This window comes from Myripristis murdjan, chromosome 1 (genome assembly GCF_902150065.1).
Source record: "Myripristis murdjan chromosome 1, fMyrMur1.1, whole genome shotgun sequence".
Taxonomy (NCBI): domain Eukaryota; kingdom Metazoa; phylum Chordata; class Actinopteri; order Holocentriformes; family Holocentridae; genus Myripristis; species Myripristis murdjan.
The window spans coordinates 9,030,806-9,102,894 of NC_043980.1; the positions used below are offsets into that span (position 1 = coordinate 9,030,806).

At 41.5% G+C, this 72,089-nt stretch overlaps 3 protein-coding genes across 4 annotated transcripts; 1 reads left to right on the forward strand and 2 right to left on the reverse strand.

The window, feature by feature from the left end:
- Nucleotides 1-217: 217 nt before the first annotated feature.
- Nucleotides 218-44,499, forward strand: LOC115374225 (ras-related C3 botulinum toxin substrate 2-like). Of its 2 annotated transcripts, none has more exons than XM_030073087.1 (7): nt 218-285; nt 7,093-7,164; nt 8,261-8,378; nt 9,669-9,731; nt 25,418-25,577; nt 43,413-43,549; nt 44,358-44,499. In XM_030073087.1, exons 1-6 carry the CDS (start codon nt 251-253, stop codon nt 43,544-43,546), a joined length of 582 nt encoding a protein of 193 aa, XP_029928947.1. In that variant the 5' UTR covers nt 218-250; the 3' UTR covers nt 43,547-43,549; nt 44,358-44,499. The 2 variants fall into 2 exon arrangements, with proteins under 2 accessions (XP_029928947.1, XP_029929023.1); XM_030073163.1 differs by lacking the exon at nt 218-285 and adding an exon at nt 1,237-1,301 and having other exon boundaries at nt 44,358-44,497.
- Nucleotides 44,500-48,965: 4,466 nt separating this feature from the next.
- LOC115361694 (anionic trypsin-2-like) lies at nt 48,966-51,229 on the reverse strand. Its single transcript, XM_030055262.1, has 5 exons — nt 51,143-51,229; nt 50,348-50,537; nt 49,983-50,164; nt 49,746-49,840; nt 48,966-49,139 (listed from the first exon to the last, which is right to left on the reverse strand). The coding sequence occupies exons 1-5, from the start codon at nt 51,180-51,182 to the stop codon at nt 48,996-48,998; spliced, it is 651 nt and encodes a 216-aa protein (XP_029911122.1). The 5' UTR covers nt 51,183-51,229; the 3' UTR covers nt 48,966-48,995.
- Nucleotides 51,230-54,967: 3,738 nt separating this feature from the next.
- Nucleotides 54,968-58,470, reverse strand: LOC115361703 (trypsin-like). Its single transcript, XM_030055273.1, has 4 exons — nt 58,406-58,470; nt 57,745-57,932; nt 55,355-55,426; nt 54,968-55,132 (listed from the first exon to the last, which is right to left on the reverse strand). The coding sequence occupies exons 1-4, from the start codon at nt 58,443-58,445 to the stop codon at nt 54,968-54,970; spliced, it is 465 nt and encodes a 154-aa protein (XP_029911133.1). The 5' UTR covers nt 58,446-58,470.
- Between the last annotated feature and the right edge of the window lie 13,619 nt (nt 58,471-72,089).

The window sequence follows — 72,089 nt, forward strand, 5'->3', positions numbered from 1 at the left end:
TTGAACTTGTGCTTATTTGTCTTGCATACTGTTTGCACATGCCCTGTCATTCTGCAAAAAAGGGAAGAAGGTGTGAGAGGTGTGAGGGAGGGGAAGAAAAAGGAGACACAAAAACAAGAGAGGGAGGGGAGTGAGGGAGGTGTGTAACAACTTGTGCACACTGACTGGTGTGTGTCTGTGTGTGTGTGCTTTCCTCTGTGCCTCTCAAAGTGTCAGAGTGAGGAGCAGAGACGGCGCTGAGCGGAGCAGGATGGAGCCTATCAAATGTGTGGTCGTGGGAGACGGGTACGCTTTTACTTCACCTTGCTTACCTTTACCTCACTCGCCTTTTATCACCTAAGCTGCCGTTCCAGTGCGACCTGTTGAGCGGTGGAGAGTCATCCTGCTGATGAATGAAGGGTGATGCTTGATTGTAGCCCGTGTGCCAGCCAACAGAGCTATCTGACGAACTTGTTGGCCAGGTTCATGCAGTTTGGGTTAGACAGCTTCAACAGCAGTGTGCTCGTGTGATACAGCATCAACTCACTGACTTAACTCTACATTTCCACCTGAATGTGTGTTAGTTGGGACAGGCAGATCCTGGGTGTCTGACTGTACTGATCCAGCAGTGGAGTTTAGTGGAGTGGAGTGAGGGAGCCAAATGAGCAGCGCAGGCCATAACATGCAGGGAAATGCTGCCATGCAACAGAGATGAACACCCAGGAAACATTTACTCATGTTACTGTAACCAAGTAGCTTTTTGTGTACTTATGGTGAGTGTTTTGTTAAGGTTAATAATTGTATGCTGATGTTTTGCACTTTTTAAATCACATCCATCACAGAGTACAGATTTCTCTCAAGGCTCAATTGGACAGTCAGTCAACAGAGATGCTTCTTTGTTGCTGGACTTTAATTGTGTAATTTCCAAACATATAGATATAAGATTTAACTTTGCACACTTGTCCTTGAATGAGTGAACGTTTCATATTTAACAAAGTTACTATTTCTAAAAACTTGCTCAGTAACTTCCACTCTGAATATATTATGAATAAGCTACTTTGTACCTTTACTTAAAGGTGCTGTCATGGCACACATTTTGTCGCCTCAAATTCATTCTCTTTTGCACCACCTGGTGGCGGTTTATGGTATAAAACAATATTGACTTTTAAGTGATTTCTGACTGGTCAGTTCAGATCACGTGTCATAGGCGAGAAGTCAGCCGGGAAAAGTGAAACTTAAAAAGTGAAAATCTTTCCATGCGGTCAGACAGAGAGCTCCTCTCCTCTTTTTCTTCTCGTTTGTGCCTTGGAGACTCTTTGCTTGTAAGTTCATACTTTTTCAGTGTTTTGTGCAAATGTGCATACATATAATTTGAAATTCGTGTTTGAGTTAAAAACGAACTACACTGTGATTATTTAATTTGCTAAGCTTGCTAAGGGTAAAAATGCTAAAGTTAAAAATGTAAGCCAAGCTAAATGTAGCTTCTTGTTGTAGCAGGTGCACATAAGCAAAGTAAATTCATTTGTGCTGTTTATGTTTGTAACTAAAGCTATGTAACTTTGTGTTTATTTCAGTTTTACTTAAAGGATGGAAAGAAGAGAAACTGTGTTAGACTTTCTCTGAATCCTGTCTGTTAGCTATCTGTCATTGGTGTGTAGATGACATGCGTATCAGGGACAGAATAGGTGCATGATGCCGAATTTTAGAGGGCCAGTTGAGGAGAAAAAAAACATGGAAAAAGCACGCCATCTATCACTTTGTGTTCAAACTAAATGTGAAGTGAGTTTTTCACGGATCCTAATTGACTTTCAGAGGACACTGTTTGCGAGGAGCACGCAGCTGACCGAGCTCAGCTGAGCTCTGCTCCTCTCTCTTTAGCCTGGTGTTTGGCTGATCAGCTGATACAGGGCACAGCGGATGTGTCTGCAAGGCTGTAGCAGAGTGTGTGTGTGTGTGTGTGTGTTTTATAACGGCAAAAAAACGTCTTCGATCATCCTCTCAATCACTAATAGCGAATCGGGTTGCCGATTGGCACAAGCCTATCAGTTAATTGGTTAATTGGTTAACGAACGCTCGTTAACTGATTACCGTTAAGTGATCGGTTAAAAAACATTCAGAATAATAATAATAATTTTTGCATCCCTAATCCAGAGGTAATTCATAGCTACATCGTACTAGTTCCGGGTTTACTGGCAGACTCTATTGCTGCGTTCCAGCGTGGAATTGTACCTGTGAATCACAACTTCAAAGTCACGACTTCAAACCATTCCAGGCATAACCGCTAAGAACAACCAGTCTCCAGTTGTGCCGCCATTCTTGTGTACAAAACATAAACTGCGTGACGTCGAACGAGGAAGTTGGAGTACGCTGAGCACAATCGAGTTCACAGGCGTGAATTCACAGGTTTGGCTATAGCCCCGCCCACTTTTCACCGGTAAATCACCAGTTATGGGTGGCCTGGAACGCAGCATATTACCACGTTATATGATGCAGAAAACGTCACGTTACCATGACAACAAAGAGTCAGTTGACGCCCCAAATGCTTCCCGTGGCGCCTATTTCAGACGTTGTGGGAGTTTGGTGTAAGTCTGTTGGGTTACCCAACTCGTCGAAAACTGACGAGACACGGGTGCCTAATTCGTCAGGCTGTTGACGCATTGGGAGTGAGAACATGTTGTACCCTTCCTCCTCTGCCACCTGTACACTCTGAACTGACTTTTATCCTGCCCAACTGGTCTGATCACGTCATTAGAAACATATGTGTTCAGTTTTGAGTTGATGTATGTAAAAGGTGACGGCTGTGTTGGAGTTCACATTTAGCTGTCTGTGTTTACAGTTTTGCAGCACAAGTGTATGACAATGTGAAATGTGTTTAGCGACGGAGAATGTGTTTAAGGTTTAGCAAAAAAGAGCGGATGAGTTTTGCAAATTGTGTCCAAGTACCTGAACAGTGTTTAAGGTTTGGCCCAAAGAGTGTTTCAGATTTGGTTCAGAGAATGGAGTTTAGTGTTTTAGCAATTGAGAAAAACTGTAATAACACCTGTGCCTGAGTAGCAATTTCTAGTATTCCTTCTACTGTTGGGATAGAATAGAATAGAATAGAATAGAATAGAATAGAAAAGGTGAGCCTAGAATGGAAGCATAAAAACACAAGAGGAGTGATTTTTCGCACTGATTTATATAGAAAGTTGGTCTAAAAATACATCAGTTTGGGGCTTTCCCTTCCCAGCTGGCTTCTTAATAATGTGGCTCACCACAAACACATTGCATGAACAGCACAGTTTCATTTGAAGAGATAATTGTTTCCTTGAGGTATGCTGTCAAAACTGGTTTGTCACGTTGTCTGGTTGAGTAAGCAGGTGACAGGAAAACTCCCCTCTCTGCAAATGACACACCAGCCTCCAGGTCCGGGTACCATGTGTCCCGTTACCATTGCAACACCTTTGGCATGTTGGCCAGCGTCGCGTCCAGGCATGGCTGAAGAATGACCGTGTGTTGTGGGCACTTTTTTGTCATTGTTATGTCATTGTTTCCTTCTTTCTTTCTTTCTTTCTTTAACAAGACACATGTGCTTTAATATTTCTTACAGTCTCCAAACTTGACAATTTATTGGCTCTTTCTACTCAGATTCCACTTAATTGTTCAAAAGTACCTTGTTTATGAATTATGCAATTAAACTTTTCAAAATGAAAAAAGGCCTTACAATGTGCAGGGTCGTCCACATGACAGACACCTGGGCGTCACAGGAAACTGAAAAAAAGGAGAACTGGTGTTCTCAGCTCAAATCGTTCAAACTGGAGCCAGCTCAGAAAAAGTCAAACTGAAAAATCATCCACAATCACATAAAATAATATATACACTATAATGCCAAAAGTTTTCACTCAGCTATCCAAATCACTGAATTCAAGTGTTCCGATCACTACCATGGCCACAGGTGCATAAAATCAAGCACCCAGGCATGCAAACATACTTCTACAAACATTTGTGAAAGAATGGGTCGCTCTCAGGAGCTCAGGGAATTCCAGCGTGGTGCTGTAATAGTAATGTGATAGGATGCCTGTGCCAGGCATCCTATCCAGTCATGAAATTTCCTCGCTACTAAATATTCCACAATCAACTGTTAGTGGTACTATAACAAAGTGGAAGCGATTGGGAACGACAGCAACTCAGCCACCAAGTGGGAGGCCACGTAAAATCACAGAGCGGGGTCAGCGGATGCTGAGATGCATAGTGAGCAGAGGTCGCCAACTTTCTGCAGAGTCAATAGCTACAGATCTCCAAACTTCATGTGATCTTCAGATTAGCTCAAGGACAGTGCGTAGTGAGCTTCATGGAATGAGTTTCCATGGCCGAGCAACTACATCCAAGCCCTACATCACCAAACGCAATGAAAAGCGTCGGATGCAGCAGTGTAAAGCACGCCGCCACAGGACTCTAGAGCAGTGGAGACGTGTTCTCTGGAGTGACCAATTACGCTTCTCCGTCTGGCAATCTGATGGACGAGTCTGGGTTTGGCGGTTGCCAGGAGAACGGTACTTGTCTGACTGCACTGTGCCAAGTGTAAAGTTTGGTGGAGGCAGGATTATGGTGTAGGGTTGTTGTTCGGGAGTTGGCCTCGGCCCCTTAGTTCCAGTGAAAGGAACTCTTAATGCTTCAGCATACCAAGACATTTTGGACAATTTCATGCTCCCAACTTTGTGGGAACAGTTTGGAGATGGCCCTTTCCCGTTCCAACGTGACTGCGCACCAGTGCACAAAGCAAGGACCATAAAGACCTGGATGTGAGGTGCGGATATCAGGAGGAGTCGGTCTTGGCAAGTAAAAAAATATCGATTTTATTTCCTATTAGTTAACAACTCTAAAATCAAGGGAAAGGGGAGGTGGAACAAAGTTAGCGTCTGGCGAGAGTAGCTTTCTCTCAGGTGCTGCGTATCAGTCCCTAATGAGCCCTGACCCACTGATTCACAGCTGCAGCTTACTCGCGGATCATTTGCGGCGCTGTCCATGGTGCTGAAAGTGACAGCAGTTTAATTTGATAATCAAACTGCAACAATGGATGAGCGAGTTTGGTGTGGAAGAACCTGACCGGCCTGCACAGAGTCCTGACCTCAACCCGTTTGAACACCTTTGGGATGAATTAGAGTGGAGACTGCGAGCCAGGCCTTCCCGTCCAACATCAGTGTCTGACCTCACAAATGCACTTCTGGAAGAATGGTCCAAAATTCCCAGAAACACACTCCTAAACTTCGTGGAAAGCCTTCCTAGAAGAGTTGAAGCTGTTATAGCTGCAAAGGCCGAGCCAAAATCATATTAAATCCTATGGTTTAAGAATGGGATGTCACTCACATTCATATGCGTGTGAAGGCAGACGAGCAAATACTTTTGGCAATATAGTGTATATTTTTTTTGGTCCTGCACAGCGGCAGAAAAAAGATATTTCTACCCTAGACCTCGCTCAGTATTTCCAAAACTTCATGTGTTTCACTCATATTTGAAAACAACCAGGGACCCACCAGTGGCCATCAATCAGCTGCTTACAATATGAAAATCATAGGGACACAAAAAAAAAAAAAAAAATGCAAAACCCTTCCTGGAAGTGCTCTTTGTTCATATTGTCTTACCTCTAACGCTATGATCAAAATATATGGAGGACAAGCAGGAAACTGACAACCAAAGCCGATATTACCATACTTCTTCTGAAAACAGATGTTTAAAATTGATTTATATGTAATGTCATGTGAATGAATGTTTTGTGCTATGATCAGCCAACATTTGTATTAACATGTTTGAGGCATCCTGTTGCCTAAATAATAGAATTTTGAAATATTTAATGTTGCGTGAAGCTTGTCTTTTTTATGATTTCACACTGTGATATGTAATTTTTTTGTCTCCCAATGATTTTTCCATCATTAGTCGTTGGCTCATAATCTCTGGTAGGTCTGTGGGTAGGCAGAAAAAGAGCTGAAGCTTGCGTGTTCTCTCTGCTGATGTGTGAATAAAAAAAAAGATTAGATGAGCACAGATAATTTTTTTCTGTAATTTTTATGGGAAACTGATCCACACATTTCCTGGTTTTGTCCACCTGACTACAAAGCAAAGGCAGCTCCTTGTGCAAAAGCAAAACATCCCAAAACGTGAGCTGCCCCGTGTGTCAGTGCCTCTGTGAGGATTTGGTCATGCATTTTCATAACTCGAGACACACACAGGCTGCACATAGTGGCTCTCTTGGCATGTAAAAGCTTTGGTCCTTTCATCAAAGTCCAAGGGGCTTAAAGACACAAGCGGAGACAAATATGTTGAAACATGCAAAAAAAAAAAAAGTGCATTACACATTTATGATATACGTGGTGATTACGCCAACACACTAAAATCAGTCTTTTGCCATATTCTCAATCTGTTCTGCTCTTTCTCGGTCTCTCTCAATCCAATTCAGATTCAATTCATAGGACTTTTTACTGGCATGGGAAACAGATGTAAAATGTGAAATAAAAACAACAAAGTGGACATTAAACAGAGGAATTACTATTAGAATTCTATACCAATTATGTACCAATAAGTAACAAATATAACTAAAAGGAAAAAAACAAAAAAGTTGATTCAAATAAGTGGTAACCATACAAACACACAGGTGACTGCTGGTCGTCATGGTGGTTGTCTTTTGCGCTCACAGCAGCTCAGTGTGTTGGCTCGCTGTGGGACTTTCTTGTTGTTCGCCATGTGTTTAGAGTCTCTGTGTCAGGGGTTTCCTCAGTTTTGGATCGGTCACAGAGGTCACGGTAATCTGCCAACAAGTATTCTCTGTTTAGGGCCTATTAGTCTTCCAGTTTGCTCTGATTCTTTCCAGTGTGTCAAATCGTTTTCTTGTGGTTTTCTTATCATTTGGTTGAGTTAAAATAGGGTTCCTGTTTTGAGACTCTGTTTGTGTTTGTGAGCAGAGACCTTGAACCAGTTGGCTAAGGGGTTTCTCTCTCTCTCTCTCTCTCTCTCTCTCTCTCTCTCTCTCTCTCTCTCTCTCTCTCTCTCCTCCACTCTTCCTGCCTGGAACAACATTTTCATCTTGTCATATTCTGTGTGTGTGTGTGTGTGTGTGTTTTTCTCCTTTGTCTGTTTTAGCGGTGTGGGAAAAACTTGTCTTCTCATCAGCTTCACAACCAATGCCTTCCCAGAGGGGTACATTCCTACTGTGTGAGTATCACACACACGCACGCACGCACGCACGCACGCACGCACGCACGCACGCACACACACACACACACACACACATACTGCACATACTGTATTACTGCACAGAGAGACCAAACCAAATATCAGAGAGAGAGAGAGAGAAAGAGAGAGAGAGGGGTGGGGGGTGGGGTTCAGATCCTGGCAGGCAAAACTGCTCCGGCCACATTTCTCAGCGGCTGATGTGGCACATTAATATGTGAAACTAATTTAATTAAAAGCTGCAGAACAAAAAAAAAAAAAAAAAAAAAAAAAAAAGAATATGTTTCACATGTCGTGTTATGTTACAGTGAGAGAATGATGATGCAGAGCTGACAAGCTGTAGTGCTTCAGTTTAACCACAAGGGCGCAACACTGCTTAAAATATATAGAACTTACAGCATTACGCCTTAAATAGAGGAGTGTCCATCAGTGGTCATCACAACTGGAGAGTAACAAAGTACTTTTACTACAGCACTGTACTTCAGTACAATGCTGAGGTACTGACACTTTACTGCAGTATTTCTGCTGTGTAAGACTTTATGCTGTCACTGCGCCACATTTCAAAGGGAAAGCTTTTTTTTTTTACCGCATCACATCTATCTGACTGTTGTGCTCACTCGTTACTAGTTATTTTTCCATCATGATATTGCTAATTATTCTTAAGTAAAGCATTTAGTGCTTTCTTTGCCACCACCGGTTGTCATTCTTTTAACTCCATAGTGAGTAATCTTGTACAGTTTAGGCCCAAGACTCTGCAGGATATTATTCCAACCAAATAAAAGGAAATAAATGAAAGTGTATGTAATCCTCAGAGACTAAGAGTGCTCATCAGTTGGACCAGAAACAGGTGAACAGTTTAGTTTTAGTGACATTTGCACTAAACAATAAACAACAATAAACCCACCTCATCTAAAATTATCCTCTAAAATTCTCTTTAACATCCCTCCTTTTCTTCAGTTTCTTTGTGCCACTGTATGACTGGATGATATCACACGTCATAATATCAGAGTTAGAGACATTATCCGATTCCGCAGTTTTAAAACCAAATGAACTAAACTGAATGAAATGATCCCAACAGATTTGACAACTACATAGCGACTGTGATGGTGGACGACCGCCCTATCAACCTGGACCTCTGGGATACGGCTGGACAGGAAGACTATGACAGGCTCCGCCCACTGTCCTATCCCCAGACGGTAAACACACACACACACACACACACTTGTCATCAGCTGATTAACAACTGTAACTGACTAACCACTGATTGGATGATGCTGAGGTCAGACACTTACTCCAGGCTTAGACTCACAAAATGAGGCGACCAAGGAGGAAAATGAAAATAAGAGAAGGCAGGTGACAGAAAAAGCTGCGTGATGGGTGACTGACACCCGAGAAAGGGCAAATCAAAACAAGCCTGATTTTTGGATTATATTCTATTTTATTTTTGTTTAATTTAGATGCAGTTGCAGTTACAGTGACAAATTAGACCAAGGGCCCTATCTTGTGCCACCCGCTACCCGCTGCCACTACCCGCTACCCGTGAATTGCGGATTTAGGAGCTTCCGCTATCCCTAAACGGTATCTTGCGCCCACGCTACCCGCTATCCGTTATGCCGACTCCGTCATTTGCGCCTGGAGGTGTGTCCGTGGGCGTGTTTCATGCGCTATCCCTAAAATTGCTATCTTGCGCACACACTTTAGGGAAAGCGCATAGCGACAGCAACAGCAAAGTTTGGACTTTTACAAGAGCGCGCCCAGGCGGCTTCAATGCGCGCCCCGACGGAGCCTCGCCACGCACACGGTCGGACTGATACCGGGACGCCGCCGGAATGGACTGAGTATATTACTCATATAGACTAACTTGTCAATAAATTAGTTTACACATAGTTCCACCTCTGCCTCTTGTGTGTGTGTGGTGTGACCCGGGGATTTTACTCAATCAGCACAATCTTGTGACACGTCCACTTGGACACATGTGGCTCCACCTCCCGAATTAACTCGCCTATAATAAATAATATGTATATATATATAAAGCCACCTTGCTTTAGCCTCAGTAGAACCCCTGAGAAAATCTACCTCCCTCTCTCCATCACGGGTTTAGGGTTTATGATTTAGGATAGCGCAGCCTGCCCTTAAAGGCAATGGCACCTGGCACACTGATTGGTGTAATTGGTGTAACGCCCAAACCACGCCTATGCATAATATAGCGGGTAGCGCAAGTGTTTTACGGATAACGGGAGGTGCGCAAGATAGCAACTATTGCGGGGGAACGCCCCTTGCGCAATGCTAAATCCCCAAATAACGGGTTTAGGGAGTCTGGCGTAAGATAGGGCCCCAAATGCTCAGGTGAAATAAAATGCAAGGTGCTTATAAAACGAAATCTAATGATATATCAAACTATACTGACATTGTGCCTAAAATAATCTGGAATAATCTGCCAGCTAATCTCCCCATCCTCTCTCTGTACATTTTCTCCATTCATCCAGGATGTATTTCTCATCTGTTTCTCCCTGGTGAGCCCTGCGTCCTATGAGAACGTCCGAGCTAAGGTGAGCCTGCCCGGTCTGTCACATTACTGACTGGACCTCTTAATCAGTCACCTGTTTGTTTGTTTGTTTGTTTGTTTGTTTGTTTGTTTGTTTATCTGATTAGATCTGATGAGTCTGTGTTTTGCAGTCATGTGACATATAGCTCTTTACTAAGCTTGACAAGCCTTTTGAGTAGTAAATGTATAAGAAGCCTAACAAACTGATTTTGTTGAGATTAGTCTCAATTTGGAAGAGAAACATTTTCATATGGTTATTCTGATGATATGAAGACAGCTTAAAATGCATTTTTTTATCTTAAGTCCAGGCTTCTGTGACATATACACTCCTGATCAAAATCTTAAGACCAGTTGAGAAATTGCAAGAATTTACATTTTGCACTGTTGGATCTTAAAAAGGTTCTAAGTAGAGCTTCAAAATGCAAAAAGAAGAAATGGGAGTGAGACAAAAAAAAAACAAAAACAAAATTGAGTAAGCAATTTTAAGTTTAAGACCGCTGCCTTTAAAAGCCCAAATCTTGGCAAAAATGTGGATTCAGTGTCATTTTCTGTCAGGTATCCACACTGTCATGACCTCCTGATGGCAAAGGCAAAAAAGCTTTCTCTCTTTGAACGCGGTCGGATTGTTGAGCTGCATAAGCAAGGCCTCTCGCAGCGTGCCATTGCTGCTGAGGTGGGACGCAGTATTTTTAACTTCCTAAAATATCCTGAGGGTTATGGAACAAAAAAGACAAGTCGAGGATCCAGCTGGCTGTCCGTCAAGACACGGGACGATCTTCGGCCCAAATTAAGCTTGTCACTGGTGCCAACTGCAGTCCCATAACCATCAGACGGCATACGCGAGAGAAGAGTTTTAAGAACAAAAAACGTCCTCAAAGGCCTCGTCTCCTTCAATGGCACAAAATTGCCCGTTTGGAGTTTGCACGAGAGCACCAAACATGGGACATTGAAAGGTGGAAGAAAGTTTTATTCTCTGATGAGAAAAAATTTAACCTTGACGGTCCTGATGGCTTCCAGCGTTACTGGCATGACAAGGAGATCCCACCTGAGATGTTTTCTACACGGCACAGGGGAGTGGGCGCCATCATGATCTGGGGGGCTTTTTCCTTTAATGGAACAATGGAGCTTCAGGTTGTGCAGAGGCGTCAAACGGCAGCTGGCTATGTGGAGATGTTGCAGGGGGCATCCCTCATGACTGAAGGCCATCGTCTGTGTGGTAATGACTGGGTTTTTCCAACAGGACAACGCTGCAGTTCACAATGCCTGCCTGACAAAGGACTTCTTCCAGAGAAATAACATCACTCTTTTGAACCATCCTGAGTGTTCCCCTGATTTAAATCCAATTGAGAACATTTGGGGTTGGATGGCAAGGGGAGTTTACAGAAATGGACACCAGTTCCAGACAGTGGATGCCTATCTGCAGTGGCAGAATAGTAAATTTGCATTTTTCAAATCTCATGTTGTGCTTAAATGTATAATACTTACCAGCCCTTTAGTGTCCAGCAGCCTTGGAAACGCTGAGAGTATGTTATCTGACTCATCAGGATTGTGGATGAGGGTGCTGTCTATACTCAAAGGTCTCCTTCATCTTCTGCAGGATTAATTCTCTGTCAGTGATGTGGCTCATCAAGGATATGATCTCTTTACAACGCTCCTCATCCAACTGACCACCAATCTGAGGCAGCTCCCTCTTTTGTCCTGGACCGCCACCTCCTGCTGTCTGCATTTTTGGTTCCTTGAATGGAAGTTTTGTGTTCCTCTGAACGGTCTTGAGCCGCCATGCCAGAAATCCAGTGCCCCTTTGGCTATCATAGAAATGTTCCTGACCAAAGACAGACAAAAGTTAGTGAAAAACAAAAAACATAAATTTGACAGGATTTTACCATCAAGATATGAGAAAAACAAGGGACAAAATAAAACTGTTAATGCTGCGTGTAAAAAAAAAAAAAAAAGTTTTAGAAAAGGATTTTTTTTTTAATGCATAAGATTGGCAGTAGTGCAGAGTTTAATTGCATCTTTAAGTGATCAATACATTTAAAATTTTATAAAGGAATTTCTTGATACAATTCAAAGTTAGGTATGTAATCACAATAAGACTTACATATCCCTTCCTGGAGAGGGGATCTTTCAGTGCAGGGAACAAGGTAACAATTCCCAGTGCGTATTTCTCTTTAGTGGTTCGCTGAGGGATTCTCCTGAAAAGGAAAATAAAGTTGATTCTTGATTGTTTACCAAGCTATACCAACTAAGCATCGGTGCTTTGTAAGGGTGGAATAATACTATTACTTAAGTAATGTTTCTTATTACTATAATTGCTGCCTTTTCTCCAATCTCACTCAAGCAAAAAGAAAAGAAGAAAAAAATAATGTCCCTTCCAGAGTTCACATTAGCCGACATGTGTAATTGACCGGCAGATGAAAATATCGACCAAAATGAGCGTTGGAAATAAGCCAAATACATAAATAAATGAATAGCATATTAAATAGCCTATTTTGTGTAACCTGTAAGATGTCAGCGTTCCTACAACTTAAGGTAAGTTAAATTCAAGACTTTTTAAGACTTTTTAATGCCACCTGAAATGAAATTTAAGACAAACATGGCAATAAACACAATTAGGAAAAAAAACCCACCACATCAATTACACAGGGTTAGGAACGATTTTACCCAAATGTTTATTTTAACATAAAACAGTACTGTTTGGTCCAGTGAACAAGTTTCATTTTTAAAAACACTACACTTTGCTTGCAAAAAACACAGTATAACATAAACGCTTGTCACAGCTATGGCATGGATTGGCAGGCATTTCTTCAGTTCCTCCTCCACCTGTTGCAATTCTGCCATTTTTTTCTTTGTAACGCTTCCTTAGCGTGTTTCATTTGGTGATGAGCTGTGCCAACAGGGTGCCAGCCTTTCCCTCAGCTTGTGTGGCCAGCTGATCAGCATCATCCAGCAGAACTTTTGCCACCTCAGACAGACATTTTTTCGTCTTCTTAAGTTCCTCGATGCGCACTGCAGCTGCCTTTTGGTTCTGTGATGCAATTTCATTTGTTTTCTTTTTCTTTTCCTCATCCAGGTACATCCTGTACCTTGACCTGGTTGATGCAGCTGAGGACAGCAGCTCCTTAGTGATGGGAACCTTGAGGACACCCCCACAAACAGTGACATAGTCACAGATCAGTCGCTGGGTGACCATTGTTTCTTCTTGCATGTTGCAATTTTCAGCTTCTTTGTTTACTGAGAAGCCTCTCTCCACTGTTGCCTGGCTGTGCGAAGTCACAAAACTGCTGTGTAATCACGTCATCTGCAAGAAACAATACAAAGGCACAGGCAAAATTCAATAAAAAATGCAAACATTTTATTTAACAGTCACACAAAGTACTAGATAAGAACCAGGCAAATTTATAGTAATAATATGCGCGTCCTGGATACCTAACACTTCTTTAGATGCTATTTACATCACTCTTAGTTTCTTTTACATTCAGAGACAGATATCATAATGAATGCAGAAAGAAACTTAAACTGCTTTACTCTCTCATACCGGCTGAGACACCTCCTGACAACTGCTTATCGTGCAAAAACCTCTGGACGAGATTCCTCATCTTGCCCTGGCACCATTCTGGATCAGAGAAAGTCTTTCTAGGGTCCAAGCAGGCCAGCTGCCTCACAGTGGGATATTTTAAGGGGCTCTTCTCTTGCACTTTCTGCAGGATAGCTGACATCACCTTGATGCAGTCCCTCTTAAACTCTGGGACTGTGAGTTCTCCTATCTTTTCCTGTCTTTGGAGTTCCTGACAGGGATAATGACAGTAACCTTTGTAAAAACTAGGAAATCCATTTTCTGGGTCCTGGTAATATTTTAAACAATAACTTGATACACTACCTTCAGGGTTGATTCTGCACTAAAGCCACTATTCACTTCCTTAGGATAGACCCAATTCTTTTTGTGACCTACGTCTAGTCTGGCTAACTGGAGTGGACTGATGTCCTGAAGGACCTCCCTCTTGATGAAACGCCGCAAAATACACTGAACAGAAAAGATAAAAATGTAACCCAAATAATTACAACCATATTGACTTGACAATGTGTCAATATGTAAACACTGCTTTGCTTCTTGGTATAATATCAATGTCATGTCAGGTATATATGTATTAAATCAGAAATACAAACAAAGCTCAGTAGTAGAATATAATTACCTTCATCAAGTCTGCCAAATCGTTCACAAGGAATGGCATCATTGGCTGATCTGTCTGGTAAGTGGTCAGGAAGGGTTTGAAGGTCCTGATGACAGACATGTAGAAGTGAAGTTTTGCTATGATGAGAGGATCTTTCTGTGCCGCTTTCTGTGCCGCTTCAAGGGTGATTTGGTAGCCTCTTGGTCCTGACTGCATCCATGTCCATGGTCACTGAAGGCCATACCTCTAAAGCCCTCTCCACAGCTGGTAGGTTCACAAGCCACTGGTGGCCACAGAATGGCAGTGGAAATTGTGTGGTTTTGGTAAGAACTGTGAAGTCCTCCCTCCTTGCAGGTGTATTATGGAAGAGTGTGTGCATGGCCCTCAGAACCTTGTCCAGTTGCCACATGACAATGCCGCCTTTGCAAGCATTATGTAAGGTGTGGAGGCCACGGCTTCCTACTACAATTAGTTGAGCGCCCCCATACTGCTGTGCCTGTTCTTGCTGCAGTAGCTCCAGGAACTTCCAATTAACGTTTGGGCTGTCCATGGAGACAGACAACAACTTACACCTATCCAGGTCCCTGGCACCTTCCTGAGAATAAACAATGATGAAGCACATGAAGCATATATAAAAATCATACTGGATAAAGATTTAATAAACTGTAATACAGCATCTTATCTTTGTAACGGATGGAAGGTATCAATAACAACATCATTTGACACAAGTTAAAGCTGAAGAACCAACAATATAAACAGCACTTGTACAATACAATGTGATCCAATACAACAGCCATAACTTTAACCTTTATAATTATACTCCTGAGACCCAGCTAGTCATTTTTGTGTACTGTAGTACACATTTTATTTTTGCTAACCTCTCCCATACTGTACATGCCACTTTAATGAGTCCTGATGTTCCTGAGAGGGGACAGCTGTGGCTTTTTTCATTCATTCATTCATTCAACCTTTATTTGGATTCGGAGAATCATTGAGAGCAAGCCCTCATTTACAATGATGCCGAATGTACAACAACCATAAAAACAACACAGAATTACAATACAATAACAAAAACAGAATAAAACAGGGATTAAAACAAAATAAAACAGGGAATAAAAACAGAATAAAACAGGAACAAAATTAAAAGCAGTTACAATTATGAGTAAAATAATCAGCAATCAGAGATTTGAACTGGTTGAGGTGTACAACTGATTCAAGTTTCAAGTCACATTGCAAAGTGTTCCAGCTGTGAGCTGCAGAGAAGCTAAAAGCAGTTTTTCCAAGTTCAGTACGTGGGCGCAGTACTTGGAGCAACAAAAAATTGGAAGAGCGTGTGGAGTAATTCCTACTGGACCACCTCAGTAGAGAGCTCAGATAATGAGGAAGCCTTCCAATAAGGGCTTTATAAATGAAAACAAGCCAATGCCTATTCCATCTAACAGACAGGGAAGTCCAGCCAAGTTTATCGTACAAGACACAATGATGGACAAAATAACTGTCACCAGTAATAAATCTTAAGGCTGAGTGGTAAACAGCATCTAAGGATTTTAGGGTGGAAGCAGATGCATGGCGATAAATGACGTCACCGTAATCCAGGACAGACAGGAATACTGCCTCAACTACCCGCTTCCTGCAGGACATAGGGAAGCTGTCTCTATTTTTATAAAAATATCCTATTTTCTGTCGCAGCTTGGTAACAAGCATGGCAATATGAAACTTAAAATTAAGTTTTTGGTCCAGCGAAATGCCGAGATATTTATAGAGAGACTCTCTCTATGTTATGGCCGTCCAGGGTCGTGATACACAGTGGTATGTTGATATCAACATCACTACGAGAAAACAGCATAAATTTAGTCTTGCTTGGATTTAGTAATGATTTCAATTTGAAAAGAACATCTTGAAGTGTGTTAAAAGCCTTTTGAAGGGTTTCAACAGCAGATTGAGCAGTATCGGCAGAACAGTATAGGACTGTATCGTCTGCATAGAGATGAGCATTACAGCCTGTTATAGAATTTGTAATATTGTTAATGAAAATTGAAAACAAAATTAAAATTGCCCGTTTTAAAAAGTGATATCACATTTGGTGGTTGTGGCCTTTCTATTTTCCCATTCCCACTCTTTTCAAACTGGAAGGCATCAAAATCAGCACGTTTTATGGGAAAAGGAGAGTTAAGCATGATTTTCATAATTCAAATGTTTTTTATTGTAGGATTTTGATTAATTTAGTGGCTAAACATCTCAATTGTGAGCTGTATGAATTTGCAGAACAAAACTTTATTTTCATAGAGAAAAACAGCTACTTTATCAATGTATACCGTAGTACACGTCAGGATTTGGTACTGTTTTTTTCACACCAGTAGCTGACATGCAGATCCAGTTGTTTTGTTTTCGTGGTCTGGTTGAGGCTCTCGTCGAACATTAAAACAAATGCGCCCTTGTTAGCATCCGCAACAAGCTCCTCAGAAATGTACGGGGCTAATCCAAACTTGCTAATGTAAGCCATCTTGTCGGCACTGCATGCAAAAGTGCGGGCAATGTCAGAGTCGGGGAACATGGCGCGAAATAAGTCTCCAACTCCCTCATTTGATTTGTAGGACTGGTGTTTTGTTACGGTGTTCAGCGACCACAGTACCTCTGCTTTCAGTGTAGGCGTACAACCAAAAATTGTCCGGAGTTGTGGTGCTGCGGTCCCGGTTGTTGATGACGTGGGTGGGGGTGGAGGCGTGGTAGAGACGACGGTAGAATAGAACTGCGAAATACCTGGCATTTGTTGGCAGCTTGATGTTGAAGCTTTGTGTTTCGCACTCTGCATGTGCAACTACACTGCCTTAATTCCCATCGTGCCGAGTTTAAACACTTCTTTCACAAAATGCATCGTGCCTCGTACACATTTCCCGGTACCGATTTCAGCCATGCCGAAAAATGTTGATTTGACAGCCAATTTTCATTGAACTTACACTTTCCCATGTTGTCCAAGGTAAAGTGACAGCTACACGAATAAAGTGAGTCTGCTCTGAGAGTGCTGGCCGCAACCACATCACTGATTTTTTTGGTTCTGTTATAGTGATTGCGGGAGGTTACTGCGAGAGGCGTTTGGTAAATTATTTAAAAAAAAATAAAAAAAAATGTAGCAATTATTTTGAGATTTGAAGCTAATTACAATTATAAAATCCTACTTACCATGTGTAAACATTTTTAAGACTTTTGAAATATTGATTTAAGACATTTTAATGCCAATTGAGGCCTTGATTTTGGATCAATGAATTCAATGCCTTTTAAGATTTTTCAAGGATCCGTGGGAACCATGGATGTGCAGCAAAGACAGCGATGTTGAGAGAAAATGAAAATTCAGTCATTATCTACTGACCCTCATGCCTACGGAACGACAGGGAAAGTATTTTGATCATCTGTGCACTCCTTGAGTTTCCTGGAACTTTGTTTGACCAATAACTGCAGCAAATAGTAACTGAGATTCAAAAGTTCCAAAAATACATAAACCATAAATTTCCTCCATACCAATAACCCAAACAAATTCAAGTGTCCTGAAGCAGAAACATGCAGCACATCAAACAAAACTTAACTCAAGGCATTTGTAAGCTACAGGACACTTGGATTACTTTGAACGAGCAGTATGGAGGCATTTTATGGATTTATTATGTATTTTTTGGACGTATGAATCTGTTACCGTACATTGCATTTGCTTGAAAAATGAAGTTCCTGTTAAACTCCAGGAGTGCACAGTTGATCATAAAACTTCACCCATCAATCCATCAGAATAAGGGCGAGTAGCTAATGACTATTTGCATTTTTGGGTTAACTATCCCTGTTATGTGTTTTTTTTTATATATATTTTTTTATTACTGCTGTTTAAAAGCTACTATATAAGGTTATTTAAAATATAGTGGTTGTTCTACAGTATATGGCCAGAATCCTGGAATATTAAGGGCGGTCCAAAAAAACTAGCATAAACTCTAACCCTTTCACAATTCAACATTACTAGGAAAAAAACATCAGTAATCAGGCCCTACGGTATCTAAATTGTAGTTATTCCCAATCGTTTAAAAACAAAATAAGTTTAATAGCTGTTAACTACCTAACCCTTGTATTTTAAACTTACCCTTCTGTCTCAACCATATGTCCTGCAAGAATGTTAAGCATCTGCCTTCTTCTACTGTCACTGAGAGTCTCAGTCTCTTCATATTCCTCAAGCACTGTTGTCCCTCCTGGTTTTGTCTGTAGAATCTGCTTGATCAGCTAAACGGATCATAACAGCAGTGTTAATGCAAGACAAGAGCAGCAAAGTAATTTCAGACGTTGGGATGATGGTAGGATAGGATAGAAAAATCCATTTTTGAGGGAGCACAACATCAAGCTTTTGACACTTTGCACAATAGCCATTTAAAAAACAAATGCATGAAATTAATCAAAGTGACAACTATGATCTAAATTAGCAATCAGATTCTACAATTTCATTTAGCAGACGCTTTCATCCAAAGCGACGTGCAATGAGCACTAATACATCAAAAGCAAGGAACTAGTTAGATAATGAACTTACATCTCTGGCTGAAGAACTTTGGGATGCCTCTTCATCACTTATTTCGCTTGAGTGGTCTTGCTTCACAGTCACTGCTACCGCTGGACATAGACAGGAAACTTCCACCAAATGTGGATTTGGATGGTGGTGTGGATAGAGGTGACACAGATGCACCTGATTCTAAAACAAAAAGGTGTATAAATACTTAACATTGCCGCATTATTGTAGATAGGATTGTGCAATCAACCATGCTAGAACAATCTACAAACAGCAGCCAAAAAAAACCTATGCTCAACAGCCCTGTCCATCCATGGAATATAAAGATTTATTTGTTGTTAATTTACCATTGTTGTCACTGTCCTGGATGATGAAGCAAATCCCATTCTGTGTGGCCAAGTCTGCAAACACAGATTCATGCCCCTCGGTTCCCGAATCATCTTCCACACAAATCTTGTCCACGAGGATGGAGAACTTCTCTCTCACTAAATGATGAGTTAAAATACCACATGGTTTTTTGTTTAAATCAGAAAAAAAGTCCAGTCAGTTAAAATTACTGGTTAGTCATATACAAATCGGGACAATTACCTTCAGAAATGAATTCTTCATAATAAGCAGTTTGTAATTTAATATATTTCTTGCGGTCTTTGTATTGCACCTTAATTAGCATCTTGCAATCTTCAGCGTGATCCTGAAGAAAAATTAAAAAATTTTTTAGATAGTCCTTCAGCTGTCATTTTTCTTTCTTTCTTTTTTTTTTTAAAATCACCTATTCAAAAATGTGCAACTTTCACTACACTCAAATGGTCTCTGATGGACAAAAACATACATTTTGTAACTGAAGCTGTTGGATATGAAGATGTCTTTCTGCCTGACAGGTCTGGAAGTTAACATATTGCTCTTCACACTTCTTATGATGACTGCGGTATCTTTGTATCCTATCAAACAAATGCACTGAAAAATACAATATTCTGGTTATCTAACAAATTATAAGTCAATTAAATGGCAGTCAAGTACAATTTGCACACTATGGAATGAAAGTCATTTTGTGACTATTTTTTTTTTTTTTTATCATTGCGATATGCAAGACTGATCATTCGCAAATTACCGTTTTACTGTGGCCACAAAAGAAAAAATAAATAAATGATAATGTGAAATCTGATATATAAGAAGAATTCAGGTGTTAATGGAATACAGGACTCCTTCACAAGTAAAACAATCTTGAGCAGAGGTGGGTAGTAACGAGTTACATTTACTCGAGTAACTTTTTGGGTAAACTGTACTTTTAAGAATAGTTTTAATGTAAAATACGTTACTTTTACGTGAGTAATATTGTTCGAAAGTAACAATACTCTTGAATACAATGTTTGGCTACTCTACCCACCTCTGGGTAGAAAATATATATGTGTGTGTGTGTGTTTCTTGTGCCTTGATTTATGTCATTTATGTCATATCAATCAAACAGTGAACTATATCGACGTGATACTCACCTGTCGGTTGCGTGGTATCTTCTCATTGCGAGTACGCGGGGGAAGAAAATGGCTGCCGTTTCATTTTCTACGAGGTGTGCCTCGCCAAATGCCCGGATGTGAAAACCTCAACCGCAGGTGTTGGATACCGTTAACTCTGTACTGTTACGTCCACATTAATATGTTTTCTCACTGGCACGGAGTTCACTGTATCAGAATCAACACCACAAACTCAACACTTAACTCTAAAATGGTCTAACACTAGGATTTTAACTACAGTGATTTCTACAAATCTTCATTCCACCATGCAAAGGATCTTAATTATCCTGCAGTTATTTGAGGGAACTGAACTGGTTGCAAACCAAACTGCACGGCCTTCCTCGCAAAAAAAAAAAAAAAAAAAAAAAAAAAAACATTAACAAAGTGTGTGTGGAGTTTTACAAGTAATTTCAATTCATGTGAGCAGGTAGAACTTTTTGCAGAACAGTCTGTTGTCTCCTGTCATTGTCTTCCCATTGTCACGTTTAGCTGGCTGTTCCTGTGCACAGATAAATACGTATTGACAGGGTGGCACAAGAGCAGCAAATTATCAGGCGAGTCAACAGGAAGTCAATGCATGATGACACAATGGACTCCAGATTGCTGCACAATCTATTCAGCTGCTGTCCAAGCCAATCAGATGGTATTATACTGAATTACACCAGAAGACTCACAATGTAGTTCCATAGAAGAAAAAAAAATGCACGATGTGTGTAATTACAGTACATCCACCACTTTGGTTACTAAGGCACTGCAGCACAATTAATCACAAAAAAGAAAAGAAAAAGAAACAGAAACAGAAAAAAACAAAGTGCAGTAAATTAGTGTCACAGTGAATGCAAGAGAACAGACCGGGGATGTTCTTGCATTTTAACAAGGCTTTATTGAGCAATTCAAAATGCAATTTCATTTGGTCATCATGACACAGTCTTCATGTCACACAAACTCATCTCTAAATCCAGCCTCTCTCCTCCACGTGCCCGTGCTGCAGCCGCCTAAAACTGAGGTGCAAGACAAAACTGGTGACTGTCATGACACGGTGTTCAAGAAATCATCTTCCCCTGGGAAACAAAACCGAGCAGGAAACTGAAATGCTGGCTGTGCATGGCTAATTCAGGAGCTGCGCCCCGAATAGTGACAGAACGGATGTAACACCGACAAAACCGGCCGAGCAAGACATTTTTGGACGTAAAATGACGTATCTGCAGGTAACTGCATGTTTCCAGTTGGACTTAATCAAGTGGATGTGGGGAAATTCACCTTTACGTCTTGTGGATGTGCAAAAATACATTAGGGACTAGTAAGAGCCACACATCTGTCTTCATGGGACACACTAAGACTGAATAATTTCATTTATCTGAAACTAAATATGAAGTTTCAAAGCTACCACATGAATAGAGTTGAGACGGCTGTGAGTATGACATGATGTCAGCATCCAGGTTACATTTAAATTTCTCTTTTTTCCTACAGTCCTGCAGAGACAGAGATAAAGCAGCAGAGGGAGAGAGAGGCTCAGGGAAGACTGGGAGTCTATGACTTTAAATTAAATGGTGCTTCTAGATGAGGAGATAGGTATATGTGGCAAGAAATTTAAAAAAATGGAAGAATAAACCTTGTGTCTGGCAGCAAATCTCAAAGTTAATACCCGGGTAATACCCCAGCATCCACCGTCCAACACTGGTGCGCTGAAGCAGGTTGGATTAGCCGATCAAAGAGCTGACAGTCATATCATCAGCCTCTGAATGTTATCTGAATCTGAAGCTGTGTTAAGATTATTGAGCAGATAGCATTTCTCATTTCCTCACTGAGCCAGGAAAACTGATTAACAACAAAAAAAAAACATGTATACATACATACAGTAAATAATATAGATTACACCACCGTCACTGTGATAACAATCAGAGGGAAGGGCTCGAGCAAGAGAGGAAAAAATGGAGATCGGAGGTGTGAAAAGAAAGCAAATGAGAAAGTAGAGGGAGGGGAGGCGTACACGTGGGTGGGTGAGCAACAGAGCGAACATTTAGAGAAACTGAGCAAACATAAGAAATGAGTATGGAGTAAAAGAGAGGAGGAGTGAGACAGTGAAAAAGAGAGGACGTGACCCCAGTGGTGGTATGGACCGGAGCACCTGTCAATCTTGAATTCAACAGAATGACTCTCGCTCTGATGGTCGTGATCATTTGTGCAGCGTAGTGCAGCATAAAATGTAAAGTGCAGTGTAAAATGTCAAGTGCAGTGTCAAATGTAAAGTGCAGTGATTACAGTTAGCTGCTATGGTAACAACAACAAGTCCATATGGCAGCAAAGTGACACTCAGATGTGCTGTGCTGGGGCTGCAGGCTAAAAGCACAAATTAATAAACTGATGTGTGCTGGTGTGTTGCACGAACACACACTGACAAAACCAAACAAAACTAAAATCTGACTTAATATCATCAGACCCTGTGCTTGTCTTGCCGGCTGAATGTTCTTGACTTTCATTCATCTGCAGACCCAGGTCAACTGATTTGGTCCTAGATACAACTGTATAAACCTTTGAAACCTGAGCAAATTCACTTGGTTTCTGGGAAGATGGGAAAAAGATATTAGCGAATTAGAAAAAAAATCAATAACTACCTGAATGTTGTAAAAAGGGCAAAAGCAAAAGTTCTCACTTTAAAAGAATGGCAAGAAACTTTGTAATTAAATAACATAATATAATAGAATTAGTGTTATCGTGATTAATGTCAAACTTGAACACTGAAAAATAGATTAAAAGCGGTGAGATTAAAACACTATACGTTAAAAAATATTGCTCATACATTTTACATTTTACACAACTCGCACTGGCTCCCTGCATCTTTAATGATTGATTGTAAGGTTTATTATTAGTTTTTAATGCTCTAAATGGCCTCGCCCCCTTTAACAAAATAGATTCCCAGTTGTATTATAATCCTGGTGTTACGCCCAGTCTAGGGGTACTGAGACACAACATGAGCAAGGCCCCATCCTCCCCAAGTCCCAAGTAGCCAGGAGGACAGTTTCTCAAAGCGAACAATTTTTATTAACAAAATGAGAGAAAATACTGCTCAAAATAGGATAATTATTCCTTCAGGGTGAACTAAGGCCAACATAACAAACAAAACACTTCTAACTAAAAAGCAACAAATTCTAACCCTAACAAAGAAAACCAAACAACAATCACTTACCTCCCTGTCTTAACAAAAACAGGAGAAAAAGGTTAACTAAAAAGGCAGTTCACCCGTACTGCTCTAAACACAAACTTTCTCATGTGTTTCTCATGTAATATGTTCAGTTCCTTTCTTATGACAAAAATGAAAGTTAAAATCTTGCAGTAACAAAGACCAGCACATCAGCCTCTGGTTCGAGTTGCACATTTGCAACAAAAACACAAGTGGATTGTGGCCCGTGAAAACTTGGACTGGATACGAAGTGGACCCAAGATACACCTCAAAATGCTGTAAAGCCAGCAGCAAAGCAAGCGCTTCCTTTTCTATAGTGCTATAGTTTAGCTGGTGTTTACTGAACTTTTTTAGAAAAGTAGCATACAGGATGGTCAAAGGACTGCTCGTCTTCCTGGAACAGAACAGCACCTGCACCACACGCCAGCTTGAAGGGCCGTGTGAAACAGGGCGCAGCAAGGACAGGTGTACTACATAGCAAAGCCTTCGCAGACTCGAAAGCAGCCTGGCAAGCGGGAGTCCAGACAAAGGGCTTTAAAGGACTAACTAGACTAGTTCGAGGAGCCACAACATCAGTAAAATTTTTGCAAAAACCACAGTAATACCCGCACATACCAAGAAAACAACGCAATGCTTTTTTTGACTGTGGAACTGGGTAATCAAGTATTGACTGGATTTTTCCTGTAACCCACCTGCTTACCCAGATATGTTACAGTTGCCTTACCAAATTCACATTTTGCCAGGTTTAAAGTAAGAGAGGCCTCACGGAGATGGCTGAAAATGAGAGAGAATGTTTCCAAATGGTCGGACCAGGTGGAGGAGTATGCAACCACATCATCTAAGTATGCTTCACAATTTTCAACTCCAGACAAAACTAAATGCATAAGACCTTGGAATGTAGCGGGAGCGTTGCGCAATCCGAATGGCATAACAGTGTACTGGAGGAAGTTGTCAAGTGTCACAATTGAAGCTATCAGCGTAGTATATCCAGAGGTTAGCTTCAAAAAATAGACGAATGAGTGCTGCCAGCCTTGCTGCAGAGGTGGAAGAGGTGGGGGGGGTCAGCCTGTCAGTGCTCAGACCATACGTGACACACTGCATCAAATTGGTCTGCATGGCCGTCGTCCCAGAAGGAAGCCTCTTCTGAAGCTGATGCACAAGAAAGTCCGCAAACAGTTTGCTGAAGACAAGCAGTCCAGGAACAGTACTGGAACCATGTCCTGTGGTAGCGTGTGTGGTGGCCCCCTGGTGAGGAGTACAACGACAACTGTGTCTTGCCTCCAGTCAAGCATGGCGGTGGTAGCGTCATGGTCTGGGGCTGCATGAGTGCGGCTGGCACTGGGGAGCTGCAGGTCCAGACCTAAACCCAAATGAGCACCTGTGGGGCATCTTCAAGCAGAAGGTGGAGGGGGGCGAGGTGTCTAACATCCACCAGCTCCGTGATGTCATCATGGAGGAGTGGAAGAGGATTCCAGTAGCAACCTGTGCTGCTCTGGTGAATCCCATGTCCAAGAGGGTTCAGGCAGTGCTGGATAATAATGATGATCACACAAAATCTTGACACTTTGAGCACAATTTGGACATGGTCACTGTGAGGTGTACTCACTTGTGTTGCCAGCTGTTTAGACATTAATGGCTGTGTGTTGAGTTATTTTCAGGGGACAGTAAATCTGTACACTGTACACTGACTACTTTACGTAATATCAAAGTTTCATTTCTATAGTGTTGTCCCATGAAAAGATATAATAAAATATTTGCAAAAATGTGGGGGGTGTGCTCACTTTTATGAGATACTGCAGTTTATTATTAGTGAGTCTTTAATGAAATGTGATTTTTTTGTGTGTGTTTCTGTCTGGTTTTCAATTTGTGTTTCGTTTTTATCAGACTGTTAAGCGCATTGAGCTGGACTGTGTGCACGACAGGTGCTATATAAAAAAAGTTCATTCATGCATTCATTCATTCATTCATTTGATGGGGAAAGATCATTTCACTCCATTCAAGTTGTGTGGCACTGTCAAAGCTCTATCTGTGTACTGATACTGAGCTGCAGCACTTAAATTTATGGAGCTCACGCCGTCAATCGGCGTGACGATGTCACATTCATCTGCCAAAGTTTCTTGACACCAGGCTGATTTGTTCGCCCTGCTCTCCCGTCCTCCTGCCTTCTCCTCTCGTCTCCCTTCACCCTCTCTCTCTCCGTCTGCATCCATCACTCCCTGTCCCCTTCATGGCCTCCCTTCACTCCTCCACCCTCGCACCCCTTCCCCCTTTTGTTCCCTTCACCCTCTCCTCCACCAGTGGTACACTGAAGTGAGCCACTACCGCAAAGCCGCGCCCATCATCCTGGTCGGTACCAAGCTGGACCTGCGGGATGACAAGGAGACTATTGAGATGCTGAAGGAAAAGAAGTTGGCACCCATCACCTACCCTCAGGGCCTGGCTCTCGCTAAGGAGATAGGTCAGTCCCTCAGGGCTCGCAGTACTCATTTTCCACCGCTGGAACCCACAGAGCCCTTTTCTGAGGAACCGCTGCTTGCATCAGGGCAACCAGCCCGTTTTTGTTTTGATTTTGTTGAGTTCTTGTGCCCCAGAATGGCTCCTGTGACCGAGGTAGGGACTGTCCAAGTTCCAGGGAGGCGTTGGGGTGGAGTTTAGGGTAACCCTCCTATTATCTTTGCAGTCACTTTTACCCCATTCAGTGTTGAACATCTCTAAATACATAATCAACATCATTTTGTAGTTTCATATTTTATTGAATTTTCTTAATTTAATGGGGACGACTGGGTTGACATAACATTAACGTGATGCTATATTTTCAATGTCCTGTACACATTGTTTCTTTAGGGTCTGTTTGACCCCAGGCTGTTTTAACAGTATAAAAAAATAAAAGAAATATTGAAAATAATCGTCAAAAAACCTCCCTCTGAACATGATCATACCTGTATGAGAACCACTGATAGTTCATGTGACATTTGGGAAGGAAAAACATGATTCCATCAAGAACTTTTATGTATAAGAGGGGATGAGTGGGTGAAGTGATGTTTGATTTAAAGGGTTATTTAGATAGTCAGCAAGACATAAAGTACCTGACACATAAACAATTTGTATTCTAATCATTTTCTGGAATTTAAATTGCTGGGAACAAATTGGCCCCAGTTGGAAAAAAAATGTTACTAAATTTGAGGTATCAGGACGGTTAAATGCACAAAAGAATCACCCCAACTACTTTTGAAAATCAAAGTACTCAGTTGTCTCCAGTTGATCTCAGTTACTCTGTTATGTAAAAGCAGTTTCCTCAAGCTTCCTTCCACCCTTACAAGGGTGCAAATTTCCCTTAGACATTGGGGGGTACACATTTAGCAGGGGGTCAGGGGGTCCTCCTCCTGGAAATTTAGAGCATCTTACATTTAATTTCCTGCATTCTGGTGGATTTTTATGCACCCATTTACCATTTTTATGCATCAGTTTACTAGGAAAATAGGCCTATATTTTATTAAATGTAAAGGACCAACAACATTCAGCTAGGCTAGTCATGTAAATACCGTAAAATACTATAACAGTGGCATGTATTTCATTAGCGGCCGGGTCTCTTATAGTGGCCGTTGTTGGCCGAAGCAAATAAAAGCCGGTCCAATATAGGCCCAGGACTCTGATTGAATTTACTATTGTAAAATGTCTATTGCTGAAACAAGGCTAAGTTACCATATGGGGAGAAACAAGAGCAACTCTTACCTACAGTGATGAAAAAGTGCAACGGTCACTATCCTCCTCATCCAAAATAATTATCCACAATGTTAGTCTTTATCACCATCAACTTTCTTGTAGGCTATCTCCTTGCAATGATGTTCTTCAATCTGACCGTCTAGCCCAGATTTATCTTTTTGCGGTCATTAGGGAATGGATGCACGTTCAAAGTGATGTACAATTAAATGTCCTTTCTCCAAATCAAAACTCAATAACAAGTAAGAGCCATCCATTATTGTCTCTAAATGAGCAATGAAGGTTCACATAACAATGAACAACTTATATTAGTACAAGCTGATATCTTTGTAAAATTATCAACTTGTTCCGACAATATAGCTAGAAAACTTTAGCACAAGTTTGTAAACAACAGGAAGGAACGAAGGATGTGAAACATCTAATAGTGTTTTCACACCTATCTCGTTTGGTCCAGACTTTCGGACTTTTCAGTTTGATCCAAACCTAAATTACAGGTGTGAAAGGTGCCGCGGACCACAGTCTGCACCAAAGGACCAAAATTTGGTCCGACCAAAAGAGGTGGTCTTGGTCCGGACCAAACGAACCATGGTTCGGACGTTTTGCAGTGTGAAAACAACTGTTTGTATGGTTCGGACCTTCGTATCAATGACAGGAAGTTTTTTTCTTCTTCCACGCCACGCTAACCAGCTGGTTACCATGGTTATGCGTCTCCGACGGCAAGCTAACTTTAGCTGCTAACCTTAAACGCTGCTGTGACACGCAAGGCGCAACGTTAGTCGTGTCTGTTATTATGCTGAATGAAAAGTGTCGCAGGGTAAAATGTATAGCACTATAAAGACAAGTTAATACATCACTACTGACAGCTCATCTTTTAAAAAAATCTTCCCACACTCACCTTCTCTCCGGAATAGACATTACATTGCCATAACTCACAGGACTGTATGCCGTTTTCTCCTCCTCTCAATAAAGTTTTCACATGATGAGGAGGCTCATCTTGCGAATAGCATTTACTCTGATGTATTGCTCATTAAGTTGATGCTGCTGGTAGCAATATACCAACAAAAGTATTAGAACAGGAAAAAGATGGCTTGCTCCAGTGCCGGCTTTACCTATGTCGCCGACGACTCTACCTATGACGCCGATAAAATCCTGCCGGTATCCCGCCGGTAAACAACCGCTGCCGGCGCCCCTCCGGCCGCTAGCGGCGCCCCTCCAACAGATGGCGCCCTAGGCCTATGCCAAAAGCTGGCCCTGGCTCGCTCGATTCATTTTGTGTGAACAGGAAGTAATACTGATGTCAGATGCCGGCCGGCCAGCCCAACAACTCAGCGTAACCAAAACAAAATGAGCCGCGGAAGTGCATGGGGAGTTGATGCGTTCTCTAATGAGAAGAATAAATTTCCCATGTATGTTTGTCTTGTAAAGTCCGTTACTCTATTTGCAGTGTGAAACCAAACCAACCGGACCAAATGTATTACAATTAGATTTACAGCTCTGAATGGCATCTTCCAAAAGACAGACAATCTGAAATACCCTATAGGATGGAAGGTCCTTTTCTCCTCTTTGGTGTATAAAAAATTACTTTTAAAGCACTGGAAGGATACACAGGCCCCATCACTACAAGAATGGAAGGGATTAATGAAGTATTATTTAAACATAGAAAAATCAATGTATGAAGACCGGAACAAAAGGCAACAATTTAGTAAGGTATGGCAGGACATCTATGAAGCCTTGTAAACATATCGGCTAAGACTGGATTTGATGGCTAAAGAATGGGAACCAAGTGTGTAAGGAAGTATGTGTGTAATTGTTTGTATGTGTGTAACTGTTTATGTGTGTCTGGGGAAGGGTGAATGGTATACGTGTAGGTGTGGAATTGAATGCTATGTGGATGAGTGGAAGTGTGGAGAGTATAGGAAGGTACTTACTTCATGTGGGTAAATGTGTGGGTGTATGTGTAAAGGCATGAGTATGAGGGTGAGTGTGAGTCTGATCTAAGATCCTGTGAAGTAGAGGAATACTGTTACTGGTAGGAATTGTATTGTGTTCTGAGTACAAACGTATATAGTATGCTGGTAATTGTATTATCTCTCGATGAAAGCAATAAAAATAATTATAAAAAAAAACCCAAAAAAAACAAATGTATTACAATGTAACAGAATCACGGAGTTTGGTTCGGACCTTGGTTCGGACTTTCAGGTGTGAAAACGCCCTAAAAGTGTCCCCTTGCAACAAATACACAATACACAACAGGGCCTTATGGCCTAGATAATATGAAATCACTCTTTAGAAAATAAATTATACATATATTTACAATGAGTACGTTTACATGCACACCATATTCCGGTTCGGCTCAATATTCCGGTTAAGGTAACTGCGCCGCGGCAACTGGAATATTCCGTTTACATGTTACTTGGCATGTTCCCGTGTTTCGGCGTATTCCACTCTCTTATGTAATGCGACACTCAGCCGCGGGGGGCAGCAGTACGCGTATAGGCGTCTGGTCTGCCGGAAAAACAGACGAAGAAGTCTTCTTCCTCGTCGTCTTCTTCTTTTTCTTCTTCTTCTGTCGCTATTTCTATGTTTTCTCCCATCGATATACTCCATGATATTTAAGTCTTTCATTAACTGAAGGTGGACTGCAGTCTCCTGGCTCTTGCTGCCGTTTTCCCCGCTTGCAGGTAACCATACCAACAAAGACGCCACAGAATTCCTTGTGAGTCGAGCATGCGCAGTCGTGACTGAATATTCCGGTTTGGGGAGTTTTCCGACTAAGGTGGTTACATGCCCCAATATTCCGGTTGGAACAGGCATATGCCAGGGGGCTTATTCGGAATTCTCTCCAACCGGAATATGACCTTAATCGGGTTCGGTGCGTGTTTACATGACACGTGCGCAACCGGAATATTGCGAATATTCCGGTTAATACAGGAATAAGGTGTGCATGTAAACGTGCTCATTAACATGAACTACAATAAATTAGAATAGACAAATCTCGATTTTATTCATTCTCCTGCCTAGCCTAACGTTAGTTCATATAGTTAGCTAGCTAGCGAAAATGCTAACCATTAGCTAACGTTAGCTGGCTAGCTAACGTTAGCCAGCAAGCTAGCCAGCAAGCTAGCTAGCTGCTGAAGTAAACTAGTAAGTCAACCCAACCAACAAGATAAGGCTATAAAGGGAGGAATACTGGAGTGGACAGTCAAAGTTATGTCATAGTTAATATTAGCTACTTACTCAGTCATTCATGCTCCCACGCTCTGAAGCAACCATCGACACTGCACATGAGGCATGCAGCACAGGAGGGGTGCCAAAGTACAAATGGTATGGTCCAAGCATAGGGGTGTAAAGCTTTTTTTGGAAAACAATTATGAACGATTTTACAAGTGTTTTGCCACTCTGTATTGTTATATTACCTGTATTAGTGAGGGGTGTGTATCTCATGATATTTTTTGGAGACAACGAGGTGGAGGCAACAACGAGATCTTCGCATTTCTGGAGTGACGAGGAGACGTAATGAAAGAACTTAATATAACTAGGTGTTTGGACGGCAGAAAGCAACGAAATGCCGATCTATTTAAGTCCGTTGCGGACAGGCTACACGACGCTGGTTTTCCACCTCGCACCGTGGAACAGGTTAGGTCGCGGTGGAAGATACTGAAGAAGCACTACTTCTCAACCAGGCGTCAGAACCAGAGAAGTGGCTCTGGTACAATAACATTTAAAGCATTTTCAAAGCACTGGACGAGATGTTGGGTCACCGTCCTCTGGCAACAGCAGCCAGCAGTGGAGTCGATATTGGCTTCACAGATGGAGCAGAGCCTCCACAGGGAGATGCCCAGGTGTACCCAGGTGAGTTATTTAGCTAATGTTAGCACTTGAGATAATGCTAATTTATACTTCCGCTGCTCATCTCAGAGAGAAATGTTGTGCTTTTTTACTGAACAGCTATAAGGCAGCACTGATAATTTAGGGATGCTAACCGGTGGGCATTTGACCGGTTGTTGAACTTTAACCGAATACTCTTGTCGGTTAAAAACCTTTTAAGTCCGAACGTGTTGTCGCCGACACAAATGCGCATGTCAGATTGTAAATACCGTAACTACCATAAGGTTTGACCGATCGAAAAATTCCAACTGTTCCTGAATGCGGAGAAGTTGCTCTTGCGCCCACATACAGTTTAATACGGTAAATGTTGGCGACAGGACGCTCTGCCGGGTCAGAGCCCGTCTACGACGAGCCTTGCCACTCTCCATTAACCCCCATTGTATCAAACTTGGTTGCAGTTCCACTGTAATTCCACTGGGGGTGATCGCAGACGAGTGCAGAATGAATGGGGCTCTATGGAGCTAAACGGCTAAATTTGTCTCTTACTCCTGTTTATGGTTGAAAAATCGCAAATGCTGTTGTAGTTTCTGAAAGTTCAATATGGATTATAGGTTAAAAGTGAAATTAGTGAGAACTTATATCCTTTCAGTTTCCTACAGTTTGGGCTGTTGTTGGCCATAACACGCTAGCATTTGCTAATGAATTCTGATTGGTCAGTGACGGACTTGCGGCTGTTTACGACGAGGGATCCCACTTGATGGCACCTGAAGACCAAGAGAAACGGGAAACACCACTCTTAAGGAGGACTTTTCCATCAAAGTTGATATTTGTGTGTACAGAGAATGTCTAATATAGCACAGACGGGCTCTCTCGAGTGTCTCCGTCTGCTCTCCGGAGACGGGCTCTGGAAATCGCCGTAAAGCAGCACCTCTCAATGTGTGACGTCATCACACTTTTTGAACGGCTTTTTAGAACAGATAGGTGAAGTTAAAAGATCCAATATTCAGCTGAGTGTATTTTTTAGCCCCAACTTTTGAAAACAGTATTCAAATTACTTGACAAAAAATTATTTCCAGAGAAAAGTGGATTTTTAGGGGTGTAGCCCCATAGACTCCCATTCATTCTGCACTCGCCCGCGAGCGCCCTCACATGGACAGAGGCGTGTTTCCGAGACCCGCAAGTTAGACGAGAGTGGCACTTCTCCCCATATAAGAGATTCTCTGGCCGGGTTTTGATTACGTCATTACGCAGAGCTCAGCTCGGTAGAGACAGACTGGAGAAACCATAGATATGATATGATATAATATAATTATATTATATAATATTATATTATAGATATTATAGATATCTATGGGAGAAACGAGCCAAGCCTATGTTGGTCTCGGACATAGTGGTATGCGTCCGGGGCAAGACAATGGCGCCGGTGCTAGCGCTGCTAGCTTCTATTTGTTGAGGTTATTCTTTTATGGTTTACAGACAGCAAAATAATATTCTCGGTTAACCGAAATAAACTGATTAATGAGGCCCGGTGGTCGACCAGAATTTTCCATTTTCACCATCCCTAGATAAGATTACACTTATCCATTCACTTAAGGTCTAGTGACAATAATCGTCGTCTTGAATGAATCGGCCTACCTTTTGTTGTAATTTGCCTTATAGTTCAATATTTGTATTATCCAATGTATCATATAGTTCAGAACAGCTTGACCTTTTGGAGCTGGCTCCGCATAACAGAGAACAGATAAAACAGGAGCCAGATGTAACTTTTCTATCTTGCTAGTTAGGTCTGCTGCATTAGATATTTTACATGGACATTTAGTCTGCAATAAAGATTTTTAAAAGATACACGCCGAGTCAACATTCACACACATACCATCACACATTCTAGGAACAAGGCATGGACAGTGGTTGGCCTGTCCATGTCCGGGTAACTGGCCAATTATTTTCGGTTGCGTCTAGGTCCAACCTCTTTACGGGGCAGGCCCAACCCAAGAACACAAAGTGTATCATTTCCTAATATCGGGGCTCATTCTGACAGAAATCCTGCAACAGCTCTGTCACTCTGAGACCAGCTCCGCCTTACTTTATATGTGACCATAATAAATACAGTGGTCCCTCGTTTATCGCGGGGGTTACATTCTAAAAATAACCCGCAATAAGTGAAATCCGCAAAGTAGTACTAGTCAGCTTTATTTTTTTACAATTATTATAGATGTTTTAAGGCTGTAAAACCCCTCACTACACACTTTATACACTTTTCTCAAACAGGCATTAACATTTTCTCACTTTTCTCTCTTGTTTAAACACTCTCAAAGTTCAACCCTTCGTAGAAAAATAAGTCCAGTACTATAGAATGAACGCATTCTGTACTGTACAGGAAACACGGCACGGAGGAGATTGATTGACAATGGTCTAAAGTCCCTAAGCCAATCAGGACATAGAACACAATGTGCTGTAAAAAAACAAACCAAAAAAAAAAGCATGCAAAATCACACAAAAAAAAAAAAATCCGTGAAACTGCGAGGCTGCGAAAGGTGAACCGCGTTATAGCGAGGGACAACTGTATTTCATCTGAGAGCTGAAGATTGATTCCGGTTTGTTCTTGGGCTTTCAACAAAAGAATCGGGTGCTAACACGCAGTGTAGTGTTGTACTTTTACGCATACTTTGGTCACCATTCGTTATATATTCACAGTATTTTTCACACGTGAACAAGTAAAAGCAGATGCAAAACATTTAACTTTCCAAATATTTCTTTCCACAGACATGAATGATGACGCAGAGGAGGACGTAAGCAGAGCCAGTACCCCTGCACCAGCTGAGGCCACTGAGAATTCTGCATCCGCAAATATTGAGAGCCTGCCTGCATCTGCTGAAGGGACCTCTAGTCGCCCATCATGTGAGGGGCCCTCCCAAGAGTCCACAACACAAGGTAACTGGTGACATACAGTATCACAAGTTATACCACACAAAATAATCTTTACTGTAGTCTTTTTAGTCTTTGAACACTTTATTTAGGTTTTCTCTGAAGCGGTGAATCATGAATTTTATTTACCTAACTCAGTATGTTCCAACACATAAATTAAACAGACACATACAACGATCAGAACTAACATCAGATCTTTATCTTTTTAGCTATTTGTCTATTTATGCTTCAGTATATCTTGTGTTTGATCAGACTAGCCTTTGCTCCCCACAAGTATCAGTTAGCACTGGGTGTCCATAACCCTGTCACATGTTCACCTGTTGTTCTTCTCGGACCACCTTGGTAAGACCTGAGCGTTGCCAGAGACACCCCATAACACATCGACTTCAAGAACAGACTCTTCACTCACTTGTAAAAATGGTCAGTGTAAGGTTCTGAGTAATTGACAAAAGCCATACTGGTTATGATAGAGAGCTGTCAGAACATATACAGAGCATCACAGCTTGCTCTAACTACATTTAACAACAACTACACAAAATCACCATGTTGCGACTTATCAGTGTGTTGCGAACGAGGCACACACCTAAGTAAATGCAAGTTATCTCAACAAGTAACGAATTGTGAATCCAAATTACATGTGGCAGATTACATTTCACAAACTAGTACATTAAATATAAATGAGTAAGGCTGACGCCACATGAAAAAATACACCCAACTTGCTCAATTCAAACCATATTTAAAGCATGTTACTGAAATTGTTACATGTGGTGGTGTTTTCAGACAGGAGAAGGCGCAGAAGGCTCAACAACACCCTCAGCCGCCAGCAGGATTTCCTGGAAAGGTTCCAGGAGACCCAAAATGCCTGGATGGAGCGTCAGCTGCGGGAGAGCTTTGAGCAAGAGCGTCAACTTCTCACTGAAGTGATCCAGCAAAGCCACCGCTCCATGGAGTCCCTGCTTGGATCATTAATTGGCAGCATGAGAGGCCCGTACATGCCACCATCTTTTCAGCCAGCATTTCCCTACACGAATACTAATATGCATCCATCTTATTGTCCTGCACCTGATACCTCTCAACAGGGGAGAGGAGGAGCAATGGAGGACAACTCTGAAAACTCTTTTTTTGAACTTTGAAGTGCTTCAGAAAATGCTCGCTTTAAAGAGCAGGTTCAGTTGTTTACAGTTTGCACCTTAAGGACTAAGCTGCTGTCATTTGCACTTTTATGAAATATTTTTAATTTATGGATAATTAATTAATTTTATGGATTTGTTAGGTTTTTAAAATTTGTTTTGTTTTTTTATATTGTTGTTGTTGTTTATATTGTTAACCAGGTGGCCAGTATTTTTTGATATTTTATGAATGGCCACTGTTAATAAAAATGATGAACTATTTACAGAGCATTTTGATTATTATGTTCTTCACAAAATGTGATGTGTGTTCCCTGTCCTCTTAGGATTTTGTTTGTTACCACAAATGATCTGCAGGGAAAGGTGCAGCCTGCTTGGGTCAAAAAAAAAAAAAAAAAAAAAAAAAGGGAGAACCTCAAACAGAAATACGAGGTCAGTTACAGTTGTTTCAGTTGCCTTCGATTATCGTTTACTATGCTTCAGTAACATGAATTCTCCTGTTTTTTCCAGGATCTGAAGTGTCCTAGAACAGGAATCAGTACAGAGGGAGGAGAGACAACAGCAGCCACCTGGAAGGAGTATGGGCTGATGGATGCTGCTTTGGGGAGCAAGCCATCCATCAGCCCACCACTGCTCATAAGCTCAGCAGGCCAGCACTCTGCTGTTGCCTCTCCTCCCTCTGTTTCTAATCCAGCAGAGGACGACTGTCCGAGGCCACGGGCAAGAAAGAGAGGGAGGGAGGAGGATTTGTTTAAGTATTTGCAGGAGATGGAGGAAAGAGAGGAGAGAAGGGAGCGTGAGCTGCAGGAAAGGGAGGCGCAGAGGTGGGAGGAAGCAAGGAGAAGAGAGGACGAGGCGAGGGCAAGGGAGGAGAGGAGAGACGAGGAGGCCAGGAGGAGAGAGGAGAGGAGGCCAGGAGAGGAGAGGATGAAGCTAGGGTGAGGGAGGAGAAGACAGAGGAGGAGGCCAGGAGGAGAGAGGAAAAGAGAGAGAGGAGGAGGACAGGAGAAGAGAGGATGAAGCTAGGGTGAGGGAGGAGAAGACAGAGGAGGAGGCCAGGAGGAGAGAGGAAAAGAGAGAGAGGAGGAGGACAGGAGAAGAGAGGATGAAGCTAGGGTGAGGGAGGAGAAGAGAGAGGAGGAGGCCAGGAGGAGAGAGGAAAAGAGAGAGGAGGAGGCCAGGAGGAGAGAGGATGAAGCTAGGGTGAAGCTAGGGTGAGGGAGGAGAAGAGAGAGGAGGAGGCCAGGAAGAGGGAGAAGAGAGAGGAGGAGGCCAGGAGGAGAGAGGATGAAGCTAGGGTGAGAGAGGAGAAGAGAGAGGAGGAGGCCAGGAGGAAAGAGGAAAAGAGAGAGGAGGAGGCCAGGAGGAGAGAGGATGAAGCTAGGGTGAGGGAGAAGAGGCGGAGAAGAGAGGAGCGCTTCATGGCGTTAATGGAAGCGCTCCCAAAAAAAACTGATTTTTTTTTTTTTGTAATCATTTTATTTATTTATTTATTTTTTTAAGTCCCTGAAAAAATCAATCAGCTACTTTATGATTATCAGTTATTTGCTGAATAAATGTGCCATTTAATCAAGCCATCTATCTATTCTTATGTGTTTTATTGTAACTGAGTCAAGTACTGAGTGTTGAATGATTGATGACAGGGGCACTGAAACAGTTTAACTGTTGACATGATTCCAAGGTTAGATGTGAAACTGGGACAAAGTACATGGATTACATAGAACACAATACACAAGTCATGACTGATTATTAGCATATTTAATATGACGCATATTAAAATCATGCGTAATGGTATCTGGGAAAATAAATGTCTTATCTGGGAAAATAAACATCATACAAAAAATTAAATGAATACCATCTTGCCATTCATTAAACTAATAAGATCATACCATTTAAAAAACATAAAAAACATCTTAACATAGGCTTGGCTGTGGTACAGAAATACTTGCGTGCAAACTAATAACGAATATACCCCTTCATGGCCTACGTCACTGTGACGTCACGATGCTAGCTGGAGGCAAAACAAACTGAAGCTGGAGGCAAGCACTGTACAAACTGTATGAAGAATGCCGTCCTGCTGTGTTTTTGGGTGCCAAAACTGAAAAACTAAAAACGCAAAGTTAAAATTTGATCGAATACCAGCAGCTGCAATTCAAAAAAATCATAGACGGCAGTGGTTGAACGCGATTAAACGAAAGGATTGGACCGAAAATATCATCCAAAAAACGCCCGTGTTTGCAGCGCACACTTCATAAGGTGGTTAATATGCAATATATCATCCGTTTCAGCCTGAATAACCTCATGGACTAGACTAAATTGTGACTGAAATAACGTTAAGTTAATCATTATTTACGTGTTAACGCTAATGCTAACTGCTAGCTAACACAGCGTTGTCCAGGGGTCTGTTTCCCAAAGCAGGTTTAGTGAAAACTCTGAGTCTGTTCACCCTGAAATGAGGGAAACTGAGTTTTCTGTTTCACAAAGGGAGGTAACTCAAAGCAGAGAAAGAGGGGTAACTCTAGCCTGTTTCACAGAGGGAGGCACAGATTAAATATCCGTCGGGAGATGGTTATAAGACCGCGCATGAGTTTATGTCGAGAGTTTGTTGAACCTGCTTCGTGCAACAGACCCCAGGCAGGAGTAGCATGCTACGTCAAGCCCCACAGTGGTTCCGCTAACTTCTTGTAATATCTTTCTTTTGTAATATCTTTTTGGGCAGTACTGTCAAATCGTCCATCGTCCATCGCCCATGTAGGGCTCAGGGAATTTCGTCCCATCAGCGAGAGTAAATTTTTTTTAGATAACATTCACAGTCGTGAAGAGTGAGTGTACTCACATATCCACTAAAATTGTCGGTTTCCTCGTCCATTTTAGCACAAACACTCCGTTAAAACATGCTAATCCGCATTGACAAGCTAGCGCGTTTGAGATCTTTTGCCTCCAGCTAAGCCCTGCCCCCCATATTACATCACATTGTTTACAAACTTTGAAGGGGTCTATATAATCGTGTTCCTGGAGAGCTGGAACACAGTGGAGAGGGGCAGACACTGCTGCAGCCAGGAGATCCCTGACCCCCTCACCAGGCACTGGAGCCCTGGATCCTGGCTCTGGGCCATCATCTCCTGCTTTATCCTCCTCAGGCTCCATCATGTCTCCGTTGTCCATGCAGAGGTTGTGAAGGATGGTGCAGCAGGTGATGACAACCGGGGCAAAGGTGGGACTCACTTCCAGGGATTTAAAAAAAATTGAGCGCCATCGGCCCTTCATCATGCCAAATGTGCGCTCGATGATGTTCCTGGCCCTGGACAGCATGCTGTTATACCTGGCCTGCACAGGATTCAGGTTAGGTGTACGGTAGGGTGTCATCAAACGGATGGGGGCAGCCAGACAGGGGTAGCCGCCATCACCCAAGATGCACCGTCCCTCTGGTGGATACAGCTGCTCAACATAAACAGGACTGTTCTTCAGCACGCGGGCATCGTGGACAGACCCTGGAAAGCCACTGCAGACATCAACGAATCTGCCACGATGGTCGCAGATGGCCTGAAGCTGAATAGAGTAGAACAGCTTTCTATTCAGATAGCAGGCCTCATCCTCTCCACGGGGATTTATCCTTATGTGGCAGCCATCAATGGCACCGACTGCCACATTAAATGCCGGAGATCCTGCCAACTGGGCGAAGCTGGCACCCACCTCCTCAATTTCATCCCCTTGAGGAAACCAGACAGTCCTTTTTAAGAGGCCAACCGCTGCCTAGCTGACTCTGTGGACCATCCTATGGACTGTTGTTTTGGGGATGTCAAATGCCCAGGAGACAACCCTGTAGGATGCTGCATGGGCAAGCCAGTAAAGGAAGGTGAGGACATGGAGCTCTTTAAGCCAACCATGGTCAGCCTCCTGGGCCAGAGCAGCTGTGAGTGCAGCTATGGACTCCCTGCTCATGTGGAGGTCACGGCGGAGGTCGGACACACCATCAAAATAAAGCTGCAGGATGGGGACGTTGGGGTTGAGGTGGCAGTATGTTGTGTGGACAAGCTGTCCATGTGAAATAAATGAATCAAATATTAGGAAAAAGCCTAATTTGAATTCCTGTAAAATCCCATTCTGCCTGTCAACTCTAACACTACACTCTTAGAAATAAGGGTTCCAAAAGGGTTCTTCATGAGGGGCTCAGGTTCTACCCAGAACCATTTGCTTCTGAAGAACCCTTTTTTGAAGAAAGGGTTTTTCAAGGGTTCTTTGTAACACTAAAGGTTCTGGTAAGAACCGTTTTGATCCAGAGAACCCTTTTTGGAGGAGAGAGTTCTTCAAGTATTGTTGAAAGCATGGGTATAAGATCCTCACCCTACATCCTACATTAATGTAATTAAACTTGCTCAATAAAGAGGCAAATAAACAAATATAATCATCCCAGGGAGAATTTTGCTGTTGAAAAGACACTTAAACAGGGTACCAGCACTGAGTCTTGAACCCTGCTCTCCCATGTAAAAGATAAATGTGATACCGCTCATCCACCACTGCTGTGTAATTAAACAATACATGTTGAATAGACCTCTATCCTGTCTTGAACCCTCAATCTTCAAAATAGCACTGCTATGCTGTTACCTACTGAGCCACCATGCTATATTGTTATGCTATGCAACTACAACCTATGGAGGGAGGAGCTCATGAGCCATCAAAAGAAAAATAAGAAAAAAGAAAATGGTATTTTCTTTTTGGAACGTGGGCAGTTAACCATCCTCATCTATTTTTCCTTGAGTATGGATAGTGCAGGCGCTGGTGGGATGATAATGTCGGGACTTGAACCCCAATCTCCCAGAGGAAAGGCTGAGATTCAGTGTGTCAGGCCAGAGAGCTGGCTACCCTGCCAATGGCCATGTGGGAGCTAATAGCTGGTTTTAATGTGGATTGCGTCACATGGTCTGCCCTTCTCAGCAAAACAGGTGTGACACATCAATAGTGATTACTGTGGTGAAGTGACAGAAGATCAAAAACTTCAGAGAATTAAGGTAAGCTAAATATGATTTCTTATTTCAGCAAGCTTGACTCTAGCTAAGGACTTTTTATGGTGAAAGGTGGACTATTTTAATGCATGCATTTGTTTCTTGTTTTGATTTTTTTTTTTTTTTTTTTGTAGAATGAGTTACACAGCTTGGACAACAACTGAAGTGTGCCACTGGCTTGAGCAAGAGGGTTATAACTTAATAACTTGTATTCCTTTTTGTTTTGAAGAGAATGATATTGATGGAACAACCCTCGAAATTCTCTCTGAGAGGATGTCAGAGAGATTAATCCCATCAATAAAAAAACAATCACAATTCCTCAAGTATCTCGAGCAGTTGAAGTCATCATCATCATCGCCATCATCATCATTGTCAACAACAACAAGAAACTGGAACAGGTAAAATGCTGTCAAGATACTGTAATTCTGGTCATTTGTGGGGGAAACTTTATTTCTCTACTAGTTACAGTCTGTTCATTACTATTTCACACAGCTCGGTCTAACATATTCTTGCATTTTTCCATATTACAAAGACCTCATGATGAGCAAACAGCTGGACCTGCTTCACTGGGTCAGTTTGCTTTCCTCAAAGCATTAAAAGATACACTTGAGGCAAAGGACCCAGAACTTTTGTCCCCTCGGAGAAATGATCTGTCACTGTATGACATCCTCAGCAGCCAAACAATGTAGGTTACTTTTATCATTATTATGGAAAACTAATGCACATTGTAGCTTTAAATTGAGATTATACTCCATATAATGGCACTTTAAGACAACATGTTCAACTTATTCTATTATTTCTCTCCCCAACCAAGGTATCACTCAGCCAAACAATATACAGAGATTTTAAGCCTGTTCATACGCAGATGTCCCTTCATGCGGGAGAACATTGGTTCTGGACATGTGAGTAAGCACAAAAGGAGTCTGTTAATGTATGTTTGCATATCTTAATTGTATAGATATACACTATATTACCAAAAGTATTCGCTCACCTGCCTTTACTCATACTATGAACTGAAGTGCCATCCCATTCCTAACCCATAGAGTTCAATATGATGTCGGTCCACCTTTTGCAGCTATTACAGCTTCAACTCTTCTGGGAAGACTGTCCACAAGGTTGAGGAGAGTGTTTATAGGAATTTTTGACCATTCTTCCAAAAGCGCATTGGTGAGGTCACACACTGATGTTGGTCGAGAAGGCCTGGCTCTCAGTCTCCGCTCTAATTCATCCCAAAGGTGTTCTATCGGGTTCAGGTCAGGACTCTGTGCAGGCCAGTCAAGTTCATCCACACCAGACTCTGTCATCCATGTCTTTATGGACCTTGCTTTGTGCACTGGTGCACAGTCATGTTGGAAGAGGAAGGGGCCCGCTCCAAACTGTTCCCACAAGGTTGGGAGCATGGAATTGTCCAAAATGTTTTGGTATCCTGAAGCATTCAAAGTTCCTTTCACTGGAACTAAGGGGCCAAGCCCAGCTCCTGAAAAACAACCCCACACCATAATTCCTCCTCCACCAAATTTCACAGTCGGCACAATGCAGTCTGAAATGTACCGTTCTCCTGGCAACCTCCAAACCCAGACTCGTCCATCAGATTGCCAGATGGAAAAGCGTGATTCATCACTCCAGAGAACGCGTCTCCACTGCTCTAGAGGCCAGTGGCGGCGTGCTTTACACCATTGCATCCGACGCTTTGCATTGCACTTGGTGATGTGTGGCTTGGCTGCAGCTGCTCGGCCATGGAAACTCATTCCATGAAGCTCTCTGCGTACTGTACTTGGGCTAATCTGAAGGTCACATGAAGTTTGTAGCTCTGTAGCAATTGACTGTGCAGAAAGTCGGCGACCTCTTTGCACTATGCGCTTCAGCATCCGCTGACCCCTCTCCGTCACTTTACGTGGCCTACCACTTCGTGGCTGAGTTGCTGTTGTTCCCAAACGCTTCCATTTTGTTATAATAGAGCTGACAGTTGACTGTGGAATATTTAGGAGCGAGGAAATTTCACGACTGGATTTGTTGCACAGGTGGCATCCTATGACAGTTCCACGCTGGAATTCACTGAGCTCCTGAGAGCGGCCCATTCTTTCACAAATGTCTTGTTTCACAGTCTGCATGCCTGAGTGCTTGATTTTATACACCTGTGGCCAGGCCAAGTGATTAGGACACCTGATTCTGATGATTTGAATGGGTGAGCGAATACTTTTGGTAATATAGTGTAGCTACTGTACATACTGTATCTCAATATATAATAAACAGAAAATGCATTCACCTAATGTTCACATTTGCCAAAAATGAGTGTGTCTATCTTTTACTGTATAGGTGTATTTTACAAAATGGCTTGGTGTTGACAAATCTGGACAATACTGAGGTCAACAATCATCTCATTTTCGACTGCACTATCCCCTTAATTAAACAATTCCTCTCTTGGTTGTAGGATGATTTACGTGAGTCTCTAACAAGTTCAAAAAGGAAACGCGACCCCTTATTGGTGACTCAATGGTGCAACAAATGTGTCCAAACTTTTCTGTGGCAGGATCTGGAAAGAATCGCCATACTCCGGGTCAGCCAAGCCAGCTTTTCTACATAACCAGGCCCGCTGTAGGTCTTTGGAAACAACATATAACTTAAGCATACTTTTTAAAAAATGATCATGTACACCTCATCTTAGTGGTTACCTCTTACCATATTGTTGTGTCATTTTTCATGCATCATAGGCTCAGGAAGATGGAGACTTTGGAGAGGATGAAAGGACCATTCAAGCTCATATCCAAAATATGTCTACAAAGATGCTTAAAGTACACCCAGATGAGAAATCATTAAAGGAGGGAATGAGACAAACACGTGCTTACTGAAAAACCTTCATGGCGAATGCCATGAAAGGCTGAGGAAATCATTGAAAAGTTTCCAGCACTGGGGCTTCCTAAAATAGTTGAATTGATCATATTTAATTTCATGTCTATTACTGCATTTATGATAATCAAGTATTTGGAGCTAATATATTTTTGTCCCTCCTTTCAGCGTCTGTGGGAGATGAAGGCACAATTCCTTGTTGAGGCTGATCACAAAATGGTCACACAGCTGGATCAAATGGCAATAAAGATTGTTCAAAGAGCATCACTGTGTGACATCATTTCTTTTTTTTTTTTGCTTCATATTCAGTGAGTTTCTCTAATGTAATGGGAACTATTGGGTAAACATGAAATTCATGTGTTAAAAGAAAAATTCTCATTAAAATAGTTTGAATGTGTCCTCAATCTCAACATTATAAACAACCACAATATAGTATAAGTAATGAAATAATTGTTTTGCCTGATCTGTAGAATACAATATGGTTCTTCATAGAACCCTCAGAAAATGGTTATTGGCGAAACCCTTGAAATATGAAAGGGTTCTTGGTGAAACTCCCTGGATGGGTTCTAGATGAAACCCTTAAAAGGTGGAAAGGTTCTGGATGGAACCTCCAGTAAGGGTTCTCTGTAGAACATCTCATGGGGGCTTCTGGGTGGAACCTTTCACAGATGGTTCTATGTATAACCCTTTATGTTGGGTTCTAGGTAGAACCCTCCAAAAGGGTTCCAGATGTAACCTTTATAAAAGGTTTTACTATCAAATTAAGAAGAAATGTCAAAAAAATGATCTTAAATCAAATTGAAAGGTACTGATTTGAATATATGTGTGTATGTGCATGTGTAGAAGCAGTGAAGTACCTGGAGTGCTCAGCTCTGACCCAGCATGGCGTGAAAACTGCGTTTGATGAGGCCATCCGGGCCGTGCTGACCCCCAAGCCTGAGGACGGGAAGAAAAAGGGGGGGTGCACAGTGATGTAAATGGTAAGAGTGCCCGAAAGACAGAGGGAGGGAAAGAAAGATGGGAGGTGGAAGAGAGGAAGAAGGTAGGGAACAGCAGTTGAGGGAACTATGAAGGGAACAAGTAAGAAGGAGTGCGGAGGAGTTATGTGGAAGAAGACACAGGAAAAAGAAATGAGTCAAAAACCAAACAGCCTCAAGGTGTCGCTGTTTTTCGTTTGGATTTACTTGCATCTTTAAATGCAAAACTGGAGATGATCTTGGCTGAATACCGTGTAACAAGATGCGGCTGATGATCAAATTTGTGATGCAACAGCTTTTTTGTTTAGTACATGATGTAAAATGTAAACTCCCGAAACCACATGTAGAAACCCGAAACCACATGTAGAAAGCAAACAGTGGTGATGCATCTTCGACTTCAGTGCATTTTTTGTATTTTATTAATCCCACCGTTCAGTGAACATAATCAGTCAACCTGACACATTAAGATATTCTTTTTATCACATCAAGATATATTTGCAACCTGAAAACACACAGACCAGACTAAAACAGGACTGAATGCATGAATGGATTTTGGTGATGGTAAAGTGAGAAAGTGACAGGAAGGAAATGGGGAAAAAACTGTTATAAGTAACAGAACAATGAGTCATTTCTCCTCTGAGACAGATTCATTTCATTTCTGAAGCAGAGATTAAATTAAGTTTGGGGGCAATTGAAAAAAAAAAACATACCACTCTGCCACTTTGATTAATATTGTAATTTCAACCTGCGAGTCTGGTAGTAAAGATATTAAAGTTTTGATAATGTCTCTATTATTTTGTATTTCTCCCAGGACCGGTGGGGAGAGAAAGTGAGAGACGGGCTACTGACCCGAGGTTGAAAGAAGATTGATGGGAAACTACAACCAGCATTGCCTTAGAGTTGTAAGGGTAATAATGATGATAAGATAATAGAGAAGTTAATATTGATTACAATAAAAGAACAACACATTTTGTAACCAAGCAAATTAGGAGGTGGGACTGAAACCAATTTCCCATTTCCTGTAATGATGACACTGTGGATTCATCGTGTTTGCTCACATTAAATGCTGTTGTCTGGTACTGTATGGAGAGAATTTTATTTCTTTATTATTTAATCAAATAGAATAGATTTGAAACCAAAAAAGAGATTTGAGACCAAAACAGAGTGAGTGGCAATCAAAAAAAAAAAAAAAAAAAAAAATTAAATCAAAACAGAACAGGTCGCAACTGAAAAAAAAAAAAAAGAATTGAGAGCATATTTCTTTAACTTCAATCAAAACTAATAATTGTAATATTTAAACTAATATTTGCTATCCACTTTGCTGCTGTAATTGAAATTTCCCCACTGTGGGACTAATAAAGAATATCTTATCTTAAACAGACGACCATTTTGCTTTCAAGTTAAAAACCTTTGCTTGAAAATCAGTCCTCTTTGCTTGCAAGTTCACAAGTTTTGCTTGTGAATTTAACTATACTTAATGGGCGGGGCCGACGCTGGTGGATAAGAGAAGAGTTTCTATTGGTTGGTTTGACCCAGCTACGCCTTCCGAAAGACACCCACTTCTTTTGTGCTGTGCTGCCTGGAGGTAAGTTGATAGCCTGTTGCTCTCAAAATGTTTCCTATAAGTAATGAATTGCGCTAAATATCATAGGCTACAGCCTGCCGTACATTCACAACAACAACAACAACAACAACAGCATCATATAATAATGAATTATAAAGCCCTGCTGCTGCAAACACGCTGATTAGCATGGTTGTCTCTGCTAGTCACGGCCTGAGCAGAGTAGCCAATGAGTGAGTGAGTTACTGGGAGGCATATACAACGTAGGGCCGTGATTTAAACATTTTGTTGCACGGTACTCGTGGTGTCACGGTTCCTACACAACAATACTACCGTGGATTTCTAAACTACCACTGAACGCGGTGCCAGTTTCCACTGTGTAGCGGCCTGACGCTACTCCTCCCAGCTCCCGTTCTCACTACAGCTGTTCTAATGTAAACAAACATGTGGCGAGTAATTTGACAAATGCGCGCACGTTTCTAACCAGCCAACGTTACAGGAGCAGCTGCGTCGGACGGTCCGACTTAAATGACACTGAATGATGCTTTTGACGCCTCTGAGATGTAGAATGTGTAGGCCTATTAGGCTACAGTTGAGAAACGCAAATTTCAGCACCACTGATCCTTATAATCAGAACAGCAAACATGTCCTGTGATTTTAAGCCTCCTTTCATAATTAATAATCTTCAGAAAGCATCCAACTGACAGCCAGAGCTGCACCTGTCAGATCCGGCAGACCAGACCTGACCGGGTGTCAGATCCGGCATCAGGTCTGCCGGATCTGACAAGTGCACCGCGCACATGGACTGCTGTACTTTCATTAGGCTATAAACCGACTGTTGGAGCTATTTATTATTTTTGTAATACTGTTTAAATATCTATTCCTTTAGTTTAGTTTACATATTACACATTAGTTTTACAAATTAAGTAATTTCATTGGGCCATTAGCACTATTCTGATTTAGATTATTGTTTATGCTTTTATTTTGAAGGTTGTAGGTAACGGGGCACGCCAGGTTAATTTATATATGGGCAATATGGGACAGGTGAGCTAGGCACTGGGAAGGGTCATGGTTTTTTACCAGGGTGAGAGAGAGAGGTAGCAGAGGCCATTGCTTTTGATTGCCAATGGAAATAAACCACCAAACCCTAATTTTTGCCTGGACAATGGACTCATTTCTCTCCCTGCGTGATTTTACTCCCTTAAGTGCCTCAGTGGCCGTTTGATTGTTTTGATTCATTTGGGTTTTTCTTAAGTTTTCTTATTCCTTTTGGTTTGTTTGTTTAAGACGACCCCTCTTTTTCAAGACCCTTTTTTGGAAAAATACTTTTTATATGGACATTCTGCCAGGAGCGGACTTACCATTGTGTGAACATTTTTGTGGATGGATCTTATGGAAGCGTGGAACAAAGAGGATGCTGATTATTTTGCCGAAGTAATCAACAAAGACACACACACAAAGACCCAGAGAAAAAGAGAGTATGAATTACATGCCAAAAAACCTGACAAACTGCTATCATATTAAACCATGATCAAATTATAAGAAAACATTCATAAAGATATGAAATCAGGCTACCGATAATAAATAATAAATGGTTAAGAATTAAATCAAGAATTGGTGCAGCACCATTTTTAAGTCTTCTCACACTGTCCCGTTGGCCTCTGATCCACCAATCACCTTGTGAAGGTTTATCAACACAGCTCTCCATATGTTGCCAACTTCTTTACAGTTATGGAAATATTTTGCCATTTTCTTGCACCAAGTGATAGTGGGAGAACTATTTTGAATAAAGTGACACAGAAACAGTCAGATACCTGAACGGTTTCTTTCAGAGCAGGTCTATCAAAACACTGCCAGCGACACAATTCACACTGAAATACACAGAAAAGGACGTTATCACAACGGTTGTGGACGTTTCAAGTCCAAAGGCTGAGCTAAAGGCTTGTCTTCCTGTTGAGAGGATACATTTCCATTTCATATCATGTGATTTTAGCTGAAGGACAAATTCTTGTGGGTTTGACATTAAACGTAGTTTCATACAAAGAGTTGTGGGATCAAGGAGATCTTTGCCTGCTAACTTAAGCCGGGCATTCACTGTGCAATTATAGAAATCTTGTTATTTATATCCAACTCACTGAACGTCCACGATGTGAAGCCAAAGCTCACGAGTTTATGTGCTCACACTGTATGGCCCAATCATCAGCCGCGAGCTGAGTGCTCACACAATACCAGTAAAAACAGCCCATCAGTCCCTGTGGACAGCCCTGGCCATTGGCAATGTCAAGATTCATTTGAAAGCTCTGAGGAAGGTTTGTTTTGTAGCAACAATGCTGATCTGTGCTGTCTGACGAACTCTAAAAAAAAAAAAAAAAAAAGGTGTCAGTGAATATGCCTGTAAAGATGGCTCATTAGATGTGGGCAGTACGGTTTGTCCATTTTCCAAAGAGAATTGGAGGTAAAAAACCACTCTTACTGTTGTTAACTTGATAGCTAACAGTAGCTATGATGATTACTGCACAGTAATCTGTACAGCTCGACCAACCTGGCCTCCATATTTTTGGTCCAACCTGAACTTGAACTTTTCAGCACATTTCCCAAATCATAGTTTATGGGAGCCTGCATTAACTCACATTTTCTTTCACTAAATTTTTGAAATCCATTTAAAATATGTGAAACCTTTTTGCATGGAAACCCAGCTGTGAACTGAGTGTCATCCAGGTCTTTGGCACATGTCCACTGGGCTGTTTGATAAGAAAAAAGTCGCTTCAGTTCATTCAGTTCAAAACCTCAAGACTGATTAGTTATCAGACAATTTCTATATCTGTGCCCACTATTTGCTTAAATTGCTGTACAGCCCACAATCATTCAGCTCTATTCAAATGAGCTTCTCATCTCCATGACAAGTCCATTCAGCCATAACCTTCGCACCCCCAGAAAATAATTGATAAACACAAATGTTTATTGGTGCTGTCAGTCTGTGTTTTATTAAGAAAAAAAAAAAAACAGAATACAAATAAAAACATTAATCACCAGCAGCAGCATCATAGTCGACATCATCATCATCATTACCAGCAGCTGCAGCAGCATCTTTATTTATCAAAACAAACTACAAAGTGCTTATTCACCACCTTGGTAGAAAGATTAATTGATGCTAAACTGCAGACTTCTTTTCCTCAATGATTAAAGCATTTTATGCACTTCACAGAAGAACTAGAAAGATGGCACTCAGTAGAGTACATGCCTCCACCAGCGCTATGCAAGGTTCATCTCAAGATCTGCCATTTCCAAGTCACATAGCTGACCAAATTAACCTGCTGTCACTTCCTACTTTTCATGTTTTTAATTTGAAGGTAATGACTTTGTTTGGCTTCCTTTTCCTTCCTTTTTTAAAGGAATTCTAATTGTTGGATTGGCTGTGGCCCCATTAGATTCACATTCTAAAACAATAAAAACTAAAACATACATATATGCATTAATGACATTATTATACTGGCAGGGAGCAGAAGGTGTAGGTAGGCTGACAATAAAAGGGTGGGCTGTCATCTATATCTATATAGGTAGAAAGGTGTGTGTGTGTGTGTGTGCGTGCGCGCGCACATGTCTTTTAACAAACTTATATATTTGCATATATATTTTTAATATTTTTCCGGTCTATTATCTTGCAAGTGTAACTCCTACAAATTGTGTGTTGTGTGTGGAAGGAGATATTTTCACCTCATCAGAAAAACCTCATCAGAAAAATGTATCATTTTTTCACAATTTATCAGGATAATCATTTTAAAAAAAAACTGCTTCCACTGTTTCTTTTGACAGAAAAAAAGACACAAACCACACCAGTATCTTGTACAGCTGATATGTCATATATGTTTAATATGAAGGACTTTCAGCTCATAGGCGAGCAGTGTGTTGGATCCACTCCTTGTATTTACAGACATTCATGAACCGAATCGGTTCCTCAAGAGCCCGACAACCACCGGAGGAAATGACACCATAAATCTGGTCCCTATACACCACTCCTCCACCAGAGTCACCCTAGAGAGAGCACCACAAAACAGATTAAAAACATATATATCATCAATTATGGCCATTTATTCTGCACCTTGAACTTTACTCACTACTTTCACTTGAGCAGTGACTGAAGAGAACACAGAAGGTTAGAGGTCATGCTGATAATACTCACTTTGCAAGCATCGACTAGAGGGGGGTTCAGATCTTGTCCACAGAAATAATGTTGATTCTCATGTGGTGCCTCCCTAACCCTCAGAGGACGATATCCAACCCCTCTGCAACTGACAACATTTACATTTGTACATTTCAGGGGAAACACTGGCTGCTGAGCAGGTACTAGAGGAGAAAGGAAAAGGAACATCAGCTTCTATGTTGCAACAGCAACCAAAGTTCTTGGTAAAAGGCCATTTAACTCGTGTTCTTCAAATAATGTCGTTTTTTTTTCTTAAGTGAACAAACACCTACGAATGTGGTTTCTCAGTCTCTCTCCACAAAAATGGAAATTCTATATAAACAACTGGAACTCACTCAAAACACTGGCAGACTTCTTTTTATATAACTGTACAACAAAACAACATAGACAACAAAGATAAAAAATTGAATCTGTGAAGTTATGAGAAGGAGCCTCACCTCTTGTTCCATCAGGAAGTGCCCGAGTGGCGCCTTGGCCTGCAATCTGAACTGGTTCACCTCTGGATGGCTTGGACGTGCCAGTATTGAAACAGCTGTGAACAAAACAGGTGACAAATGTGAACGGAGATTGAAGAAGTTAAAACTATATACACTAGATCTCAAGCTCAAACATATTTCCTCAAACATATTTTGGACAAAAGATTATATCTAACCAGATCAGCTGAGCAAAAGCACCAACACAGTCAGGAAGACGTATTGTTGCTAGAGTTAGTGCCAATTGAGGATCGAGGTCAGGCAGCCGCACCAGCATGATGTCATGTTCTAGGAAGTTTTCTGTGAAGGGTATCAGATTATTTCCTGGGATAGGCACTACTTCCTCTGGACCTGGATGCACATTTAGATGTGCAAACATATTCCTAAAAATGAGAAAAGAGGACAGAGGAACATCACTCAACTCTGCATACTTTCTGATCCTAATGGCCAGACTTTGAACCAAAGCATTTTTCTTTCAGTGCATTAAATATCATTTAAGGCTGAATTTATACAGTGAGCAATATGTTGTCAATCTTTTTTTTTCAGTCAACAGTTCACATTGTTACCATCCATTTTCTCTAGGCCAGCAGTGAGAGGCAGTCAGGATCCACTGGTCATTGATCAGAGAGCCACCACAGAGGGTTAGCTCATTAGTTAAAGGATTGTGTCCTCTGAGCTGGACATGGTACCTCCGCTCATCATGTCGACATGTCTGACCTCCAATAATCCTCTTGTGCACATCACCCACAGTGAAGTCTGAAAGACACATTCGTCAGTCATTTGACTGTGGTTGCACAGACTTACAGTAACACAGAGGGAGAGGTTTCCTCTCGGTGGGAGAGAAACAACAGAACGTCCATTAGGAGAAGACAAACACAGACAATATGGCTGCTGAGGACTCTGACTTTGACTCATATATTGTTTGCTTTTTTGAAGTGCATTACTGGGGTGGCGCCTCTCTTTATACCTGATGCTGGTGTGCAGAGAAGATGTGAACAGGAATAGCCCAACAAGCATGCCTAATGCTGCTTTGGCATTTTATACAGCTTCATAAGAGAACAGCGTATGCAACAAAAGAAATTTAAACATTTTTGTATAAATAGAGCTTGTTGGTACTTCTGAGTCCTGTGTGTTTGTTAGTAGTGACCTGGCGCGCACACACACACACACACACACACACACACACACACACACAGAGAGATAGAACAGACCTACAACCTCCCATCATATCTTAAGAAAATGTCAGATTTTAAAGATGCTTCATTTTCAGAAGTAAAAATCTTTCATACTTTAACAGGTAAGGAATGGTTAAAGTATTCAATGTGTCAGGGCTGCAGAATACACAAGTGTTGAGAACTCACCAGCCCACAGCAACAGCAGAAGAAGCAGCAGCTGAGCCATTTGTGTCTCTGAGCCTCCAGTGACTGTCCTCCTGATGGGACAGCAGCACCTTTTTAAATCTGCTCCCACTGTCCTGTTGGCCTCTGATCCACCAATCACCTTGGGAAGGTTTATCAACACAGCTCTCCATATGTTGCCAACCTCTATACAGTTATGGAAATATTTTGCCATTTTCTTGCACCAAGTGATAGTGGGAGAACTATTTTGAATAAAGTGACACAGAAACAGTCAGATAGCTGAACGGTTTCTTTCAGAGCAGGTCTATCAAAATATTGCAAGCGATACAATTCACACTGACACCCTAAAATACACAGAAAAGGACGTTATCACAACAGTTGTGGACGTTTGAAGTCCAAAGGCTGAGCTAAAGCCTTGTCTTCCTGTTGAGAGGATACATTTCCATTTCATATCATGTGATTTGAGCTGAAGGACAAATTCTTTTGGGTTTGACATTAAACGTAGTTTCACAGAAAGGGTTGTGGGATCAAGGAGATCTTTGCCTGCTAACTTAAGCCGGGCATTCACTGTGCAATTATAGAAATCTTGATGTTTATGTCACAGCTTTTTTTTTTTTTTTTTTTTTTTTTCCCTCTGGTTTCAAACACAGACAGAGCAGGCAAGTTCAATAAAAAAATTTTTATTAACAAGCAGCTAAAAGTTCAATTATTCGGTTGCGTCCTAAGGGGGAGGAAAGGAGGAGGAGGAAACACAGGTATAAGTGCCGCACCAAGCTCACAGCAGGAGTCACATAAAAGAATTCCCAGAGATTTGGTTATTCGCCTCTGTCAGCCTTGTCTATTCGTCCGGCTCAGACACTCCAGTGCGGCTCTCCGCCAGCGCCTGTGGTTCTCCCTGGGCCAGCCTGCTTCGCACCTGTGTCCCGACTGCCTTTAATTGTCCGTCACTCCAATCATGGCTTGTGAGTGGAAGCAGGTGCGCTGCTATCAAGTAGGGGAGGTCCTCCACACACATATACTGTACACACATGAGGGAGACTTATAATAAAGAAAACAGTTAAATAAATCCACTGCAAATAAAGAGAACTTTGTGACATTTATATCCAACTCACACTGTTCAAGAAAATCGTCCATGATGTAAAGCCAAAGCTCACAAGTTTGTGCTCACACTGCATGGCCCAATCATCAGCCGCGACCTGAGTGCTCACACAGTACCATTAAAAACAGCCCATCGGTCCCTGCGGACAGTCCTGGCCATTGACAATGTCAATATTCATTTGAAAGCTCTGAGGAAGGTTTGTTTTGTAGCAACAATGCTGATATGTGCTGTCTGACGAACTCTAAAAAAAAGGGGGGCAGGTGAAAATGGACGCGAAGATGGCCCTGCAAACATGCCCCAGTGGGGCCCACGCAGGCTTTTTGTGGGCATTGTGGGCTAGGGCCAGCCCAGACCAAACCTACACGGCCCAGTGCTGGCTTGCCCAGGCAAGGCCCAAAGCTCTGAGCTCACCACGGGCTCTCCATAAGCAGCCCATAATAGTGGATTGCCCACAGAAAGCCCATGTTGGCCCAGTGTGGGCCAGCCCATTTGGGTCCAGAGAAACTTTTGTACCGTTGGGCCCATGCTGGTTTTGTGCAGGCAGCCCAAAGTCATTTCCCACACTTTGGCGGCTTTTTTTTTTTTTTTTTTTTTTTTAATGTAATTTGAAATTCAGAGAGACACTGCATTTATAGCCTCTGCACAGAAAGCATAAAAAATCCATTATTTGAATTGGATTGTGTCTGCACATGATCACTTAAAAACTCATGAACAAATATTACTTTTTGTTTTTAACAAGAAAAGCCTATAATTTTTAATAGATAACTGATGTTTTAAAAGGTTCAAAATTAACAGTTTACCATTTAACAGTTGCTGGCAAAAATATGTCTGGCTTCCAACCATTGGCTCATAGACATAAAAGATAGAAAAAGAGAAAAAATACATAAAAAACTTAATTAAATTCAAAAAGACTCAAAGCTTTAAAAGAAATATATGACCCTGCATATTAGGGACAAAATTAAAGGCTTTTATTTTATTATTATTATTATTATTATTTATGTTTTACGCTACAAATGTAAAGTTTACTAACTGCGACAGAGCTCGACATGCTTGGAACTATTTTTTGCTGAAGAGGTGCCATATATCACTACGCACTTGAGCCTCTTCACAACATGCCTCACCGGAACAGAACGCAACTGTTACGTCTGCTGGCTGAAGGTGGTGTTTTCTGGAGGTGAGTTTTAATTGTAATGTTTCATCTTAAAGTTTAATGTTACAGCAAATATTGTCATAGTGTGTGTTCTCCTGGGATTATATTTGAATATGGTTTTAGTTGATTCTGACCATTCGCCATTTTTTCTTTCTTGCTTTATCAATGGGGTTGGGACCATCAGTTATGTTGTGCAGAAGTCAGGTTACTACACAGCCGACAGCCCTATTGGACAACTGTTAAAATTCATATTATAGCAAGAACCAATCAGCTAACTAAAGAAAAACGAGTGGCCATCATTACTTTAAGAAATGAAGGTCAGCCAGTCCGGAAAATTGCAAAAACTTTAAATGTGTCCCCAAGTGGAGTCGCAAAAACCATCAAGCACTACAACGAAACTGGCACACATGAGGACCGACCCAGGAAAAACCTGCTCCACAAAGTCCCTTCACTTCGTTCAGTACAAAACCTCAAGACTGATTAGTTATCAGACAATTTCTTTATCTTTGCCCACTATTTGCTTAAATTGCTGTACAGTCCACAATCACTCAGCTCTATTCAAATGAGCTTCTCATCTCTATGACAACAAGTCCATTCAGCCATAACCTTCGCACCCCCAGAAAATAATTGATAAACACAAATGTTTATTGGTGCTGTAAGTCAGTTTTTATTAAAAAAAAACAAACAAAAAAAAAAACATAATTCAAATAAAAATGAAACAAACTACAAAGTGCTTATTTACCACCTTGTTAGAAAGATTAATTGATGCTAAACTGCAGACTTCTCTTCCTCAGTGATTAAAGCATTTTATGCACTTCATAGAAGAACTAGAAAAATGGCACTCAGTAGAGTACATGCCTCCACCAGCGCTATGCAAGGTTCATCTCAGGATCTGCCATTTCCAAGTCACATAGCTGACCAAATTAACCTTCTGTCACTTCCTACTTGTTGTCCTACTTGATGTTTTTAATTTGAAGGTAATGACTTTGTTTGGTTCTTTGTTAACCCTTGGCCAGACATATATGGGCTGCAGCCCAGGGCCCAGAGCAACCCAGAACGGTGAATTATGAAAGAATGAAAAAATACTGGTCTTTGTTTTTTTAAAGGAATTCTAATTGTTGGATTGGCTGTTGCCCCATTAGATTCACATTCTAAAACAAGAAAAACTAAAACATACATATATGCATTAATGACATTATTATACTAGCAGGGAGCAGAAGGTGTAGGTAGGCTGACAATAAAAGGGTGGGCTGTCATCTATATCTGTATAGTTAGAAAGGTGTGTGTGTGTGTGCGTGCGCACATGTGTCTTTTAACAAACTTATATATTTGCATATATGTTTTTAATATTTTTCTGGTCTATTATCTTGCAAGTGTAACTCCTACAAATTGTGTGTGTTGTGTGTGGGAGGAGATATCTTCACCTCATCAGAAAAACCTCATCAGAAAAATGTATCATTTTTTCACAATTTATCAGGATAATCGTTTAAAAAAAAACTGCTTCCATTGTTTCTTTTGAAAGAAAAAAAACTGACACAAACCACACCAGTTTCTTTTACAGCTGATATTTCATATATGTTTAATATGAAGGACTTTCAGCGTATATGCCAGTAATCTCTCGGATCCACTCCTTGTATCTACAGAGATTCATGAACACAATTGGTTCCTCAAGAGCCCGACAACCAGTGGAGGACATGACACCGTAAATCTGGCCCCTATGCACCACTCCTGAACCAGAGTCACCCTAGAGAGAGCACCACAAAACAGATTACAAAAGGATCTATCAACGTATCTATCCATCAAATATAAGCACAATACATACAAATTAAGAGTAAATGATTACTGATTTTCTTTCACTTGTAAAAATCAGTAATAATTCGAACAGCAGTCTGTCTTTTTATGGACTGAGTCCCAATAAAGAAGTTGATGAAAATGTTGGAGGGCATATGGATAATCAGATAATTACTCTGCACGCATCCACTCCAGGAGTTTGTCCACAGAATAAGTGCTGATTCTGCCATGGAGCCAGGCGAGGCCTCTGATGAGTGGGAGCCGCACAGCCAACAACATTTACATTTGCACATTGCAGGGAAAACACTGGCTGCTGAGCAGGTACTAGAGGAGAAAGGATAAGGAATATCAATTTCTATGAGCACGTTTACATGCACACCATATTCTGGATCAGGTCAATATTCCGGTTAAGGTAACTGCGCTGCGGCAACTGGAATATTCCGTTTACATGTTACTTGGCATGCCCCCGTGTTTTCGGCGTATTCCACTTTCTTATGTAATGCGACACTCAGCCGCAGGGGGCAGCAGTACGCGTATAGGCGTCTGGTTTGCTGGAAAAACAGACCAAGAAGTCTTCTTCCTCATCTTCTTCTTTTTCTTCTTCTTCTGTTGCTATTTCTGTTTTCTCCCATCGATATCCTCCATGATATTTAAGTCTTTCATTAGCTGAAGTCAGACAGCAGTCTCCTGGCTCTTGCTGCTGTTTGCTGTACCGTTTTCCCCGCTTGCAGGTAACCATAGCAACAAAGGAATATTCCAGGGGGCTTATTCGGAATTCTCTCCAACCGGAATATGACCTTAATCGGGTTCGGTGCGTGTTTACATGACACGTGCGCAACCGGAATATTGTGAATATTCCGGTTAAAACAGGAATAAGGTGTGCATGTAAACGTGCTCTATGTTGCAACAGCAACCAAAGTTCTTGATAAAAGGCCATTTAATCTCATGTGTTCTTCTAATGTTTTTTTTCCTAAGTGAGCAAACACCTACGGATGTGGCTTCATGATTTAATTTGATTGAAATGCATGCCATATTATTCTAGTAATGCTGTTGAGTTAATTAGCTTAATATTAAATCAGTGTAATGTCACATGTAATAATATCATTACTTGTTTCTCAGTCTTTCTCAAAATAACAACAGCACGACAGCAACAGCACACTGACAGATTTCTATTTTTCTATGACTTGACAACAAAACAATTTAAAGATTAAAAAAAAAAAAAAACTTTTATGAAACTACAGTATAACTGATGAAAACACAGTCTCACCTCTTGTGTTATCAGCACGTGCAAAAGTGGCACCATGGCCTGCAATCTGAACTGGGTCACCCCTGGATGGTTTGGAAGTGACAGTATTCAAACAGCTGAGCAACACAGTTGACACATGCAAAATGAAATCAAACAACAGCATGCTTATGATGATATGAGTTGAGATAGCCTGATACATATTCAAGCTCAAACATATTTCCTCAAACATATTTTGGACAAAAGATTATGGGCCCTATCTTGCGCCAGAGTCCCTAAACCCGTTATGTGGGGATTTAGCATTGCGTAAGAGGTGTTCCCCTGCAAAAGTTGCTATCTTGTGCACTTGCCGTTATCCGTAAAACACTTGCGCTACGTGCTATATTATGCATAGGCGTGGTTTGGGTGTTATACCAGTTAAACCAATCGGTGTGCCAGGTGCCATTGCCTTTAAGAGAAGGATGCGCTATCCTAAATCCACAAACCGAAACCCATGATGGAGAGAGGAAGGTCGTGATTTAGTACTATCTCTGCTGTTTTCTCATGGGTTCAACTGAGGCTAAAGCAAGGTGGCTTTTTATTCAGGAGGTGGAGCCGCATGTGCACGTCCACATGCGTCCAAGTGGACATGCATTGAGGCCTCCTGGGCGCGCTCTTGTAAATGCCCAAATGGGATAGCGGGTGGGTGAGGACCTGCTATCCGCTTTCCCTAAAGTGTGTGCGCAACATAGCAATTGTACTGAAAGCGCATAAATCACCCCCACGGGCACGCCTCCAGGCACAAATAATGGAGTCGGCATAATGTATAGCGGGTAGCGTGGCCGCAATATACCATTTAGGGATAATGGAAGCTGCTAAATGCGCAATTCACGGGTAGCAGGTAGTGGCAACGGGTAGCAGGTGGCGCAAGATAGGGCCCAATATCTTACCAGATCAGCTTAGCAAATGCGCCAGCACAGTCAGGAAGATGTATTGTTGCTAGTGTTAGTGCCAATTGAGGATCGAGGTCAGGCAGCCGCACCAACATGATGTCATGTTGTAGGCCGTTTTCTGTGAAGGGTATCAGATTATTTCCTGGGATTTGCACTTCTTCTCCTGGACCTGGATGCACATTTAGATGTGCAAACATATTCGTAACAGTGAGAAAAGAGGACACTCAACTCAGCGTACTTTCTGATCCTAATGGCCAGACTTTGAACCAGAGCATTTTTGTTTCAATGCATTAAATATTGCTGGTTCAAAGGCAACAGTTTAGGGCTGAATTAATGGAGTAAGCAATATGTTGTCAAGCATTTTCTTAAGTAAACAATTCACTTTGTTACCATCCTGGTTCTGCAGTGAGCCGCAGTCAGGATCCACTGGTCATTGATCAGAGAGCCACCACAGAAGTTTCCACCTCTGTGTGTACCGTTGAAAAAATCTCCTCTGAGCAGGACATGGTACCTCCGCTCATCTTGTGGACATGGCTGACCTCCAATAATCCTCTTGTGCACATCGCCCACAGTGAAGTCTGAAAGACAAATTCTTCAGTCATTTGATGGTGAAATGAAGACTGGTATTGGAATTGTTTTCAATCTTTTTAGTCATATATTGTTTGCTGTGTCGAAGTGTTTCTGTCATTGGACAATGGACGAGAGGATGATTGGATTTATCTTATTCTTTTTTGCCCCTGTGAACTGAAATACTGGTCTTGGTCTCAGAATCTTTACAAGAATGTATACAAAAAAAAATGTATACATTCTTGTAGTAAAACAGTGTGTTGGTACTTTTGAGTCCTGCATTTGTTAGTGGTGGTCTAGCTAGGGAACTTGTGCCACACACACACACATAGTGAGAGACTGAAAGTACAACCTGTCACCATATCTTTAAAAAAAATAATAATTTTAAAGATTCTTCAGAAGTAAAAATCTTTCATACTTCAACCTGTAAGAAATGGTATTCAAAGTGTCAGCGCTGCAGAATACACAAGTGTTGAGAACTCACCAGCCCACAGCAACAGCAGAAGAAGCAGCAGCTGAGCCATTTGTGTGTCTGAGCCTCCAGTGACTGTCCTCCTGATGGGACAGCAGCACCTTTTCAGATCTGCTCCTACTGTCCTGTTGGCCTCTGGTCCACCAATCACCTTGTGAAGGTTTATCAACACAGCTCTCCATATGTTGCCAACCTCTATACAGTTATGGAAATATTTTGCCATTTTCCTGCACCAAGTGATAGTGGGAGAACTATTTTGAATAAAGTGACACAGAAACAGTCAGATAGCTCAACGGTTTCTTTCAGAGCAAATACTGCCAGCGATACAATTCACTCTAAAATACACAGAAATACACTGACACCCTAAAATACACAGAAAAGGATGTTATCACAACTGTTGTGGAAGTCAAAAGGCTGAGCTAAAGGCTTGTCTTCCTGTTGAGCAGATACATTTTCATATCATGTAATGTGATTTTAGTTGAAGGACAAATTCTTGTCGACTCATGCCAAGAGTTGTGGCATCAAAGAGGTTTTTGACTGTTAACTCAGAGACAACTATTCTCCCTGAATTTTGTATATATAAGTAACTAAAATGAATATGACCACTTAAATTGTCTCAGACATAAGCTGTGTTTCCATCAATGTATTTTTATTCACAGTCTCAAGTATTTTATTACAAAAGAAAGAAACTCCGTTTCAACCTTTGCACAATGTGCAAATTTTTACTTGATTTAGGACTATAGAACTTTTGATTTTGTTGCTATTTTGTAGGAACAAATATTTAATTACCAGCCAGCGGCTTCACCGCATTGTCTGAATATATCCGCCCGTCACCTTAAAAATGCGTTGTGCTTTCTCTTTACATTTATAGTAGGGTGATTGTTACAATCTGTTTATCATATGTGGAACCTTCTTGGGAGATCATGAGGATTCTGAGTGACAGAGCACTCTGGCAGTCATCCAGGATTCATAGCACCGCAGTTACATACATAACTTTTGTTCTGTTTCATCCTTTAAGCACTGGATGACCCATATCAGCAAGATCACGAGGAATCCCAGAACCTACCTTACTATTTAGAGGAGGAGGAACTGCGCAGCAATACCACCTCCAAGGGATGAGGTGTGGCAAAATATAACCTAACAGAACCCGGCAAATGTGCTAGGTGATGCCCATGAGGCTGCAGCACAGATAATTTCCAAGGGAACACCCTTCAGGGCAGTCCACAACATGGACATGCTCTGGTTGGAGTGGCCCCTGACTCCCAATGGTCCCCCAGTTGTGAGTTGGGGGCAAACCCACAGCTGAAGGCAATGAGGGTCAGGATGCCAAATCCAACCCACCTCCTGGTGGGGAGGTGCCATGGTGAGCTGCAAGAGAGCCTGTGCAGCAGAGGAATCCAGGTCCTCCCTGAAAAAAAGGGGGCCAGTGAATGAGCCTGTGGGCCTGCCAGAGGACCTTCTGAAGTGTTTGGGGTATCAACACCAGTGATGGAAAGGCATAAAGTAGACCAAGAGAACCAGAGAGGGCAGTGGGTTGAGTCCTCCAAAGCAAAGAGATCAACATCTGCTCCCCTGGCAAATACATCACCCTGAGACTGGCCAGATGGGAAGCTGCCCAAGTCAGGAGAACCCGCACTTCCTGCAGGAACCCCACTAACTTGGTGGCTCCTTGGTGATTTATGTGTAAAGCAGTCAGCATGTCTGACCAAACAAGGATGTGCCTGCTCAAGCACATTCACATGCAGAGTGCGGCCGAGAACAGACCACTGGCCTTGAACAGTCGTGTTCATCCTGAGAGGCAGGTGTCTCCATTCTGTCACCTGAGAGGCAGGTGACAGAATGGAGCCCATTGGCACACCCTGAAGCAGATATACCTTCCTGTCTCCATAGGGGCAGAGAGAGGAGGGCCTGACGAGACACCCTGACCTCCCTGTGCTTGTGCCGCCTGGCATCCAAGAGGAGTCTGTTCAGCCACATTTGAAGGGAGCAAAGCGACAGCAAGCCCAGAAGAATGATCACTCAAGCAGCTGTAAGCTTGCCCCACAGAAACTGCAGGTATGTCAAGAACCTATCCTCTCCGAAGAGAGGGAGAAACCTCTCTGTGCGCTGAAGTCACAGGTAAACCTTCACTGCAACCATAGCTGGCTTCTTAGATTCATAGCTGGCAAATGGCCGAACCATACTTTGCTGCATCCTTCAGAGTCGCCAGGGTTCAAACATCAGAGGTGAAATGTGAAAAGGCTTTAATGTCCCTCCAACAAGCATGCAATTCCTTCAGATAGTCATCTGAAGGAGGAACAGTAACGACAGTGGGGGCTGGATTGTGCTTAAAGAAAGCACTGGCTGGAGCTCACTGATTCTTGGGAATTTGGATAAATCATGTGCCACTAATAAAAATGCTATTTCTGTTGGAAATTTACAGCATTTTAATGAATAAAAAGAATCAAGGGCATAATCAGGGGGTCCTTTGCACATTTGTAAGGTTCTTTTATAGGTTTATTTTTAGTTTGTATTAATTTAATGATTATATGTTGGCCCATGGCCTACAAACCAGTTGTCCTCTGAGATAGGAGATAATCATTTCAACTTGATTAAAACAACAAAAAGTAATAATTTCATATATTTACCACATGAAAGAGTACATCACAATATGTATTAAAAACTACAAATGATGAGTTTTGAACAATATTTACTATTATTTTGTGGTTGCTCAAAATGTGTCCCACATATTCGTCACCACCGTATTTATTAAAAAAATAATTTTAAAAAACTACAAGGTCAATTACGTTCCTGAGGAGCCCTTTTCAAACCTTCAGCTCTACTGCATGCTTCAAGACCACTCAGGCTCCTGGAAGTTTTCTATTTTCTCTTAAATCTCCTCATATTTTTGGACACTGCTACTGTCACAACCATAACATGTCAACACCATCACTTTTGTATATAAAAAATATATATATATTAGATTAGATTATGGAATAAATGTATACTTTTTAAGAAGAGGTCTGATGTAGGTAGCAACGGGGGAAACAAGCTGGCTAATGTGAACAACTCATGCTTATCATGTGAAAGAGCAGGTTTTTGTCACCACCGTCAGACGTCACCACCGTCAGGTTTTCTGTCTGATGGTGATGACTGAAGTCTGAAAAATGCTTATAACAGAGCTCAGGATTCTTATTTTTTGTACCAAATAGTTAAATAAAGTTGTTAAGCAAGAAGCCATTGACTTGAGTGGTATAAATTTTGGAATTGTATGTTGTAATGAGGCCACTGTCACCACCGTCAGAGGCAGTTATATTTGTTTTAAATGAATATGCTTACAATATGTTTCTTTGGTGCTGTTGAGTTATTAAAGTAATAGTCTCTTTTAATACAAAAATAGGTTTTTCAAATAAAAAAAATTAAAAAAAACATTACGGTGACGGTGTTGACAAAAAGACCTTGATCTATAATGATATACCGTCAGACTTTTTTTTTTTTTCAGAATTAAAACATGTTTTATCCAAATTCCCAAGAATCAGTGAGCTGAATCCACTTGTGGAACATCAAGCTGCAAATGGACCAGGGCCATGCGAACAATGGTCCCCACAGAGTTATCCAACATGCCCTGCAAGGAATTCTGAGCTGATGGGTGGGATGCTGACCCCGAGCCATGTGAGGCTCAGGGTCAGGAGGGTCCCAGCAGGTTCAGCTGGGTCCGCACATTCATTTAACTGGTTTGCAGAAGCAGACACTGAGAGGGCACTGTCCTGGGGAGACAGCAACTCCAGTGGAGCTTCAGGCACCTCTAGCTCCCCCACACCTGGTCCACTCTGGAAGAGAGATCTCTGCTTTTAGTCTTCTTCCTGGGGGGTGCGCCCTCGATCTCCGCAGCTAATCACATGGGGCCACTAGATTGGGTTGGAGGTGGCAGATCCATGGGTGGAACCTCTGTAGTGCCCAGCAGTTGCTCCACCTGTGCCAGCCTCACTGCTCTCATTGCTCGAGGCATCAAATTACAATTCATGCATGGGACTCAGACGCCCTCCTTCAAAAGGTCGGGGCCGAGGCAAGAGGGACAGAGATCATGGCCATCCTCTGGCTGTTGAGGGGCCATACAGGTAGTACAATAATGCTGGGAAAACATAACGGCAGTAAGCCGAAATAACTTACACAGGGGATGGAAGCAAGAACACTGCCTTCACCAGTGACGGCCAACAAGAAAACAGAAAACTCAGATGGAGAGAAAGCGCTACTGCTGACAGGCTACAAAGAAAGGTAAGGAGAGAGAAAAGAGAAAAAAGAAAGAAAAAACAAAACCAAAATGCCACCGCCTATTATCACCAACGTTAGTCAGCTTTAGCAAAAACACCAATGCTGACTGTGCTCTAAAAAATCAGAACCTGCAACTGAGGCAACTTCTTATTATTGTGAGCCAGAGCGGACACACTGCTGCTAACAGCACAAAAAATATATACCATGAAACAGGCTTGACACAAGAGCCAAAGCGCTGCACTTCTACAAAAGATAACAGCTCAATGGTAAGGGCGTAGGGAGGGCGTAGGTATGTTGACAAAACAAACAAACAAACAAACAAACAAAAAACAGGTGTGCTGTCATCTTTAAGGATATCGACATATATGTGTGTGTGTATATTGCTAACTGATATATACAAACATTTTTATATTTTTCCAATCTGTTGTCTTGCAACTGCATGTAAAAGTGTTAATTTTTCACAGGTTATCACAATAATAATTTTAAAAACTGTTCCTATTGTTTCTTTTGAAAAAAAGACACAAACCACACCAGTTTCTTGTACAGCTGATATTTCACATATGTTTAATATGAGGGACTTTCAGCTTATAGGCCAGCAGTGCGTCGGATCCACTCCTTGTATTCACAGACATTCATGAACCGAAGTGGACTCTGACATGCCAGACAACCACCGGAGGAAATGACACCGTAAATCTGGTCCCTATACACCACTCCTCCACCAGAGTCACCCTGGAGAGAGCGCCACAAAACAGATTAACAACAAAACAAAACAAAGAAAAAAATATACTGTATATATAATTTTTTGTAAATTTATTTATTTAATTTATAAAATTATTATAAGGTTAGAGGTCATGCTAATAATTGCTCACGTGACAAGCATCGACTCGAGGGGGTGTTGACAAATCTTGTCCACAGAAGAAATGTTGATTCTGACGTGGTGCCTCCCAGGGCTCCAGAGGACAAAGTCCAGCCCCTCTGCAACTGACAACATTTACATTTGCACACTGCAGAGGAAACACTGGCTGCTGAGCAGGTACTAGAGGAGAGAAGAAAAGGAACATCAGTTTCTATGTTGCAACAACAACAAAAGTTTCTGTTAAAAGGCCATTTAACTTATTTATTTTTCAAATAATGTTTTTTTTTTTTCTTAAGTGAACACCTACTAATGTGGTTTCTCATTCTCTCTCCACAAAAATGGAGATGCAATATAAACAACTGGAACTCACTCAGAACATTGGCAGTTTTCTATTTGCATATAACTGTACAACAAAACAACATAGACAATAAAGATTAAAAAAAAAAAAAAAAAACTACTTGTTTGAACCTGTGAAGTTATGAAAAGAAGCCTCACCTCTTGTTCCATCAGGCAGTGCTGTAGTGGCGCCTTGGCCTGCAATCTGAACAAGTTCACCTCTGCATGGCTTGGACGTGCCAATATTAAAACAGCTGAACAAAAACAGATTACACATGTGAACTGAGATTTAAGTGATTAAAAATTATCACTACACTGGATCTGATGAGTTTCTGATCATTCATTGCAGTAATCAAGAGTTTGCCTCCTGTCAAAGATGTTTTGTTGAATTAGACTCATGACAGCTCTGTAAGACTTGGCTGAGTGGTGGAAGGAGGAGCCAAGGGCCCAATCCCAATATACCCCCTGAGGCCTAAGCCCTGAACCCTCATACACTTAATTGATGTTAGACAGTATAAATAGGAATGGGACAGCACCAGAGGCTCAAAATGCCTGCGAGAGAGCCCTCATGTACTTGATGATTTGACAGTGGGACAGCCCTTCACCCTCACAAATTTAGTGGGAACGCGCCTCCAAGTCCATGAGTCTGTGAGTCTGTGAGTGTGGACATTGGGATTGGGCCAGAGAGTCAAAATCTTCACCTGGTGTCGTTTTTTATTTGCCATCACCAGTGCAGTGAAATGTGCAAGGTAAATTGTAAGAGGAAAAAAAAATAACAAAAATGTAAAAATACAAAACAAGAAAACTTAATCACTTAATCAAAGTCTTCCAGTTAACAAAAGAAACTTAGGTCAAATGCATAAGTAAATAAGAGTTATTAGCAATAGCGGCACCAGGATTTTGTAAATGGGTGGGCCTATAGAAAAACGGGTGGGCAAATAATTTTTTTTTTCCAATTAACAATCGGAAAAATGACTGATTATTTAAATAATGCAAGTTAACCACTCACAGCTCAGAAATAGATCTTGTCCCTACCTTAGGGGCTTTTACAGCCGGAGACGGCGAGGTTTGGAGTTGAACACTTTAAAAATGTCACTATATTGCAGTGAATCAGTCAGCTCTTTTTCGAAGGACAGCAGTGACAAAGAGTTCAGTCTGCCTGTCAGCACTGTTGCCCTGGTGCAAGTTTTTATCCTGTTGACAGCTGAAAACAGTCTCTCCACAGTGCATGAGGTCATGGGTAGGGTGAGGAGCGCACGAAGGAGCCTGTTCATTTTGGGGAAGATATCTCTGGGACATGCATCAAGCACTTCAACAAGTGATGAAAAATGTTCCTTTTTCTCATCAGAGATGGCTTTTGCCTTTCTTTTAAGCTGCTGCACAAATGCGGTGTGCTCTGCATCCTCAATGGGGATGGAAAAGTGCGCGCAGGCAGGCTGGATATGCGCTTTATCACCAAAGGTCTCTGAATGTGGCATGCAGGCAGCAGTAGCTCTCATAAAGCCATATGAGTCGGGCTTGAAACGCGAATTCACTGCAAAAAGTCAAATCTTACGAAGATTATTTGTGTTATTTCAAGTCAAAATGTCTTATTTCTAGTCAAAATATCTCATTACACTTAAAATAAGACATGATCAGCTCAGAAATAACTTGTCTTTAGACAATTTTCACCTGTTTCAAGTGAAAATTTACTTGAAACAAGTTAAAATTAGCTTGAAACAAGAAACAAATTCTGCCAATGGAACAAGTAAATTTTTACTTGTTCACTTGTGCCCCAAGTAAAAATTTGCACAGGACGAGATTAAGTCTTTGTGAGTTGCAATGCACATATATATTCAAAATCACGTGTACCCCTCCCCTGTTCCCTGACATGACAGATGCGCCATCGAACCCAAATCCGACGCACAGAGCCGGTTCCAGCTGCAGTGGCTCCACCACTTCTAAATCTTAGCTGATATTGCCTCTGCAGTCATGTTGGCCGTTTCCACAAATCCCACAGCCCGTTCTCTCAATGCCCCGTTGTGCAGGTATCTGATGCATACTGCCACGAGCTCTCTTTTTGACAAGTCTTTGCACTCATCTGCTAAAAGCGCATAATATGTGTCAGGCTCATCATGCAAATCTGCTTTTATTTTTTGGATAAGTAGTGATGCATTGATTTCCAAAATCTCATTTTGTATATCGTGGTGCAGGAGTTTCCCATTGTTAGGTAATTCGTCCAGGCGCCTTTTGATTTCTGGGTCATATTTAGAAACTAGATCAAGTAGCTCTAAGAAGTTACCCTTGTTTAAAGTATCTGGGTTTTTCCGATGCCCACGCAATGGGATTTCTTGTTTGGCACAGAACAGGATGAGATCTATTACCACCAAAGATGCTGTCTATTTCTCTCAATAAAGGACTGGCTGGTATCATTGTTCAGTTGGTTAATAACATTTCCCCGTCCTGGCTGATGACTTTGCTTATATCCATCCATTTTCCCCAGTGCTGCAACATGTGCCCTGCTGGGTTTATGTTTGGCACAAAACTCCGCAAAATGTTTCCAGTCTTTGAAACCAATAATAAATCGATACTCATGTGCTGCTTCAGGGAAATGACGACAGGGCTTGCAAAACACTGCATCTCTTGAAATGCTATATTCTAGCCATGGGAATTTTGAATACCACCTGGCAGAAAAACTTCTAGCTTTCCCCAATATGTCTGTGGCAGGGAGGGAGCTGAGGTTGGGCTGGGTCGCTGGCTCATCTATACTTGAGAGGTCTTGGGGCGCTTGTGACATGACGGGTCGGGGAACTTTTGATGTGCTACGCTGCTGCTGAACCCTGCCATAACCCTGCCTGAACATATAAAACGCCATCATAAGTTACCTTTGTCTGCTGCCAATAGTTTCCCCCCCAGAAAACGTGCAGACAGACAAACAGACACACTGCCGTTAACATTACTTGCCTTTCTCTTTCCCTGGCTGACATGACTGTGAGGGGATGGATGAAGGAGGAGGAGGAGGAGGACTAGCGTTGCTTTGGGGCGGGCCGGCTGAGCTCACCGGTAAATTGGCACTTGCACTCGTAACATTTAAATCAAGAATGGCCGCAGGAGTTTCCTCCTGCTCAACACAGCGTCGTTTGGTGAAAAAGCCAAGTAAGCTGCTCTGTTTCGCCATTAAAAACTCCATCTCCGTCTCTCTTTTTTCTTTTTACCTGTACACATTTCTTTCTTCCTGAGTCTGGGAGGGACCGTTTGCGCGCAAACTAACTCATTCAATTCATTGGGTCACATGCTGATGACGCAGCCTGGGGGTGGGCACTCACGTATGATAGAAAGCTGCTGATTGACTGAGAAGCTAGCGTCACATGAGCTCTGCTAAGGCTGGCAATAGGATGAACATTTTAATCCCGAAAACATATTGTTCTGATTGGGTGGGCCTGGCTCAAAATGGGTGGGCCCAGGCCCACAAGGGCCCATTGCTGGCGCCGCCTATGGTTACTAGGCCCCTGCTATAAAGCTCCTGGACTTGCACCTCTCCAGGCCCAAGCTGCACTGCTGAGAGGAGCCTCTACCCCCCCGGCTTAAGTTGGAAGCCCCTCCCATGGGACAAACCACAATTAATTAAAAATCAATCAAACAATACATACATACCATATTTCAAAATGAAAACATTCCTGTGCACATTAATATACCACCATATCTACACTGACACAGAAATATCTTAAATACAAACCTATTCACACTCCTTAAAGAGCATTTCCCCAGTAGTACTACCAACACCCCTCTGTACTGGCTTTAGTATGGGGTGTCCCAGTTCACCCCTTCTACTCTGGCCCTGGGACACTCCCATTTCCTGTTTGACAGTTTGACTAGGTAACTGCATGGAGGGGAGAAGAAGACAAAACTTAGAAATTTTTAGCAGTATACTCAATACATGACTCTGAAGTTAAACTGTGACTCTGTAGGATGTTTCCTTGAATGGGTTGTGATTATTATTAACATGCATTACATTGCAAGCTAAAAAGATGGAACTGTTAGTGGCTGCTAGCGAGCATGCCAATGCCAATGCTGACTGGGAGGTAGCAAAGCCGAGCACAACACACGTCAACAATCCTATCTGCAGACAAGATGGAATCATCATTTAGAACTGATAGTCTCTTTGCTGTGCAGCTGTGTGCACCCTGCTTATTGGAAGGCATGGGGTAAACCCCATGACACACTCTGTATCTACACCTGTTTCACCATTTCACCGACTGACACCAATATGCTAATGATGAGATGACTCTACAGACACAGCCAGCAGTTTATAAATCATCTGAATCTGGGTCATACTTGGTCATGTCGACCTAAGACCTTCATATGCACAGACAGACTGATGCACTTTTAAACTCAAACACAGATTTACAACTCACCTTAGAAGCTTAGCTACGATGGCATTAACACAGTCAGGAAGAGGTATTGTTGCTAATTGAGGACGGGGGTGAGGAAGCTGCACCAGCATGATGTCATGTTCTAGGTCGTTTTCTGTGAAGGGTATCCGATTTTGTCTTGGGATTTGCATTACTTCTCCTGGACCAGGATGCACAGTTAAATTTGCAGACATATCCCTAACAGTATAAAAGGGAGAAAGAGCAACATCACTTAGCTTAAGAAATTAAGCCTGCTATTCCTATAGTGTGGTCTGATTAATATTTATGAACATGAGCAACTCTCTCAGAGCAACACACTCTTGAATTCAAAATGTTGTAAATAAAAATAAAGATTTTTAGTGTATTTTCTTATCCTAATGTCTTGGCTTCAAACCAAAGCATTTTTGTTTCAATGCATTAAAAAAAAAACAGTTTAAGTCTGAATTTATGGAATAATCAATAAACAATACGCTTTAATTTTTTTAAGTAAACAGTTTAGTTTGTTACCATCCTGGAGGCCAGCAGTGAGATGCAGTCAGGATCCACTGGTCACTGATCAGAGAGCCTCCACAGAAGCTTCTCCAGGTTCCCGAACTGTTTCGAAAAAGTCCTCTAAGCAGGACATGGTACAGCCGCTCATTTTGTTGACATGGCTGACCTCCAATAATCCTCTTGTGCACATCGCCCACAGTGAAGTCTGAAAGACACATTCTTCAGTCATTTGACTGTGGTTGCACAGACGTACAGTAACACAGAGGGAGAGGTTTCTTCTCGGTGGGAGAGAAACAACAGAACGTCCATTAGGAGAAGAGAAACAGACAATATGGCTGCTGAGGACAGCACACATGTCTGAGGCAGCTACTAAGAAACAGAGTTCTGACAAACCAGTGAACAACAAATAATGGATACGTCGAATTAAAGAGACACAACAAGCATACTCTGATTAATAAAGACACCGAATGATGTTGTTGTAACTTTAATATGTTCAATTATGTGTTTTTTTTTTTGTTTGTTTGTTTTTTCAGTAACATAATTACAATGTAAAAAGTCTAACATGCAGTTGTTCATTCAATCTAATAACTTCCACTGAAAACAATAAAATTATTGATTTGATTGTGAAACTCTTTCTTTTTGGATTTTGAGACATCAGTTTTGATTTCTACGGAACTAAATATCTGCCCAAAGGACACAACACAATGTTATTGATTTCTCTCGGACAGATTTTTTAGTTCATGTTCAGCAGATAATATTTTTTATTTTGAGTCAAATGTGATTCGCGTGAGATCACGTGCCTTGCCAGAAACAGTTCTCTTTTTGCATGGCCTGACTGGCGAGAGACATCTTTTATGAATTACACCCGTAAATAAACGTAAGTTGCACAGCAGAAGGATATACTCAAACCTTTAGTGTTTTGTGTTGGCAAAATGGCAAAGAATGGCCCCATTTAAGCTGGCTAATCAGCCACCACCAAAGCTAGCTATCCATCGTTGCATGCTTGTAGCTTGTAATGTTAGCTACATTAGCTAGCTAATGTGCAAGCTGATTAACACTGACAGTCAGGAATGCAAGTTGGCCAAAAACTAAAACCCTCGTTATGATTGGGCTGCGTTACATTCATGGCTAAATCAATATTGCTAACATTAGCGTTAGCTACATTCTTCATTCCAGACACATTTTTCAAAAGTTAGCTGTGAAACCAGGACAAATGTTTCAAAAGAAGTGTTTTTTTTTGTTGTTTTTTTTTGTTTGTTTTTTTGTTGTTGTTTTTTTGCAATACACTTCTCTAGCTATGATGCACTTCGAAAATTGTTGAATGTTGAAAGAATAAATAATTTTTGAAATAATGTATTGGCCAAGTGTCTTATCTTTTACAGAGTGTAAGATGGGAAATGCATTGAAGTAAAATGAAATGTGAAAAATATAGTTTGATTATGTGTAAATGAATTTACTGGTGTCAACGCAAACATTAATTATTTATTTGGTTCAATGTAAATACATTAGGTTGGTTCATTTGGATCAAGACAAAGAATTAAGGTTGGGTCAAGTGCAGTAACATGGTTTCCAACAACATAAAAGAATCAGCTCATAACAAGTGGCTCAATTTAGATTCTGTGAAGTCAAATATTTTAGATGTGACCACTGAACATCATTGTAGTGCAGCAGGCACATCTATGTGAGGGGGTACAGCTGCCACTGCACGATGAGAGGAACTTGATTGGATTTATCTTGTCCTTTTTTGTCTCTGTCAGCTGAAATACTGACATCGTCTCAACTTTATTGACTAGAATATTGTACTTTATATTTATATGATATTTTACTTTAAAATCAAATCTTTACACTTTGGCAGCTTTGCAACGGGGCAGCATGTGCCAAAGGACATTTGAATATTTTTGTATTAAGCAATTTTCTGTGGCCAGTGGTGGCCGGCTTGTGACACACACACACACACACACACACACACACACACACACACACAAAGATAGAGAATTAAAAATACAACCTGTCACGATATTTAAATATATATATATATATATATGAGAGTAAAACCACAACCTGTCATCATATTTAAAAAACAAAACAAAAAAAAAAACAACTAATTTTTAAGATCATTTTCAGAAGTAAAAATCTTTCATAATTCAACAGGTAAGAAATGGTTAAAGCATTCAAAGTGTCAGCGCTGCAGGATACACCAGTGTTGAGAACTCACCAGCCCACAGCAACAGCAGAAGAAGCAGCAGCTGAGCCATTTGTGTCTCTAAGCCTCCAGTGACTGTCCTCCTGATGGGAGAGCAGCACCTTTTCAGATCTGCTCCCACTGTCCTGTTGGCCTCTGATCCACCAATCACCTTGTGAAGGTTTATCAACACAGCTCTCCATATGCTGCCAACCTCTATACAGTTATGGAAATATTTTGATATCATCTTCCATCAAGGGATAGTGAGACAATGGCATTTCAGAGAGTAAAGCAATAAAAAAAAAAAAATGGCCAGCTACATCAACGGTTTCTTTCAGGGAAACTCCATCACACTGAGATACTGTCAACAGAATTCATGCTGACACTATTAAAAGCTATAAAAACTGTTATTTTGTTGTGAGGAAACATACTGCTAATTCTAGGTAGGGTGGCAAGCACATTCAGAGTTTCTCCTTCTTACTTTTTAGTGATTCAGACAGAGGTCAGACATGTACCCCCCAGTAACAGCCCCCCGGCGACGGCCCCCGAGGCACTCTCAAAATTTCCGCGGGGGAATTTTCTAGTTCTTCTTATTATTACGACTTCCTCTTCCGTAAAATTTCGGTTCGCTACTCCAGTTTCTAAAAAACCTAAGACTATGGAAACATATGCAAATCACCATAAAATCTCACTGATCGACTTAAAATTGGAAAGAAATATTAATTTTTGGCGTTTTAATGGCTTTATATTATTTCTAAGTACAGATTTTTGTTATTTATAACCGACGCGTACAAAGTGTGTATAGGACATTGAAAACATATCATCATCATGTGAATTTCATGTTTACCCGGTAGTACCCATTACATTAGGAACACTCATTAAATATGAAGCAAAAAAAATGATGTTAATCATTTTTTTAGAGATGTTAAACATTGACTGGGGTCAAATTGAGCCCAAACATAATAGGAGGGTTAAGCGGTGAGGTTATGGAATCATTAGCTTCTAGTAGTGTTACAGTAAAGATTCTACATAAACATTCTACAGTACTTTAATGCATTTACAGTACAGTACAGCGGTGAGGTTATGGAATCATTAGCTTCTAGTAGTGTTACAGTAAAGATTCTACATAAACATTCTACAGTACTTTAATGCATTTACAGTAATACACTGTTTATGGACCGTCCTACA

What these genes read in the sequence shown, in the direction of transcription:
- LOC115374225 (XM_030073087.1), top strand. Translation starts at nt 251, where the DNA reads ATGGAGCCTATCAAATGTGTGGTCGTGGGAGACGG. An exon ending in CACTGTCCTATCCCCAGACG is followed by an intron (nt 8,379 to 9,668) that starts GTAAACACACAC and finishes CCATTCATCCAG; the next exon opens with GATGTATTTCTCATCTGTTT. An exon ending in GGCTCTCGCTAAGGAGATAG is followed by an intron (nt 25,578 to 43,412) that starts GTCAGTCCCTCA and finishes GTGCATGTGTAG; the next exon opens with AAGCAGTGAAGTACCTGGAG.
- LOC115361703 (XM_030055273.1), bottom strand. Translation starts at nt 58,445, where the DNA reads ATGGCTCAGCTGCTGCTTCTTCTGCTGTTGCTGTGGGCTG. An exon ending in TCTGCTGTTGCTGTGGGCTG is followed by an intron (nt 57,933 to 58,405) that starts GTGAGTTCTCAA and finishes TTTGTCTTTCAG; the next exon opens with ACTTCACTGTGGGCGATGTG. An exon ending in CTCACTGCAGAACCAGGATG is followed by an intron (nt 55,427 to 57,744) that starts GTAACAAAGTGA and finishes CCCACTCATCAG; the next exon opens with AGGCCTCGCCTGGCTCCATG.
- LOC115361694 (XM_030055262.1), bottom strand. Translation starts at nt 51,182, where the DNA reads ATGGCTCAGCTGCTGCTTCTTCTGCTGTTGCTGTGGGCTG. An exon ending in TGGCCTAGAGAAAATGGATG is followed by an intron (nt 50,165 to 50,347) that starts GTAACAATGTGA and finishes TCTCATTTTTAG; the next exon opens with GAATATGTTTGCACATCTAA. An exon ending in ACTTCCTGATGGAACAAGAG is followed by an intron (nt 49,140 to 49,745) that starts GTGAGGCTCCTT and finishes TGCTCTCTCTAG; the next exon opens with GGTGACTCTGGTGGAGGAGT.